The sequence below is a fragment of the Sus scrofa genome, chromosome 6, assembly GCF_000003025.6.
Source record: "Sus scrofa isolate TJ Tabasco breed Duroc chromosome 6, Sscrofa11.1, whole genome shotgun sequence".
Taxonomy (NCBI): Eukaryota; Metazoa; Chordata; class Mammalia; order Artiodactyla; family Suidae; genus Sus; species Sus scrofa.
Window position 1 is genome coordinate 12853430 of NC_010448.4, and position 68885 is coordinate 12922314.

The 68885-nt window shown below is 51.0% G+C and overlaps 1 protein-coding gene across 1 annotated transcript; it reads left to right on the forward strand.

The window, feature by feature from the left end:
• FA2H (fatty acid 2-hydroxylase) lies at positions 1901-57392 on the forward strand. Its single transcript, XM_003126868.6, is given in 8 exon segments — positions 1901-2121; positions 2124-2260; positions 31985-32077; positions 41402-41544; positions 42196-42302; positions 52031-52203; positions 53953-54205; positions 55991-57392. Coding segments are annotated over 8 exon segments (1116 nt in total). The 5' UTR covers positions 1901-1991; the 3' UTR covers positions 56071-57392.

The following is a 68885-nucleotide window of genomic DNA, read 5'->3' on the forward strand; positions in this document are numbered from 1 at the left end:
CTTTGTCTTGTCAATTCCTCACAAATTTATCGGTTCTTTATCTAAAAGGTTTAAAAGCTGCCTGTTCTGGTCACTTCTTTGGGTCTCATATCTTTGGCTACATGTACGAAATTTGTTGTTCTGCTAATCTCTCTTTTAATGCAGGAGGTGTCTCAGTCCAGAACCTAGAAGGGTAAAAGTAAAATTATTTTTCCTTCCCTACACATCTTTTTACAGTCATCTGAAAGGTCGCATATTTAGAAGCAGAATGGCTATGGTAAGAAGTGTGTCACAATTCTGAATAGATGACTAAATTGCCTGCTCAACTTCAGATAATAGGGGTTTAAGGAAATGGTGAGAAATCCACATGGGGATGTCCCACAGATATTGTCATCAGTAAGTACCCGAGGATAACTATGAGTGTGCGTTTGAATGCTTTAGGCACAAGCAAGGTAATTGGAGCAAAGGCGGTGTGGCAATGGGGTGAGGGTGGCCATTTATGTATTCACTACTGTCGAAAAGCAGACTTCGTGCTGTCATGCCTCTAGGCCAAACTCCTGTCTACTCGCTGATGCTGAGCCAGACAGGTTTGGGAGGGAGATGAGGAAGGAACAACTCTCCTGACCTTGGACGTGTCTATAGTTGGGGTGGCTCCCTAGGGCATCTGGACTAGGCTTTCCCTACAACGCTGGCCCAGCATAAATGCCCAGCCCCAGAAGAGCATAAACAAGGGTGACCCTGAAAATAACCTTTTTCTGAAGGAGATCTAGGCCAGGTGAATAGGGCAGCCTCAGTACCAGGATCCTTTTACTACAAATCAAGTGAGACCCCCAGTTGCCGGGCAGTTAAATTTGTGTAAACTCTTTCCCTGTTGTAAACAAAACTGGATGAGCACACGCAGTCGTCCCTTCCATCCAGCACGACTACCAGGCTTTACTTCTTGTGGTCCCTGTTTCCCCTCCTATAAATGGCAGTAGGATTCTCTGTTCTTCCCTCAGGGTCCTCCTCAGAAGGTGTGTGTAGAAGAGGCCACTCTGTGTGCAAAATGTAAGGGTGCACCAAAAAACTCAGTAATCAAGGTAAAGAATATTTGAATGCAGTATTTTTAAAATTAAGAACTAATGCAAAAAAAAAAATCCATGATGCACAAAATACCGAAATTTAAAGTGTTAAAGACATGATCCAACCCTTCATTTTCACTAGCCTTCCACACTCACCTCACTAGTCCTGCTTCCCGTAAAACTTTATTTACAAAAGCAGGTGGTAAGCCCACAGCCTGTGACTTGCCAATATTCCTATTTCTAAAAATCCTTTATTATATATGTTCTGCTCTGGAAAATATAGGTAACATGAAATTTACCAGTTTAACCGTTTTAAAATGTACAGTTCAGCGGCATTAAGCACATTCGTATCCTGTGCTCTACATGATTTTTTAAACTAGTACATTTAAATCTATATTGTGATTACTGAGTTTGGGGGCGCCAGAGGCCAGTGTCTCACTTGCCTTACTCTAGTCCTCACCCTGCCTCCTCCACTCCTCCCCCCTTCCTCGAGCCTGAGGGTGGAAGCCTGCAAGTTTCCCCCACAAGGCAGCAGCAGCAGCAGCAGAGTTATTCCAGTCGCGATCAGGCCACCAAGGACGTCCATCTAGCCCCTGGCGACCAGAGCCTTGTTCTGGTTGCATCCGCCCGCCTCCTTTGGTCTCCTGCGACGGCATACACCTGGCGGGCGCGCACTCTACCTGCCCGGGGCCACCTGGCGGTGGGCCGGCATCGCCTGACCCGGGCCGCCTGGGTCTGCGCGGCTTCCTGCGGGCCAATGGGGAAGGGGCCCTACGGGCACGGGCAGCGTCCAGCGGAGCGGCCAATGGGAGCGCGACATGCAAATGAGCAGGTGCGGCGGCGGCCGGCTCGGCGGGTCAAGGCGGCCGCGGCTCAGGGGATGTTAGAGGCGCGCTGGGCGGCCGCCGAGCAGACGCCCGGGCTTCGAGCTGCGAGCTCCGGTCTCCCGTCATGGCCCCCGCTCGGCCCCCCGCCGCCTCCTTCTCACCCGCCGAGGTCCAGCGGCGCCTGGCGGCGGGCGCCTGCTGGGTCCGCTGCGGGGCCCGCCTCTACGACCTCACCGACTTCGTGCGGCACCACCCGGGGGCGAACAGCTGCTCCGGGCAAGGGCTGGCCAGGATGTTAGCGCCGACCTGGATGGGCCACCGCACCGACACTCGGCCAACGCGCGCCGCTGGCTCGAGCAGTACTACGTGGGCGACCTGCAAGGAGACCCTCAGGTACAGCGGAGGCCAGGGTCACACCCTCCGCACCCCCCCTCCCCCAACTCTCCACTCCCCGGCAAGCTCCATTCATCTGCCCTCTAGGAGGACCCAAGGTGACAGCCCCCGCCCTCACCTCTCTCCAGGTAACAGGTCACTGCCTGCCGCCATGCCCCCCCCACCCCAGGAGTTTGACCTTCCTCTCCAACGTTTCCTCTCACCCTCTTCTATCAGATACTTCTCTCACCTCCCAAAACAACTTCTTCTGACTGGTTCCTGTCGCAGCCTCTGCCGTCTGACAACTTGGATCCCCTTTTTCCAGCCCCTCACACATCCAGTCTTTCCTTCCTGTTCTCTTATCGGCCTCTCCCTCTTGGCAACTGCTCTTCATTTCTGTTTGAGTAATAGCTTCCAAGTTCACCTGTCCTTCTCTACCCATCTCACCTACTCCTGCTTCTAAAAGGCACAGATCCGTCACCCTTCCCAGCTGGCTTTGGTTTCCTGGTGCCATCCTAGTCTTGCACTAGGGCTTCCCTGGTTGGCCGGGGTGGTTGCGGTGGAGTATTGGGTGGCCTGTGTCCTCCCGCCTCTCAGGCCTCCCTTTATTCCTTGTCGTGCATGCTGGCTTGTGTGTCCAAAGGAGTGACATGACAGGTGTAAGCCAGTTTTGCTGGGGAGAAGTGAGTGGCACTCTGAGCTGCTATGCGCTGCAGGATCCTTGTGTATTTAAGCCTCTGACTGAGCCTGGGGTGGGATCTGTTATCCCCATTTTCTGATGTGAAAACGAGTGTTCAGAGAGGTGCTGTTTTGTGAGGTTAAACAGCTAATTAGTGGCAAAACCAAGTGTATCTGATTGCAAAATCAATGTTCTCTCCACCCCAAGGATCCTTGGCCTGGGAGATGGCCCTATCCACAGGCAGGCCTAGGCCAGCACAGACTGACTCTGCCCTGGGCCGTCTTGCCTAGTTCTTTAATCATTTCTTCAGTCACTCACTTGGTCCATTAATGACTGGCAGCCCTGAGCTAGGCACGGAGGGGGTACCAGTGGACAAAAGCAATGCCATCTCCATGGACCTGATAGGCTAATGAGGAATGATGCTAATCCCACAGTAATTCTTCGATTGCCTGGTGTGATCAGAGAATGGACCTGGAGGAGAAGGATTTGGGGAGAGTTTTCTAGAGAAAGTGACATTTACACTGGGAGCGAATAAATGCGCAGAGCTTTAACCAGGTCACATGTGGTGAGAAGAACATTCCAGACAGAGGGAACAGAGTGTGTGAAGGCTCTGACGGGTAAGGGCTTGGCATAGTCAAGGGACAGAAATAAAACCGATGTGACCAGAGGCTGAAGGGCAAGGAGGGGGAAGTGGCAGGAGGCTGGAGATCAGCCAGGGCCGCTGTGGTCAGATTTGAGACTTGATTCGAAAAACAACGGGAAGCCAGGGAGTGGATTCTAGCAGGGGTGTGGCGTGGTCAGATTTGCATTTTTGGAAGAGCATCCTGGCTGCAGTGCCAAGAAGGAGTGGAGGGAGCCCAAGTGGGTGTGAGGAGACCAGGCAGGAGGCTACCTTGTAGCCCAGGGGAGACGATAACCTTGTTAATAAAGACAACAACCAGAGGGAAGGGAAGGTTCAACTGGGGAGATTTCTAGCTACTAATGCTGGGACTCAACATTGCACTGGGAGCCCAATTTTATCTTGGAAGCTGATGATGTTTGCTGAAGGGGCAGGATGTTTCGCCATGGATAGAACTAAAGCTGAGTGAGGGAAATGAGAGATCGGGGCCAGAGTACTAGAGACAGCCAGGCTTGCCATGGCTCATGGAAGCCAACCTGCGTTGTAACCGTGTCCTCTAAAGAGGAGCCTTAGGGTGTGGCCTTTCCTCCCAGCACCACTGAGAGCATCTCTCCTGGCCAGCTCTGCTACCCAACCAACACTATGGTTTGACGTGGCCTTGTTTTGCTTCGCTTTACCTGCCCCTCAGAGAAGACTGAGTCTAAAGTTGTTCCTACCCCAGCACGCACCTGTTACCCCAAGAGCCCTGGTGTGGCCATGTTTCAGGCATCCTGATATCTGGACGCCCACCTGAGAATGTGGGAAAAAAGCTAAAAACTGACACCACACATATAAATCAATGGCCCAAACTTGACCAGTAGCCATGGTCACCCAGTACTCCAGTTGCTTGTCAGCTTCTGGAAGCTAGTGAAGAGGTGCCTTTTTGTTGGGGGAGAGAGATAGAGGAGAAATCCCAACCAGAGCATCCTTTCAGAGAGAAGCCCTCTTCTTAAGGCCTGAAAGGAGAAAAGACATTCCAGTTTTTTTCTCTGGTCAAGCCCTTCTAGCAACACCCCACTACCATCACCACCATGCTGCCTTGTTCATCTCCCTCCTCTCCTCCTGCTGGACCAGGCAGCAATGCTGACACCTGTTGAGGCTAGAACCTGGCTCCTGTAATGTGAGGACCAGGAGGGGCATTGATGGGGAAGGGGCTTGTCGTGAGCTAGCTCTGTGGCTGGGGCTCATTTCTGGATGGTGCCTCCTCAGAGTCCTTCTTCCCAAGTGTGGTCCTTGAGGGGGAGCCCGCTGAGCTCTGCTGTTAAATTCCAGGGGCAAGGCTTGGCCCCACTGGTTTCCCTTGTTCCTCTCTTTGCCACACCCCCTCTCTGTACACACTTACACACATTCACACTCACAGGAAAGCACACACACACACACACACACACACACGAGAAACAAGTCGAACTTGTTTGAGCCAACACACTGTGGGGATGAGACAAGGTCTGCTGTAGCCTTGGACTTGAGAAAGTGAACGCTTGCCTTGACAAAGTGACTCAGTGATGGCTTAGAAGTCTCCTCACCCTGACTCTCAGGGTTCCTCACTCCAGGCTTAGGCAAGAGCAGCTCACGTTGCTAGTGGAGCATGAAGTCCATTGATCGAGCTGCAGCCGGCATTGTTTTTTAAAGAAGTAGGAAAGGAAGGAACTTCAGGTCCAGGTCTCCCAAGACTGGAAGTCCTGTGTTTCCCAGACTTAGATCATCCATGAATCACTGTCCCAGTTTTTTTTTTTTTTTTCAAATTGCATTCAACTTGAACTCTTTAGTATTTGTCTTTAAGTGGACTCATTTTTTGTTTTACCATTTACTCACCCTAGGCAATAACACCAAAGAAATCACAGGTTGTACACGCACTTTAAAAATAGAGCTGCTGGGAGTTCCCGTCGTGGCGCAGTGGTTAACGAATCCGACTAGGAACCATGAGGTTGTGGGTTCGATCCCTGCCCTTGCTCAGTGGGTTAACGATCCGGCGTTGCCGTGAGCTGTGGTGTAGGTTGCAGACGCGGCTCGGATCCTGCGTTGCTGTGGCTCTGGCGTAGGCTGGTGGCTACAGGTCCGATTCGACCCCTAGCCTGGGAACCTCCATATGCCGCGGGAGCGGCCCAAGAAATAGCAACAACAAAAAGACAAAAGACAAAAAAATAAATAAATAAATAAATAAAAAAAATAAAAATAGAGCTGCTGGGAGTTCCCATCGTGGTGCAGTGGTTAACAAATCCAACTAGGAACCATGAGGTTGCAGGTTTGACCCCTGGCCTCGCTCAGTGGGTTAAGGATCCGGTGTTGCCCTGAGCTGTGGTGTAGGTCACAGATGCGGCTCAGATCTGGCATTGCTGTGGCTCTGATATAGGCTGGCCGCAACAGCTCCAATTCGACCTAGCCTGGGAACCTCCATATGCTGTGGGTGCGGCCCTAAAAAAAGACAAGAGAATAAATAAATAAAAATTTAAAAAATAATAAAAATAGAAGTTCCCATCGTGGCGCAGTGGTTAACGAATCCGACTAGGAACCATGAGGTTGCAGGTTCGGTCCCTGCCCTTGCTCAGTGGGTTAACGATCTGGTGTTGCCGTGAGCTGTGGTGTAGGTTGCAGACGCGGCTCGGATCCCGCGTTGCTGGGGCTCTGGCGTAGGCCGGTGGCTACAGCTCCGATTCGACCCCTAGCCTGGGAACCTCCATATGCCGCGGGAGCGGCCCAAGAAATAGCAACAACAACAACAACAAAAAGACAAAATAATAATAATAATAATAATAAAAATAGAGCTACTAATTGGAGTTCCCTGGTGGCTCAGTGGGTTAAGGATCTGGCATTGTCACTGCTGTGGTGCAGGTTCAGTTCCTAGCCCAGGAGCTTCCACATGCTCTGGGTGAGGCCAGAAAATAGGGCTATTATAATAAGTGCTCGTTCTCCTATTGTCTGAAATCGTCTCGAGTGCCGTCATGGAGTAATAAACATCACACTTTGGAAGACACCTGAGGCAGAGCTTCTCAACCCTGGTGTTGAGTGGCTCATTTTCTTGGTCTGATGAAAGAGATGAAATTGTGTGTAAAAAAAAAAAAAAAAAAAACATGGTGAGGGAACTGCAGCTTTCATCACGGTCCAGCCAGAATACGTCCCTCATTCCAAACGTGCCCCAAAGAGGAAACTACCTGTGAAGGGACGGCTCATCCTTCCCCATCTCACACACCCAGACCTCGGCTCCCAAGGAAAGTCCTCTGTTTGAGAAGATCCTGGGGGAAGGCAAGCCCCGACTGCCCAGCCCCTGCTGTTGGAGGTGACCCTGCTGCCTGCATGTCTCTGGGTGCCACGTCCTAACCCCACGGGTGTATCTATTTCTGAGGAGCCGAGAAGAAAACAGATTCTGCCACCTGTGGTTCTGCCAGGCTTTAGGGGTCCAGCCATTCAGGGCTTCAGAGTTTGGATGGTAAATGGGATGGCCAGTAGGAAGGAGATCTAGGTGCAGGAAGCCTCAGGGTGCCCACCCCACCCAGGCTCCGGAACAGCTTGAGCACAGCCAGCCAGGAGCACCAGCCTGAGCAGAGGACTCAGATAAAAGCTGATGCTTGGGGAACTCGCCACACTGCTCTCACCCGCAGAGCAGCGTGGACGTGAGAAATCTGCTAACGGAAGGGAGTTGAGATCCACTCAGGCTGCAAGAGGGCTTCCTAAGTGGACCTGCCTGGCCAATCAGCAGCCACCATCCTTTGCTTCCTGCCAGGGACTTGCGGGCTCTGGCCTGCTGCGGTGCCAGGTGGGCCTCAGCTGGATGACGAAGCTAGGACCAGCTGTTAGAGGTCCAGGGACAAAGTCGCTGTGATTCTCTGAGCTCCCTGGTGTCACCCCAGAATTCAGTGAATGAAGGGGCTTTGAGACCCAAATTGGGGGAGAGTTGGGAAATTAGGACTCTCTGGGGAAAATAAAAAGAAACAGGAATCCCAGAAACACCTGCGAGTAATCATTTCTTGGAACATGGCCAGCGAAGAACGCAAATGGATACCCAAGCAGCACCTGTCGTCTTCGCTTTCATTCATTCATTCATTCATTCATCCTTCGGGCACACATTTATCCTTGGCCTATATGTTATCTTCATTCATTTAGATAAGTAATAAGCATCCTGTGCCCTCTGAAACCCACCTCAGCCCTGAACGCGCCCTTGCCAGGGTCATCAGGACCTCGCCCTCCCTAAACCCGGTGGTCGGTTCTCACCTGGCCTGACAGCAGCTCCTGACTCGGTGACCGCTCCCTCCTCTTTGATACGCTGGCTTCACCTGGCTTCTGGATGCCCCACCCGCTTGGCTTTCCACCTGCATTCATTTTCTATTGTTGCTGTAACAACTTACCCCAAACGCAGGGACATCAAGCAACACAAATGTATCTCTCACAGTTCTGGAGGTCAGAAGTCAAAGGTGAATTGGCAGGACAGGCTTCCTCTGGAGGCTCGAGAAGAGAATCCATTTCTTCACCTTTTCCAGCCTTTAGAGGCTGCCTGTGTGCCCTGGCTCCGGCAATCACGTTGCTCTGACCTCAGTCCTCCTGTCACTTCTCCTTCTCAGACTCTGATCCTCCCGCCTCCATCTTTTTACTTATAAGGAGACTTGTGGTTACATTGAGCCCTCCTTTGCCTCCTGGTAATCCAGGATAGTCCCTTCATCACAAAGTCTTGAATTACATCTGCAAAGTCCTTTTTGCCATGTAAGGTAAAATAGTCACGGGTTCCAGGTATTGGGACATAGGTTTTTTTTGGGGGGGTCCTCTCCTGTGTACCGCAGCCCTTATGCCCCTGGTCATCACAGCTCAGTCTCCACTGCCCGTTTCTCCTGCTCCTCACGTCTCAGAAAAGTGCACAAAGCTTAAATGGAATCACACACAGTGTGTGCTCTGCTGTGCAGCTTCTTTCACTCAGGACTTCATCTGGGAGACGCTCTATGTTTTCCAGCCGTCTCCACTGCCTGCTCTGGCCCAGAGAACCCAGAGGCTGTAGAAAGGAAAGTGGGGACTCCCTGGGAAGAGGAGAGCCAGTGGCTGGGATGGAGCCCATGCTGATCCTCGTGAGCCTCCCTAGTCTTGCTTCCAGGATGTCCACCCGCTACTCCCCTACCTTGGCCAGAGCCCCATCCTGCTCATTGTGCAGTGGTCCCCTAGGCAGTTCTCTCCCTGATGACACTTGCTGCGGCCCATTGCCTGTGATGCTTTCTGTAGATCGCTTGGCTCTGTTACTACGGTGCTCCTAAACCTTCTGTGGCTCCGGTTGCTACCTCCTTTCAGTCCAGCTCAAGCACTATCTATTCCACAGAGACTTTTCCTTGCCACCGCCCCTTCGAGGGCTGGTTTTTCTCCTTCTTCCAGACTCTCATAGCACTTGGCCTATTGCAGCATTCATAATATTCTTCCTTATTCCCTGTGTTTTCACTACATGTTTTATCTCCCCTACGAAACTGTAAACGCTCTGAAGACTGGACTTGTCTGATTCATCCAGGCTTCCCTAGGAGACACTAGCACACTGGTGCCTGCCAACAGGAAGTAATAAATGTCTGAATAAATGAATGAATGAGCTGCTTGGAAAACTGAATGTGTGCCGAGTTGAAAAGGAAAGTGGTAATGTTAGCACACAAGATACTTTAAGTAGGAAAATGTGGGGGGAGAAAATCTCTTTCCACTTTCTTCTTTATTAGCTAAGAGAGTTGGGAGCTGATGGAAAGGATGGACCACTATCAAGTGAGTCACCCGTTTCTGCCTTTGCCCTCATAGCCAAGAAGAGTTAGCAAAACATGTTCCATACCAGGCTCCTGCAGGTCACCCTTGCCCTTGAGTCCCCCGCAAGTGTAGAAGTGAAATGAAGCATAGAAAACGCCAACCGAGAGCCCTCCTTGCTCTCGGGGCTGGACCTGTCCCCATGTGTCTGGAAGTGTCTGGATGATGTGCACGGGCAGGACCCAGGTTGCCTGGGTTTCCAGTTCGATTTCCTCTTTCCCGGGTTTTCTCATGCAAAGTTCCCTAAAGCATTTAAGCTCAGAACAGTGATTCTCAGTCTTCTGTAAGTGCCACTCATCTCAGGTGGGCAGAAAACTCCAACGACCGCCCTCCCCACTGGCACTTGCCCTCCAACGGGGTACAAGCTCATAAAATAATAAGACTGAGGGACAACAAATCTAAGGCTCGCAACACCCATAAAGTTTAGCACCGAGAAAAAGAAGTCGCGCACTCAGGATTTGTTGTTGTAAAGCATTGCCCTAAAACAAGATTATTCAAATGTTTTGTTTTCTGAACTTTGTTAGTATATTGTAAGGTGTTTAAATAAGCAGTGCCAGATGAGCAAATGTGCCGAGATTTGCTTGGACATATTTGAGCTACTACAACTCATACACAATGTCTTAAGGTCCTGTTACAGGAAGACCAGTGGCCAAAAATTCCACTGATGCAACTACATGTGACTGTACACTTTGAGCCAAGCAATCTGCAACAAACTTGGTTGATAATTACCCAAGTGAATTAGTCATAATTTCTCCTTTAAAACAACTAGAATTTAAATGGAGCAGAGCTCTAGTTCTCGCCGTTCTTTGGTGCCCTGGCAGGACCTTTTTGACACTGCTTAGCATTGCGTGGTGCTCAGGAAGTGGAATTGGAGGTTTCAGGAAGCTTGAGGAATGGCTAGCTTCGTTTTATAAATTCCAAATGTTAATTGTGCATAATAACCCACTTCGTTGCTAATAAATAGTCCCTTGTCTTATGTAATCTTGAATATCTATGAAATATCATTTACCCACAAAAATCCAAGAAAGACCTCAAATTTTTAAGTCAAGTTAAGGCACATACTTTGAGGCTGGCTGCCATGAGGAATGAAGAGCAGTTCCATTTGGCTAAATAAATACAGCTTCTGTAATCCTGTATCCCCCACCGCCCAAGTCAGGGAAAAGGCCAGACCAGCTGGCTTCGTGGTTGCTTCCTCTTGTTCCAGGCGAGACCCTTTGAGACGGTGTACATAAAAAATTCAGTTGTTCCTTGACCCGAAGTAGGAAAGTACTTGACTCCTAGGGTTAAAGGCCACTTAAAGTCAGTCTCCTTTAAATGAAGAGCAAAATCTCATAGAAGATGACCCAAGAGGTTGGGAAAGGGAAATTGATTATCTTTAAAAATGAAACTGAGCAGTTCCTGGAAACAAATCTGACTAGGACCCATGAGAATGCAGATCGGATCCCTGGCCTCGCTCAGTGGGTTAAGGATCCAGCATTGTTGTGAGCTGTGATGTAGGTTGCAGATGAGGCTCAGATCCAGCATTGCTGTGGCTGTGATGGAGGCCCAGCAGCCACAGCTCCGATTCGACCCCTAGCTTGGGAACTTTCATATGCCGTGGGTGCGGCCTTAAAGAGACCTCCCCCCCCCAAAAAAAAAGGGGGGGGGAAGAAAATGAAAGGTTTCTTCAGTTTATTTTAATCTGACAGCAAAGTTGCGATTGCACTTGCATGCTGATTCTTAAATTGAGCAAATAATCAAGTAGTGTTTTCTTGCACATGTGTGGTTTTTCTGGTAAATTGTATGAAAGCATGAGGTGATATTCTAAACTTTGCATTGGCTGTTGACAGCATGACAACGAAGAGGGTCATTTTAGGTCTTTTTAGGGCCAAGGGTCTCTTTTGATCTTTTGATAAACGAGTTCTCCTTTGAAGGGCCTCATCCTTTGTTGGTTGCCTGTATTTAAGCAGCCTAACTTTTGCCAGATCCTTCTTTGGCCGTGGAGCTGTAACTAAAACAGCTTTCCCTCACTTTCATTGACTTCATTAATTTTTTGAAGCTTTTGCATTGATTTTCAATTTCACTTGCAGTCATGTGCATTTTGTATTTTGTTACATTGTATATTATCAGAATATCACAACCCCAGCCATCATTTTGTCCCTCTTTTTCTCTGTCATCGTAATTTGTATCAACTGTGTTCATACAAAAATTTAAATCATTAAAAGAAATGTGCAAAGAAAAAATCGAGTGCCCCTCCCAACCCAGTCCCTGTGTAGGCGAGATCAACAATTTCTTATGCAGTCTCATAGAAACAGATGCATTATTCTTCCTATTTTCCATACAAAGGAGTCTTATGGTACACACTGCTTGGCAACGTGCTACTTTTTTCACCTAAAAACATACTTTGTTCTTCCTTCCATATCGGCAATAAAGATTTCCTTTATTCTTTTTAATAGCCATCCCTATGGATGTTTTTTCTTACTGTATCAATGCTGCAAGAAGCATCCTTACACAATCATTTTGCACACATATGCAAATAAATTTGTCATGTAGGCTGGAATTTCTAGATCAAAATGACACCCATTTGGGGAGTTCCCATTGTGGCTCAGTGGAAACAAATCTGACTGATATCCATGAGGATGCAGGTTCGCTCCCTAGCCTTGCTCAGAGGATTGAGGATCTGGCATTGCTGTGAGCTATAGTGTAGGTCACAGATGCGGCTCCGTTCTGGTGTTGCTGTGGCTGTGACGTAGGCCAGCAGCTACAGCTCCAATTCGAACCCTAGCCTAGGAACCTCCATATGCCACGGGTGCAGCCCTAAAAAGACAAAAAAAAAAAAAAAAAAAAAAAAAAAAAAAAGATATCCTCTTGGTATTTTGATGAGTATTGCCAAATTGCCCTCTAAGAAGGTTGTGCTAATTAAAATTCCCTCCAAAAGCATGCAGGAATGCCTTGTTCTTCACATGCTCACCAGTGCTGTAAATTACCAGTGCTTTTAATCTTTGTCAGTGGGTGAAAAAATTGCCTCCTGTTTAAATTTTTATGTATATGAATTATGAAAGACAGTGAGTGTCTTTTTATATATTTTTAAATTATTTATTTATTTATTTATTTATTTTGGTCTTTTTAGGGCCATACCTGTGGCATATGGAGGTTCCCAGGCTAGGGGTCAAATTGGAGCTGCAGCTGCTGGCCTGCACCACAGCCACAGCAGCGCCTGATCTGGGCCTTGTCTGTGACCTACACCACAGCTCAGGGCAACGGCCAATCCTTAACCTACTGAGCGAGGCCAGGAATCAAACCTGAGTCCTCTTGGATGCTAGTTGGGATCACTAACCACGGAGCACGACGGGAACTTCGTGAATGTCTTTTTATGTATTTGTAAACTATTTGCACCTTTTTTGTTAACCGCCTGTTCAGGTCCTTTGCCCATCTTTGTAATGTATAGTCCATCTTTTCTTATTAATTTATATCATAATAATAGATAATAAAGAATATTAGCCCATTTTCCATCAGACAAGTGGTAATACACCACTTGTTTCCAGATCTCATTTGTTGTTTGGCTTAACATGTTTTCTTCCATTTAAACCTTTCAGTTTTCCAGGTAGTTAAAGCTATCATCTTATTATTCTTAGAAAGACCACCCTACTTTTTGATTTTATACATAAAAGCAAAAAATATTATAGTAGGAGTTCCCATCGAGGCTCAGTGGAAATGAATCTGACTACCATCCGTGAGGATGCAGATTTGATCCCTGGCCTCGCTCAGTGGATTAAGGATCTGGCATTGCTATGGCTGTGGTGTAGGCTGACAGCTGTAGTTCCAATTTGACCCCGAACCTGGGAACCTCCATATGCCACAGGTGTGGCCTAAAAAAATAAATAAATAAATAAATAAATAAATAAAAATTTTTTTTCGTTTTCTCATAGTTCAGTGTTTCTGTTTGTTTTTTGCTTAAATGTTTTATCTATCTGGAGGGTTTTTTTTGGTGAAAAGAACAAAATAGAGATTAATTTAGGTTTATATTTTTCCAGATGACCAACTGGTTATTCCAATAGATTTATGGAATAAACTGTCTTTTTCCACTGATTTAAAAAAAAAAAACAAACCCTTATTACACATCAAACATCCACTGGCATATTTTAGTCTCTTCTTGGACTCTGTACTAATGAAATCATTCATTTTTATTAAGTTTTAGCCATTAGTTTTTTTTTTTTAGTCTTATTGGAGTATAGTTGACTTAGAATGTTGTATTAGTTTCAGGTGTACAACAAAGTGAATCAGTTATATACACATAACTGATATATATGAACGAATATGTATATAGTCATATATCCATTCTTTTTTCCCATGTAGGTTATTACAGACTATTGAGTAGATTTCCTTGTGCTATACAGTAAGTCCTTATTAATTATTTTATGTACAGTAGCAGCATATGGAGGTTCCCAGGCTAGGGGTCAAATCAAAGCTACAGCTGCCAGCCTACGCCACAGCCACAGCAACGCCAGATCTGAGCTGCATCTGTGACCTCCACCACAGCTCAGTGCAATGCCAGATCCTTAACCCACTGAGCAAGACCAGGGATCAACACACATCCTCATGGATACTAGTCGGATTTATTTCCACTGCTGCACAACAGGGACTCCCCAGGAGTGTGTATATGTTATTCCCATCCTTCTAATATATCCCTAACCACTCCCCCCACCGCCGCCCTCAGCTGCTTTCCCTGTGGTAACCATAAGCTTGATTTTGAAATCTCTGAGTTTGTTTCTGTTTTATAAATAAGTTCTTTTGTACTGTATATTAGACTCCACATATAAGTGATATCATATGGTATTTGTCTTTCTCTGACTTACTTCACTTAGTATGATAATCTCTAAGTCCATCCGTGTTGCTGCAGATGGCATCATTTTGTTCTTTTTTATAGCCATTAGTTTTTGGTTTTGTTTCCCACCTTCCTTCTGTTCTATTCCAGCCAGGATTCTGTTCCACCAGAGAAAGCAAAGGGCAGGACGAGAGTTGACCGTCAACTCTGGGCCATGTTGCCGGCCTTGGAGAAACAGGGTCACGTCTGCCTTTGCAGAGCTGTGGCTGCCCAGCGTGCCCTGACCCCGAGGTTACGGGGCTGGAATAGGGAGAAAGCATCTCAGGGAAGCCCAACAACCTATGGGAAGCCCATGGGAAGAGGGTGCACAGTGGGTTATGAAATGGTAGTGATTCCAGCAGGAGATGGCGGGAGAGGGAGGGGTGTGGAGGGAACAGCCTTGCCCCTGGAACTCAGCCTGGGGACAGGTCCTGTGTACTTTCTGCTTTGGGTCCACAGCCTGTGGTGGGAGAAGGGGCCTACAGGTTGAGTTCTAACTGTGTGTGAACAGCCCGAGGCTGGGTGAGCAGGCGGGAGCCCCAGGGAACCTGGCACCTCTCTTGCAAAGCCCTGCAAATCTAAAACTTTTTGTCCCTTTGGCCAAGGGAACTGGATGCTTAAACCCCCTCCACTTCCTTTCACCAAAATCAAATGAGGAGTGGAGTTCCCGTCGTGGCTTAGTGGAAACGAATCCTACTAGTAACCATGAGGTTGTGGGTTTGATCCCTGGCCCTGCTCAGTAGGTTAAGGATCCGTTGTTGCCATGAGCTGTGGTGGAGGTCACAGATGCGGCTTGGATCTGGCGTAGCTGTGCCCATGGTGTAGACCGGCAGCTGTAGCTCTGATTAGATTGCTAGGCTGGGAATCTCCATAGGCTGTGAGTGCGGCTCTAAAAGCAAAAAAGAGAAAGAAAGAAAGAAAAAGAAAATCAAATGAGTTTGTTCAAAATAGATTCCTGGACTTTCTGGGATGATAGAAATATTCTACATCTTGATGTGGGCCGTGCCTACAAGGAGGCATGTAATTGTCAAAATGTAGCAAATGATACACATAAGATTGGTAATTTTTTACTATATGAAATTTATACCCAATTTTTTTAAGGAGGCAAATAAATTTTATTTATATTACTCAATGAATTTATTACATTTTAGTTGTACAATAATCATCACAACCCAATTTTATAGCATTTCTGTCCCAAACCCCCAGCACATCCCCCACCCCCTAACCTGTCTCCTTTGGAAACCATAAATTTTTCAAAGTCTGTGAATCAGTATCTGTTCTGCAAAGGAGTTCATTGTGTCCTTTTTTCAGATTCCACATGTAAATGATAGCATTTGATGTTGGTGTCTCATTGTCTGACTGACTTCACTTAGCATGAGAATTTCTAGGTCCACCCATGTTGCTAAAATGCCATTATTTTGTTCCTTTTAATGGCTGAGTAATATTCCATGGTGTATATGTACCACATCTTCTTGATCCACTCCTCTGCCGATGGACATTTAGGTTGTTCCCATGTCTTGGCTATTGCAAAGAGTGCTGCAGTGAACATCGGAGTACATGTGTCTTTTCGAGTGGTGGTTTTCTCTGGATAGATGCCCAGGAGTGGGATTGTTGGATCAAATGGTAGTTCTGTGTTTAGTTTTCTGAGGACTCTCCATACCGTTTTCCGCAATGGTTGCACCAATTTACAATCCCACCAACAGTGTACTAGGGTTCCTTTTTCTCCACACCCTCTCCAGCACTTATTGTTTGTAGACTTTTGGATGATGGCCATTCTGGCTGGTGTAAGGTGGTACCTCATCGTGGTTTTGATGTGCATGTCTCTAATAATGAATGATGGTGAACATCTTTTCATGTGTTTTTTGGCCATCTGTCTGTCTTCTTTGGAGAATTGTCAGTTTAGCTCTTCTGCCCATTTTTGGATGGGGTTGTTTGTTTTTTTTGGTATTGAGCGGTAGGAGGTTTTTATAAATTTTGGAGATGACTCCCTTGTCAGTTGCTTCATTTGCAAAGATGTTCTCCCATTCTGTGGGTTGTCTTTTCGTTTTGTTTAGGGTTTCCTTTGCTGTGCAGAAACTTTTAAGTTTGATTAGGTCCCATTTGTTTATTTTCGTTTTTACTGTCATGACTCTAAGAGGTGGATCTGAGAAGTTGCTGCTGTCGTTTATGTCAAAGAGTGTTTGGCCTATGTTTTCCTCTAAGGAGGCAAATAAATTTTAACATATATTTAGTAACCACTTCTAAGGATATGACTTCATGATTGTCAAGAGTTAGATATTGGTATGCACCGGCCTTTAAAACTTGCTTTTAAAAAGAAATAGTAGAATGTGATTGGTAGGATCTAGGTAGTAGGGATATAAGTAATTTACGGTGAGATTCTTTCACCTTATAAAATTAATAAAATATTGGAAACATACTGGCTAGTTATCTTGTGGACATCACTCACAAATATGTTTTTGAAGGATGAGTGGGAAAATAAAGCAAAGTAACAGTGTGTCAGTGGTACATGCAGCAAGACATCACCTTTCTAGTGACATTGTATACGTTTTGTCGAGCAGCTGTAAAAAAAAATAACAGATGGGGCCCTTAAAACAACAAATCTGTTCTCACAGATGCTCGCAGATGAGTTCTAGATGCTCAAAGTCTAAGTCAAGGTGTTGTCAAGATTAGTTCCTTTTGGCAGCTCTAAGGGAAAATCTGTTTCTTGCCTCTTTCCTCGCTTCTGGTGGGGCTGGCAACCCTTGCTCTCCCTTGGCTTGTAGATAAGTAACTCCAGTCTCTGCCACCCTCTACACACAGGCATTCTTCCCTGTGTCTCTGCATCTCCAGATGTCCCCTCTTCTTAGGAGGACACCAGTCATATTGGACTTAGCGCCCACCCTAACCGAGGATGGCCTCATCTTAGCGTGATCAGTGCAAAGACACTCTTTCCAAATAAAGTCACATTCACAAGGTTCTGGGTGGACATGAATATGGCGGTGGGGTGGGGTGAGAGATACTCTTCCTCCCGATACAAATATCATTACATGACTTCAGCCCCTCACATGAGCAAGATGGAAGTGAGTATGGGAGACACTGGACAACTGTGTTATATTTAGAAAAATGTTGCCTGAGTAGCAACAGAGATTCTAATACTTAAGGCTCATGTGAAAAGTTTGATGTTCACTTGGATGAAAACATGTACATATAACTAAATTAAGGAATTGATTATCATAAGGATATATGTTTCATATTCTTGGGCCATTCCTCCCATATATAAAATCAGAATCTATGGAGGTGGGAGTTCCCGTCGTGGCGCAGTGGTTAACGAATCCAACTAGGAACCATGAGGTTGCGGGTTCGGTCCCTGCCTTTGCTCAGTGGGTTAACGATCCGGCGTTGCCGTGAGCTGTGGTGTAGGTCGCAGACGCGGCTCGGATCCCGCGTTGCTGGGGCTCTGGCGTAGGCCGGTGGCTACAGCTCCGATTCGACCCCTAGCCTGGGAACCTCCATATGCCGTGGGAGCGGCCCAAGAAATAGCAACAACAACAACAACAAAAAGACAAAAAGACAAAAAGACAAAAAAAAAAAAAGTATCTATGGAGGTAAGATCCCAGAAATCTCTGCTTTCCGTAAGCACTCCGCCTGCCTCAGAAGCACCGTAAAGTTTGCAACCCGCTGTCCTAGAAGGCTCAGGGCAGAGGGCAAATGGCGTTGGAAAACCTGGAATTGCTCAAAGTGGCTTGGTGGGCAGATCCCTCCGGGTTACTAAAGAAGCCGCATCCCCCAGCTCCCAGGGTGGCGCTTGAATCAGAGCGGTTGCATGGTGGGTGTTGAATGGCCGAGAGAGAGGAGGAGCCAGGGATCTGCAGCCCGCTCTGGGTCTAGCTCTGCATCTCATCAGCAATGTGACATCACACGAGGTAGTAAACCTTTGGCGACCTCTGTTTCCTTATTCCCTGCGTCCCTACAGGACTGTGTGTGGCTGCAGTGAGATCTGCAAAACAATGCGCAGATAAAACTGAAACAGTATGGTTATGAGCCCCTTCAGTCACAGCCGAGGTGGTTGAAGGATGTTAGGTGATTTTGGAATCTGAGTCGCTGTGTGCTCAGACTCTCTTGCCCCCTGGAGGAGCTGCAGAGTGGTGACATTCAGCTTCTCGGGGTTCCCCATCCCCCAGCTAGGCATGTGGGTCTGCACCGACCTGCTGCCCTCATTCTGTCTTTACCTGGACAGGTGCACGGCTATACCGGGGACCCTCCCCCTGGTCAGGGACGGGTCGTGGTCTCCAAAACTAAGGCTGGCCACAGCCTCATTGGTGCCAGGGGCTTGCAGTGTGGCCTCCTTCTCCCCGCCATTCCTTCCTCTCTTGAACTGTACATACTGGATGGCTCCTCATGCCCAGACTAAGCTCAGTGCTGCGATAAAAAGACAACTGGTCACTGCCCTCATGGGATGTAACTGCCAGTGCAGGGAGGAAGCTAGGAAAATCGCAAGTGCTGGCAAGATCTATAACAGAATATACTTTTTTGGGGGGGGGGGTCTTTTTTTTTGCATTTTCTGGGGCCACTCCCATGGCATATGGAGGTTCCCAGGCTAGGGGTCTAATCGGAGCTGTAGCCGCCGGCCTACACCAGAGCCACAGCAACGTGGAATCCGAGCCATGTCTGCGACCTACACCACAGCTCATGGCAACGCCGGATCCTTAACCTACTGTGCAAGGCCAGGGATCAAACCCGCAACTTCATGGTTCCTAGTCAGATTCGTTAACCCCTGAGCCACAACGGGAACCCTGAATATACTTTAGATAGATAGATAGATAGATAGATAGATAGATAGATAGATAGATAGATATAAAGAAAGGAAGGAAATATATTTTAGTACAAGGGTTGTGACAGAGTGACAGCTGCAGCTTCTGCCGAGGGTCATCAGGGAAGGCGTCGCAGGGGAGCTGAGATCCGATGGGGGAGAGGGGGCTGTCCTGAAAAGAACTGGGTAAAACGGCATTCTTGACAGAGGGAACAGCAAGTTCGAAGGTCCTGGGTATGACAGGACCTGGTGACATCAGGAATCCAAAAGGAGGCTCCGGCGTTGCGGGTGCGTTGTGGGTGAGGGAGCGTGATGTCGGTGAATGGGGGGAGCAGGCAGGAGCCCTGCCGCGTGGGACTCACAGGTCACTGGGGGGGCTTAGATTGGATCCTGAGGACGGGCTGGAGGATTTTAAGCAGAAGACTGACAGAGTCAGGCTATAGTTTATTGATCCTTCTGGCTGCCATACGGAAGAAGGAGTGAAGGGAGCCCAGAGTGGAAACAGAAAGAGAGCGAAGAGGCTTTCGCTGTGGTCCAGGTGACAGAAAGAGCTGGCCTGGACCGGGTGTCCCCTGGGCCTGAGGGAAGTGGATAGAAACTGGAAATGTCTTGGAGGCAGAAGCACTAGAATCTGCTGAGGAAGTAAATGTTGGGAGTGAGGGAAAGAGAAGAGGTGAGGTTGATGTCAGGGCTTTGCCCTGAGCGGCTGGGTGGTTTGGTTTACGGACGCGGTGAATACTGACATGGGGTCCGGGTTTGGGAGGCGGCAGGCAGAGTTCGTTGGGGCCCCGTTAGGCCTGAGACGCCCAGGAAGCACGCAGGTAGAGGTGCGAAAGAGCAGTGGAGTGTAGGAGTCCCAAACTCTACTGTCCGATAGGGTAGCCACTAGGCACATGAGGCTATTTAATTTTAAATGAAATAAAATAAAAATTCCTTCCTCAGTCGCACTAGCCACATTTCAAGTGCTTCAGAGATCTGTGTGCACTAGTGGTTACTGTATTGGACAGCATCGATATAGAATATTTTCACCATTGCCGAAACTTCCATTAGGCAGTGTTTGTCTAGAGCTGTGGCCCAGAGTCACAAGGCACTTCTCTCTAGGATGGCACCCTCCTGATCTGGTGGTTCTGCCCCAGGAAGCTGGTGTCCCTGCATCCTTGACACATGGCTCCTTCTTGCTCACACTCTCTCTGATTAATCTCACCGGGTCACATATTCAGTGATGCCCCTGGCACGTGGTCCTGTCAGAGAGGCACTGAACCCTCCGAAGGAAAGTTGTCCTGAGGCTGTTCAAGAGGAGCATTCCCTGAGGCTGAGCACTGTTACAGCGATAAGCATCTACATGGTGTTTAATGAGCATAAAACATGGAGTAACTCATGGCTGTAAAGTCATGAAGAGATAGCAGTTTTCGAGTTCACCCTGTAGATGTAGCTGGTCTAAGACAGGTGCAGGTGCACTTGGGAGTTGTCAGGTTAAATGAGGGGGGGGAAAGAAGTCAGGTTTCGAGTTCCACAGACTTAGGTTCTAGAGATAAGCTGGTCGGCCCCTCTGAACATCTCCACTCTGCATGGGAGAAGATTCCAGATCTGGCCAGGGAGAGGGGAAATTTTTATTGAAGCAGTAAAAAAACGTGGTAGGTATAAGGCAGGTATTTTCATTTGTTTTTATTTTGTTTGCAGAACAGTTCAGTGACTTACTGTTTGGGGCAATATCATCATTTGCATTTTCTAAACAAAGAACAAGTTCATGGTCCTTGTGGAGAGCACATTCTCTCAGCCTTCCCTGAGGGGCCTTGAGGTCTAAGATTTGAGAGACCACAGTCTAAAAATGTCCAATCCAATCTGCAAGATGAGCTTGAGAAGCTCATTTCCTGCAGGTGCGGGCGCTGCTCATTAGAGTTGAAGCCCTGGTCCTGCCCATCCTACCAGTGCAGATGAGGCAGGGTCTCCTAAGGCAGGACTGAGCAGGTGAGCCTCGGAGCTTCCCGGTCCACCCTGACCAAGCCCAGGTCACCACCACTCCCCACCCTCGCCAAGCCCAGGCTCCCAACTGGAATTTTCCCCTCAGGTTTTCCAAATCCCCGAAAACAAAACAAGACAAGACAAAAAATGCATCCACTTGACTTTTGATGACTTCCTAGAAATGGTACCCTCCTCCGACGTTAGAGCCTAGAGTAGAGGATCTGCAGGATGCAGGTGCAGTGGCAGGATGTGGTACCGAATCAAGTTAATAGCCTGAAAACTTGGGGGACACGAGGGTGAGTTTTGCCTGGTAAATTAGTGTTCTCACCCCCTTTTCTGATGTCTTAGAAAGCCCACCTGTGCTGGCTTCTGCTTCTGATGACAAGGTTGCTGTCCGTATCATCCAAGGGGGGTTCATTTCATGAATAGGAAAATTGCCAGGTCCAAGGCAAACAGATGTCGGGGACCCAGGAGGCTGGGCTGTCTTGTCCTCAATCTCCACGTCTCCCTAGCGGGAGGCAGGGGGACTCAGGGACAAGCATTCTGTTCCCATTCTTTTCTCTTCTCCTTCCATCTTCCTGCCACGAGTACAGGGAGAGTGGCCAGCAGAGCTAATGGCCTTGCAATGACCGGGAGGACAGGAAGAGCGTGTGCTTGGGTAGTTCTGTGGCTTGTCACCTGCCAGGTATGGGTTTTGTTTCTGTTAGGGTTTTTTTTTTTTTTTTTTTTTTTTTTTTGTTACTTTGCATGTAGAGGGTTTATTTCAAATGTTTCAAGGATAGGCTTGGCCACAGGGCCTGGCTGGGTCCAGCTTCTGCTGTGGACCTCATCAGACAGGCAGCTTGTTAGAGATGCAGACAAGCAGGTCCTACGGCCTTCATTTCAGCCCAGAGTTTCTGGCTCCTGAAAACACCCAGCTCCTAGGTGACTTGTTAACACAGGCTTCTCCCCCCGGGGGACTCTTCCCGCAGTTGAGATCTTCTTCCTCCCCAGGCCGCCCTTCCTACCTGCCCTGGGCCACGTGTGGCCCCGGCGTGCTGGGACACCTGGACCCCCTCACTCTGGGCCTCCGTGGGGTGGGGGCAGCTGGACACGGGGCCTGTGCCACCATCTCATTTCAGAAAAAGGGTTTTCAGGCCAAACCCAGGCTGCGGGATAAAAGGCCATCTGTCCGTCCCTCGGTGCCCAGCCCCGGCTTTCCCGAACAACGTGCCTTTATGCGGCTCCCCCGCCTCCCGCGGCCCCCGCCCGCAGCACACTACCTCCTTTCACTGCCTCTGTGGTCGGCTTGTTTGTTTGCCGTGCAGAGGGCAGTCTTTTTGTTGTTCTTCTCTTTTCTCTCCCCCTCGGGCACCCTCCAAGCGAACCCTCTCTGGGGACAGCAGGGTCTGGGGCGCTGGAGGGGCTGGGGGCTCATGGTGCGTCCCCCAGAAGGAACAGAGGGGGACGCATGAAGCACCTGGGCGGGGTCAGCACGGGAAGTGGGTGCCTGGCTGGCTGGCCCAGCAGCTGTTGGAGAGTCCTGGAATCTGCTGGTGCCTCGGTCCCTCTGTGCCTCCATCTCCCCGGTCTGGGGAGCATGCCCCCAGGGAGCGTTGTGTTGATACCCATGAAATGATGGCCACTTGTCAGCTCACTGTGGAGGGGGCAGCTGTCCCTGGAGCCTCATGGCTGGGTTGGGGGTGGGGATTTACACTCAAGAGGGGGCTGCGGTCCACCGGACCCGCCAGTTCAGCTGCCCCCCCCCCCGCCCCAGCACTTGCACATGTGGGCAAGACTGGGGCGTGGCTTCTCGAGTTCTGGAGAAGGGGAGCAAGGCCACGCTGGCTGCTGGACAGGGACCAGTGGGCTGGGAGGGAGGTACTTGAATGCCCGCCCCTCCCAGAGCCACATGTGGGCACCACGAGGGGCCTGGTGGGTGGGCGGTGGCAGCTGTGCTGACCGCGACCCTGGTTTCTGCCGCCTCTTCTGAGCTCGTGTCCACATCTGCCTGGCTGCCTCCATCATTTATGCTCTTTCCTGGTTAAATTCCTTTCCTCCTATGGCCCTGATTCGAACCCGGGAGGAACCGGTTCAGGGCTTGGATTTATTGGCTAGAGCTGCCATGACAAAGTCCCCTGGATGGGTGGCTGAGACAACAGAAGTGTATGTGTCACAGTTCTGTGAGGCCGGACGCTGAGCCTCGGGAGTGGGGCTCGGTTCCTGTTCCGGGCCTCTCCCGGGCTCCTGGTGCTTTGTCGGGCATCTGTGGCAGTTTGGGGCTGGTCTCTGCCTTCATTCTCCGCTGTGTGTGTTTCCAAATTTCACCATTTTATAGGGACACCTGTCACGTTGGATTGGGGCCCCCTCTGATGCCTTCATCTTACCTGCATCTGTGATGACCCTGTTTCCAGAGAAGGTCACCTTCTGATGTTCCGGGGGTAGCACCTCAGCATCAGGGTTTGAGGTGGGTGGCTGTGGGCAGGAGACAGTCACCCCTCAGTGGGCCTCTGCGCGGGGGGAGACCCCGGAGGGAACATCTGGGTGCACGGCTGGGTCTCCCCTCACCGATTTGTCTCCTTTCCGGACCCCGCAGGGGAAGAGCACCAACGAAAATCAGCAGCACCACCCGCTTCTGCTTCCTGAACCCCCGGCTCCTCCTGGCCAGACTGGAGGGAGGAGGAGGCCTGGGTTGCCCTTCCTAGAGCCTCGCTGGGGCTCTGGTCCCCTCACCCCAGTGCCAGCATGTCAGCCACCCACTTGGGGCCTCGGCACAGCTGACCCCCCAGGCCTGACCCCCGTCGGTGCACCTGGGCTCCGTGTGGAATCCCCGAGGCGAAAGCTGAACAGGAGGTGGCCTGTCTGGGCTGGTCCTTCTCCACGGCTGTCCTGGGGCAGGAGGGCTCCACTCACCTGGGTGTTTCTGACTGGCAGACCGAGGGCCGTGTTTGGCCTCCGAGAGGTTGGTTAGGCGCACATTGCTTGTAGGCTTCGAATCTGGAGATTTCACAAAGAGATCTGGTTTTCCCGCTTTTCTTAGAAATCAGGAGATCTGACAGCACTGGGCACCATCCTGACCTGACCTGAGTCAGGACTGTCCCCTTTCAACGGGATGCGAACCCTCTGTTTTACCGCCGGCCGCTCCGTCCACTGCAGCGTCCCCCACGTGACAGGGACCCTCGCTGACGGCCCTGTTGCATTTCTTTTTTTGTCTCTGTACCACCATCTATAGCAAAAGGGTTCCTCATGGTTTTGCTTGTGTTTTGTTTCTTTGTGCCTCTTGTTTTAAGAAAAAGGAGAGTGAGCATCTTTCCTTGTCGAAGTGAAGAATATCCCTACATGTTTCGTCCGCAAAGAAAATGAGTGTGTATTATAACCACACTCCGCATCTGCCAAACCTCTGAGGATGGAGCAGGAACTTGGGGTGTCCTTGCCAGAGAGAGGTTGCTAAGGGAGGCTGGTCTGGAACTTGGTGTCTTCATCAGAGCTGAATCCGCAGGGTCTAAAAGAGGTGCTGGCCCTGGGTTCACCCCCTTGAGGGCTGCCTCCCCGAGAGACAGGCGTGTTGGAACCTCCGGAAGCTGGCAGAGACCAGCTCCTGGGTCCACCGTGGGTTCGGGCCCAAGGATGCTGAACTCAGTGTGAGAGGTGGCCAGGGGAGGGAGCGCAAGGGAAGCGGCAGCAGTGACCGCAGGACCATCTCCAGGAGAGAAGAGCAGTGGTTTGGGCTGACCGGCAGGACAGGACGTCGTGCTTCATGAGCAGCTGGGCACTGGCATTGTGTTGGGAGGGGACAGCGCTGGCTTCTTCCCTGGGACTGTGGCCGGGAGGATCTAAGTAGCTCAAAGTGCCCTCCTTGCCCTCTCCCCATGTTGCCCAGCATGTCCAGTGGTTCCAGCTCCGGGTGGGCAGTGCCTGCCTAGCCGGTCTGCTCGGCAGGGCCCAGACAGAGGCCTTGGGAGGCAGTGGGTCACGCTCTTCCTTCCTGAGCCGCCCACACTTCGGGGGCCTCCCCAGGCCGGGGCCCCCAGAGCCTAGACAGGCCACCAGCTGCTCATAATGTAGCACTCAGCATGGATTCGTGCGCCGGCCCTGTGCCGGCTGCTGGGGACAGAGCCGTGAGCAAGGCAGCAGGGCCTCTGCGCTCACACAGCTTACCTTCTGGCCGGGGGGACAGTCCCAGGGAACTGCATGAGGAGAGCAGGGTGGTTTCAGCCCCTGAGAACTGTTTCCCTGGACTCCCCACAGCTCCTCCCAAACAGCCTTGGACCTGGCCAGGAACATGCTTCGAGCCAGGACCCCCGCCTGCCTTCCCGGGGGGGGGGGCGGCTCAGGAGGAGGGGTGGGTCTTCAGCTCCATCCTTGCTGCCCCAGAACAGTCCTGTGTCCCTCAGGGAGACCCTCTAAGAGAGCTGTCCTCTGGCATAGGGGGGTGGGACACCCCGCGTCCAGCCACACCCATCAACACTTGGGCTGGTCACTCTTGTGGAAGCCTTGGTGAGTCTGACTGCAGAATTACTCACTTCCCTTCCCCAGACACAGGCGCTTATGCAGTCTGAAGGCAGGACCCAGAACAATTTCCAGATTCTGGCAGAGAGCAGACATAGTCTTCCCTTTTGATGCTTTTTGTGTTTTAAAGCGCCCTGTGGCTTGCTTCCAGGATCAGGAGAGTCTTTTAAATAATGCATCGTGGAAATTTCCAAGAAATGTATTTTTTAAAGTCTGAGTTGAACCCTAGTCCCTAGGCATGACCTTTACCCACTTCTGATTCATGAACGGTGTTTGACTGTGGAATTCAGGGGCGAGCCCGGCTCAACCATAAAACAAACACCGTGGCAGGGAAGTCTGGAAACCCTGGCCCAGATCAGCGAGTGCGGTGCAGCGGTGGCTCCCAGCAGTCCTCCGCTCCGGTCCAGGTGGCTGCAGTCCCGAGTGGGAAGGGAAGACCTTTTGAAAACCCACAGCCTGACTGTAGCAAAGGAGTCAGTGAAAGACGCACCGCAGGGCACTTCCTCGTACCTGAGGGCATTTCTGCTGCTGGCAGCGCGCCCGTATGCTGCTTGCTCAGTTCTCTGAAACCTCCTCCCAGGTTGGAGGTGTGTACCATCTTGTGATTAATCAAGCTGGGGTTCTGCCAGGGAGGGGTGTGGTCCCCATAGGACCACAGAAAGCACCTCGCTTATGTTGTCATTCTGGAATCTATTAGCTGAAAGCCTGTCACACACCACATCACTGCCTGGTGGCTCCAGGATCCTCACGTTGCGGAGGCAAAACTGGGTGGCAGGAGACAGGAGGACAGGAAACAGCCTGCTCCCACTCCTCCTTCCTCCTCTCTTTTCCCATCTTCCATGGCTCTGCGGGCCACCCACACCCCCCCACCTGCAGTTCCTTGCAGCCCTCAGACAGGCGCAGGTGCAGGATTCAAGGGAATGCACTTGGGACGGGGAGCCTGGGGTGGGAGATGCAAGCTGGTGAGCTGGGCACTGGGCAGGAGCCACTCCCCTTCCGCTTGGCCCGCAGGAGAGAGGAGAGCAGCGAGCCAGGGGGATCCTCCACTTTGCTCCTGTCACCTGGAATATTTACAGCTAAAGCAAAAAACAAACAAACTTTAGCAGTTCACCGTTTTCTCAGTGAAACTTGATTTTTAGTAATTTGTTAAGAAAACTTTAGAACTGAAACAAAGAGGACGTTTCACCCACTTCGTGTTAACACAGAGCTTAGAGCCCCACACGGACCACTGTCAACCCGGAAAACAGTGATGTACAATTCATGCTCACAAAACAAAAATTTCATGTTGTTTGTCTGCATTAATAAATATTTCTAAAGGGAACCTCTAAAAAAGTGCCAGTGGTAAGTTGCCACATGCCTTTCCTTGGGAAGAACTGCCTTTTATTCTACAAGCATGTGCTTCTTATGTGTGTGTGGTATTGAAATGTTCTTCCATTTATGAAATGTGTCTGATGGTAATTTTTTAGAAATATTTTATTTGGCAAAGCAAGATGCTGGTGATTTCCTATCAGTCTAATGTACTTTTAGTTCTGCTTATGCTGCTCCGGTGGACTCGGCCAAAGGGCGCTGAGAATTTATGGCCCAGACTATTGGAATTCTGACCCTTGTATCTGGGCACTGTCCCCACCCAGCCCAGGGCGGCACTCTCAGGTGGTGTGTTCAGTGTCCTGGGCCACCTCTCTCTTCCAAGCAGATGTGCTTGCCCCGTTCGTTTGACCTTTCCAAGGAGCGTGAGTCCTGCAGAGTTTGGGGCCTCCATCCCGAGCAGCACCGCCAGGACCCCCAGAGGTTGCTGCCACATCTCGGGGGGTCTGGAGTCGTAGGGGGTCCTGGCTGTGTGGCAGAGACCAGTAGTGAAACATGACCCACTCCAGAAATATGAATGGGGCATCTTCTGTTTTCAAGAGCCCATCCTAGGTGCCCTGAAGAGAGGAAGCAGTCATTTCCCATCCTGTTGGAATCTCTAAGACGATCGGACAAACAAAGTCATGGCCCACATCTGAAAAAACAGCAAGAGGCAGGAAATTATGAATACCGACTGAGGCGATGCGACACAGGGAGAGTGTGATTTTTGTTTAAAGTTGGAAGATGAAGAGTTGGTTTTTGGCTGGAATGGTGAGGGAGGAAGTGCATGGTGGCTGGCTCCACCCCTTTATTAACTGCGACGCTGCTTCATGCCTCAGGAATAACAGCCCTGCCTCCTTCATACAGTTGTCAGGACGATGAAAGGACTGCGCACATAGTAAGCATTCATGAATATTAACCATCGTCATCATGCGAGAGAGGATGGCGTTTGTGAAGAAAAATGCAAGTCATGTTTAGAAAATGGCAAGTGGGAGTTCCCGTCGTGGCGCAGTGGTTAACAAATCCGACTAGGAACCATGATGTTGCGGGTTCGGTCCCTGCCCTTGCTCAGTGGGTTAACGATCCGGCGTTGCCGTGAGCTGTGGTGTAGGTTGCAGACGCGGCTCGGATCCCGCGTTGCTGTGGCTCTGGCGTAGGCCGGTGGCTACAGCTCCGATTCAACCCCTAGCCTGGGAACCTCCATATGCTGCTGGAGCGGCCCAAAGAAATAGCCAAAAAGACAAAAAAAAAAAAAAAAAGAAAAAAGAGAAAATGGCAAGTGATCGCTCGTGGCTAGAGAGAAAAATTAGGGTTAATTCAAAGGCATACTAGGAGAAGCGTTTGGAAATACAGGGAAGGACGTTAAATACACAGATGTCAAGGGTAAGTCACTCTGCAGAGAGTGATGGCATGTTGGCTTGAAGAATGTGGTGACAGGGCTTCCCGTTGGCCTGGAGGATGAAGTGCCAACTCCTGGGCGCAATACTGGGTGTTCTGTCATCTAAGGCCCTTAGAGTTCCTGTTGCGGCTCAGCAGGTTAAGAACTAGACACAGTGTCTGTGAGGATGGGAGTTGGATCCCTGGCCTTGTTCGGTGGGTTAAGGACCCAGCACTGCCACAAGCTGTGGCATAGGTTGCAGATGCAGCTCAGATCCTATATTGCTGTGGCTGCAGCTGCAGCTCTGGTTTGACTCCTAGCCAGGGAACTTCCATATGCTGCAGGTGTGGCCCTAAATAGAAAAAAAGAAAAAAGAAAGAATGTGGTGTCACAGGTGACTGTGGGTTTTTGGGTCAGACTACGACATGCGCGCAGTGGAAGCAGGGCGAGTGTCAGAGAAAGAGATGTCACAACGTCTTCTGAGCTGGCACCTGTTTGGCATGTTGTGGGTGTTCGTGTCCGTGGGGGAGCGGGGACAGCAGTGAGTGTGGATGAGACCTTGAAGGAGGGAAGAACCGAGGGAGAAGGGAGGGGCCACAGCGCTCCCTCCGGGGCTTCGATCCCTGCACACCCCCCTGGACGATCCCACATCTCAGGGTTCTCTGGTTTCCGCTGCCTTCTGCCCTCGCGTTCAGCCCTGGGTCCCCGTCTTTATCACAGTGAACAGGCCTGCAGATCCAAATCACCTCCTGGCTGGACCACACCAGCTCTCCACACCATACCGGCAGCAGCAGCAGCCCATGAAAAAAGCTTCTGGTGGCCATTAGCTCAGTGAATGAGCCACCTAAGACGGTCACAGCACTGATGGGAGCTCCGTTCCCATGAGCTGAAATATGACATCCCACACCAGGGAGGCCTGAGCCCTGCTGGGTTCTGTCCTGGCCCATCACACCCACCTTGGAAGAGGAGGAGGGGCCAACCATTATGCTTAGAAACCCTATTATGTCCTTAGAGGTCTTGGAGAAAGCAGGTGGCAGGTGCAGGGGTATTGCCTGTCCTCGTGGACACATAAGCAGCCGGGTGAAAAAGAAGGAGCCTGTACAGTCCTAGAGCGGAAGGGCCAGCCGTGGTCCCTGGACCCTGAAGCAGCCAGCTGTGCAGAAGAGAGACCTTCCCAGAAACTGGACCTTGTAGATGACAGGTCAGCCTTGACTGACGAAAGTGCCAGCTGGACGGATGAGCCTTCTGTGCCCATGGCAGAGGAGCGAGGACCCGTGCCTCTGCTACCAGTGCTTGTTTAGGTGCATGTGCCCCAAACAGATCTGTGCCTGCCACTCAGCGTGTCTGACAAGTGTGATGCAGACGAAAACATCAAATGATAATTAAGTGATAACCGCTTCCCAGCTTGGGGTGGACAGACATCAAGACAAGCCTTTTGTTTTGGGGAGAGAGAGGGATGGAGTTGTAGTGAGTGAATGGGGTTGGAGGTACAGCGTGGGATTAGACCAGAAGGGACTTGGAGTGACCAGGAGAAAAGAACTGTCCAGGAGGAGGGAGAGTCAATAACTTCATGACTGGAGGCACTCGGGTATTTTGAGGCTAGACAGAATTGGGAGAAATAAGATTATTATGGCATTTATATTGGATACTTAGGGAGTTTCATTGTATGAAATTCTATAAAACTTTATCCTCAAGAGGTCGTCAGAGGGGTTCCCATTGTAGCTCAGCGGGTTAAGGACCCAACTAGTATCCATGAGGATGTGGGTTTGATCCCTGGCTTCACTCAGAAGGTTAAGGATTCGGTGTTGCCGCGAGCTGCAGTGTAGGTCGAAGATGTGGCTCGGATCCTGCATTGCTGTGGCGTCGGCTGGCAGCTGCAGCTCTGATTTGACCCCTAGCCTGGGAACTTCGTATGTCGTAGGTGCATCCCTAAAAAGAAAAAAATTCAGATACTATCATGGTGACATTGAAAATGCTGAGATGCCCAGAGCAAGACAGGACCACAAGAGCCCACTTTTACTTGGTTCCATATGAGTTTTCCCAGAAAATGCCAGTGTCACTGTCACCTTCAGGTTCTTGTGATTCATTTGGAAGCAAAAATGTAAGAATCATAACCACAGGAGTTCCTGTCGTGGCGCAGCGGGAGCGAATCTGACTAGGAACCATGAGGTTTGATCCCTGGCCTCGCTCAGTGGGTTAAGGATCCGGCGTTGCTGTGAGCTGTGGTGTAGATCAAAGACATGGTTCAGATCTGGCGTTGCTGTGGCTGTGGTGTAGGCCGGTGGCTACAGCACCGATTAGACCCCTAGCCTGGGAACCTCTATGTGCCGCAGGTGCAGCCCTAAAAAGACAGAACGACAAAAAAAAAAAAAACAAACAAAAAAAACATGGCTGCAAAAACCCCAACTGGCTCCTCAAACTGTCTGCTCCAGTTCTTGCCAAAACCCAGCTTCCTAGAGCTCCTCCTCTACGGCCACCCGAAGCCCACTTCCTTTAGTCACAGGGACTCCACAGGGACTCGGAGGACAGGCCCCCATTGGTGAGGGCTCGCCCCACCCTTCCTGGAGGGAAGCATGCATTTACCTACGTGCCGCCTCACCGCCCCCCCCCCGCCCCCGTGACGTCAGGGCCGTGTGATTTGCCCAGGACGTGCCATTTCTTTCTGCCGTTGCCTCCTTGCTCTTTCCATTTGACCTTGAGCCCATTTGGACTCTAGTTGCCAGTCTTGCCCCGCCTGCGGCCCGGCCCCACCCCTGGGAGTTCCTGGAGGGATGACTCCTTCACACTCTGCTGCCTCTTTGTCTCTTGTGGCCACGTGGACCCAGATGTCCCGGCCTGCGGCCCAAGCTCTGTAGAATTACCAGGGAGGGCGCAGGTGGTGTAGTCATCAGGTGTGGCCCAGGGTGCCACCCTGTGAGTCTTTGCCCGATACCTGCCAGAGGCCGGAAGAGAGGCTGGCTGGACTGTCCTGGCCCGGAGTCTTCCCCCTAACTGCTCTCATTTCCCTATAGCCTCCTGCCAACTTCTTTTCTTCCCCAGATCTTTCTACCTCTTATTTTTATGGCTATTATTTTTGGCCACACCCACAGCATGTGGATGTTCCCAGGTCAGAGCTTGAACCTGCACCATGAACCTGCAGTGACCTGAGCCACAACAGCGACAATACCTGATCCTTAACTGCTAGGCCATCGGGGAGCTCCTGGATATAAATTTTTTTTTTCTTTTTTTGGCCACTTTGCGGCATATGGAGTTCCTGGGCCAGGGACCAGGTCTGAGCCGCAGCTGTGACCTAAGTTGGGCCAGGAATCGAACCCACATCCCAGCACTCCCAAGACGCTGGCAATCCTGTTAGACCATAGTGGTAACTCCACTATTATTTTTTGTTTGTTTGCTTTCGGGGTTTTTCGTCCTTTTAGGGCCGTACCCACAGCATATGGAGGTTCCCAGGCTAGGGGTCTAATCAGAGCTGTAGTCACCTTCCTACACCAGAGCCACAGCAACTCGGGATCTGAGTCGTGTCTGTGACTTACACCACGGCTCACGGCAACTCCGGATCCTTAACCCACTGAGCGGGGCCGGGGATCGAACCTGCAACCTCATGGTTCCTAGTCGGATTCGTTTCTACTGTGCCACAACGGGAATTCCAACCACTATTATTTTTTTAAGGGAGGAGAAAAGACTGCCCACATCCATTCGTGCCCACCTGTTCTCAAATATGCTCAGTGCCTTTAATCTCCGCCCACCCTGCCCCACCATGGGGCTCCTAACTCCCCTGGCTGCCTCGTCGAGGAACGGCCTGGGGCCCTCTTCCAGCACCCACTGTAGGTCATCACCTTGTGTCTTTTCTCCACAGGGTTCCGTGGAGAATGAGCCTGTGGCCTCTGTGAGCACTCAGAAGGCAGACCCTGCGATGGAGCCAAAGTTCAAAGCGGTGGACTGGGACAAGGTAGGGGGCACAGGAAGGGGCGGGATGACGGTCCGGGGCTCCTGGGGCCAAGGAGAGGGTACAGGGAGCCACAGGCTGCGGCTCTTCCCCTCCAGGGAAGAGGAGGACCAGAAGCTGGTGCCCACAGCGTACAAGCACCCCCTGGGGCAGCAAGCCCAGACCAAGGCTGCGGCAACTCTAGGAAGATGATGCACAAGATCTGTGCAGAGCTAGGCTCCAAGGACCCCAGGGGGAGGCCCCCCACAGGGACCCCTGAAGCTGCAAAGGGCACAATGACAGGGTCAGGAGGCCCAGACATGCCCAGTGCACAAGGCAGAGCTGCCCCAGGCGCCGGCACCTGCTCCCAGGAGTCACTGGCGTGGAGCCCGCTGAGGCTGGTCAGGACAGGGCAGGAGCCATCTGCGCCACATGTCTGCAGAGCCCAGTGACAAACGTCTCTTGGGGCTCCGAGCCCAGCGTGTTGCTATGACTAGGCAGACCCCCATTTACTGAGTCCTTGGGGAGCCGGGTGGGCACAGGTGGACCTGGAGCTGAGTGGGGGAGGGGCAGCACTGCCTGGAAGCTCTGGAGGGAGCCAGACTTGGGTGTCATTTCCCTTCAGCCTGGGTCATGGGACCCAGTGTCGTGTGGCCATTTCCTCCCAGAATACACAAAGTATGTGTATCCACAAATGTCCCTACCTGTGTAGGACACTGGCCACGAGAGACCAGCAGGACAGGCTTCTGCCCCCAGGGAGCTCACAGCCTGGTAGGGAGGACAGACCTCCCCCCACACATGTACTATACTATGGGGCCTCCCAAGGCCCTGACCCCAGGACCTCAGAGATGGCATCTGTCACATGGGACTGGCCACTGCCTCTGGGGGAACCCATCAGCCCAGGGCAAAATCGCCTCTGGGTCCTTTACTCGAGAGGCCAGGACAAGTTGTGCCCCGTCTCCTTCAGGGGGCCTGTGATCAAAGGGAATTGAAGGTCACTGGGGGGCAGGACTTGCCCAGGGCACACATCATGTCCCTGGAAGGCTCACTGGATCTGGTCTCTTGCCCTTGACGTCAGACTGGGCCATGATTGCTCATCGCCTGGGCCAAAGGCAGAGGTCAAGGGTCTCAGTACAAATGACCTGCTTCTCTGGAAGCTTTGACGACTTGGGTTTGTTCTGCCCGTGGGCAGGATGGAGGTGGCGGGGGAAGCCAGCGCAAGTGGGACCAGGACCTTGGAAGCTGGTGGAGTCAGGACCCGACTTAAAGAGGTGGAGCTGTGGTGGGAGAGGACGGTGTGGGGGTGAGGGCAGCACCAGAGAGTGAGCTCCAGGCTTGGCAGCCAGTGGATGGTGCCAAAAGGAGGGGTCCTTGGGGTCAGCATTGGTGGGTTGGCTTAGGGGGTGAATGTTGGAAAGAAAATACTCAAAGAACTGACTGGGGTGGGGGTGAGATGGCAGGAAAGATTTGTCCTGGAAGAGAGAGGGCTGCCACCTGAGCCTGGCTGAGGACGGGTAGATCTGGGGATGGGTCCTCTTGGTCTCTCTGGACTACAGGTTCAAGGCTGACCCCAGCCCTGTTACTGCACGAGGCGGGGGATCAAGGACCCCAGGCCTGTTCAGCCTCCCCGGGCCCCGACCCGAAGGGAAGAGAGGCCTCCTCTCTCCCTGCCCCAGGGCAGCCCCCCACTCCTCGCTAGCACATCCAGGTCCCTGGGCTTGGGGGCAAGGGCTGGCCCGAGAGCGGGTGTGAAGACGCCCAGCGGGGCGACGGGGGTAAGCTTCGTGCCTCCCCCGACCCTAAGAAGACCCAGCACGTGGAGCTGCTTCCCGGGAGTGGGGGCAGTGCCTTCCTTGCTTCTCATTTTCCTTTTTCATTCACCCGCTGTGGTGGATCCCGGCTCTCCTGCGGCAGAAGAGTGGCGGGGAAAGGCCCCATCTGTTTCTGACCCAGGCCCGGGCCTGCCCCTTGACCAGCTGCGGAGAGAGGCCCGGGGGGCAGCCACTTGGTCTCAGCCTGGGGTCCCCAGGCCTGAGTGGTCTCGCCAAAGTGAACCATCCATGTTTGCATTTGCGGGAAGGCCCTCCAGGTACTGCTCAGGGAGTCTTGGCTCCCCACGGCCCAGGTTCCCAGCCCTAGAAGCTGGGAGACAGAGCCAGCCAGGCTGCAGAGAGTGGGGGAACTGGGCTGGGGGTGCTGGGGGTGCTGGGACAGAGGCGGAAGATTCTGAAAAGACAGCAAGCAGTAAGGCTGGAAGCAAGCCGGGGGGCCCTGCCCCGCATAAACATGCAGGGTCATCTGACTCTCTTGGGCTCTGCGTGGGATGTTATTGCGATGATTTCTAAATCATTTCCTTCGATCACCCAGCTGGATAGGGACCCAGGCTTCCTTGGGGAACAAGACACTAGGTTGCAGCTCCTCAGCTCATGCTGCGCCCTGCACGTGTCTCCCTGTCTCCTGGAACCCAGCCCATGTGGAGCCTGCCCCGGGAGAGATGGGCCAGAGTGCACACGGCTCCTGGCTTCAGGGCACACCTGTCCCCTTTGTCCCACTGCCTCTTTTGCTGCTTCGTTGTTTCCCTGGCAGGGTTTCCCTCTCGGGGGGTCAGCCTCCCGGGAATCAGATTGAACTAGTGTGATTTGAGGGGTTTGCAGGAGCCCCTGCCCAGACCCAGCCCGCTTCCAGCAGAGTTAGCACTGAATTGACTCCATTTTTATTGCACTCTTGCCTGTGCCAGACACTGCAGGCTAAGTAAGCCCTGCAATGATATTATCTATTATCTGATTAATCCTTCCAACAACACACGGAGATAAGGGTTATAATGATCCTGATTAAACTACCAAGGAAGAGCTTCTGCCTCCAGCCCAAGGTCAGAGTCACCCCCCCACACCCCCACCGTTAGCTTAGGCGCCACAGCTGAGCCCCCTGCCCTGCCCCCTCTGTGTGTCCTGGAACCCTCCACCCTGACAGCTGGCCAAGAATGAGACCTTGAGGCCTGTGGCTGGGAAATAAGGTGGCCGAAGGCAGGGAGGAGGCTGAGCAGGTGCTCAGGGAGGCGGCTGCAAAGCTCTCCCCATCCTGCCCCAGGCTAAGCCAGACTCCAGCAGAACCTGCTCCCCTCAGGCTCCTGGAGGCAGCCAGGGGGTGTGGGCCACTCACTTCCTTTAAGAGACAGGTAGAGTCATCCAGCCAGGTGTGTCACAAAGTAGAATGCAGGTCCCCAACCTCCCTGGCCCCTTGCCCGCGTGCGCGCGTGCGCACACACACACACACACACACACACACGCCCCTTGGCATGGGGGGCTGGCTGCTCCGAGGGTCCCCAGGGCCTGGCACAGGTGTTGATGCTATCCACGTGGGTTTTACTTTTTCCAGACCCTTAGATAAGTCCATGAGAATTCAGGCAAGTAGAACCTGGATCAGAACCAGTGCCCCTTGGGCAGCCCACCACTGGGAAGGACCAATCTCGATGCCGTGGGTGCTGGCTTCCTTGCCCCCCAGTCACCTCGGGCCTCCCTTCTCCCCTTGACCTGCCCTGGAGTAGGGCCCTGAGTCGGGTGGCTACTGGAGGGATCCACACGGGCCTCCCAGGACTGTCCTCGGTGGCCCAAAGCCCCCTCTCTCTTGTTGCCACCCCCCCACCCCAAGCTCCTAGCCCCGCTTCTGAAGAACTCAGTAGTGATCAAAGAATATCCCCCTGGGGGAAACTGGGCAGGTGGGCTGGGCACTGCCCTCTTTGTCCCTGTGGGAACAGTGGACAAGGCAGGTTGGGGGGGCAGGACGTGCTGCCCGGTGACCACAGACAGTTCTGGTCTGTCTCTCCATCAACCAGATGGAGGAATTGTTCCCGCTGGGTGTTGTGTGGGGCTGTCAGACCAGAGGGTCTGGGAGACAGAAGGTGGGCTGCGAGTGAAAGACCACCCGCCTCGCCTCATGTGGGGCACCCAGGAAGGACTGCAGGGGTGCGGGCTTTCTGCTTGGCAGGCCGCCCTTCCCCTCTCCCTCCATCCCCTGCTCCCGCAGGACAGATGGCCACTCTCGTCTCCCTGCCTCGTGGCGGGGGGGAGCCCGGCCACTGCCTCTGGCTGCCGGGAGGGTCATAGGGCAGGTGGTCCAGAACCGCCCCTGTGGACTTGAGCTTGTCCAGCTGGGAGCTCCCTGTTAGACTGCACGGGATGGGCTCATGGCCACCAAGAGCTCCCACAGCTCGCCCCCAGGCTGGGTCCCTCACAGCTTCTGTGCTAGAGAGTTCCCTGCCAAGGGGGTCCTGAGCCAGCTGGTTCAGACAGCGGGCTCCGGGCCTGGGCAGCTCGGGGACAGCACATACACCTCAGTCTTCTCATCTGTCAAATGAGCTCATTAGGGCCCCATCTCTCAAACTGCCAGCTTCTCAAGCGTAATGGACCTGCAGTCCAAGCACAGGGGCCTGTGACAGGGGTGCAGAAAGAGTGGCTGGAGTTCTCTTCCTCCCCGCTCCCGGCTGGGCCCTCTGGTTGGAAGCCCATCCCCCACCGCCCCGGCCCAGAAAGCCACCCGCCCTGGAGCTGTGAGCGCCGGGGTTGGGGTGCACATATCTTTAAACAATTGCTTGGCTGTAGCTGGGGTGGTGGGAGGAGCTGCTGCCACAGAGCAGCCCCCACCACCACAGTCACCCCTCGCCCAGTCTGGGGACAAGCGGACTCCCACTCTAGAGCCAGGGCTGCCCCTGGAAGGTGTCCTGTGCCACCTACCCCCGCACACACCCCCATGCTGCCCAGGAGGGGGACCCCTGGGGGATGGGTGGAGAGAGAGAGAGGAGGCCCCCTCCTCCACCCTGGCAGCGCCCTCCCACCCCGCTTTGGCAGCAGGCTGCCCTTTCCCCCTGCCGGCCCTGCTGCAGCTGCATTCCTGGCATAGCCCGGAGACGCCCTCTCTCCTCCCTCTGATGCACAGGGGCAGGGCTATGTGGGGGAGGGGAACGGGACACAAGGTGCTTGAACCAAACTCACCCCAACTTGCAAGTGCTTCCTGGGACCTGACCTGTTGCTCTGAGTCTTCAGGTTCAGGTAACCTCCACGCCACCACCACAGCCCCCACCAAGCCCACTCCAGAGCAGTCTCAGCATATCCTCTCGGCATTCACGTAGTCTGGCTTTAGCTGGTGACCCTGCGTGAATCACTTGCCCTCTCTGAGCATCACGTTCCACTACTGGTAAAGGAGGATTTGCTATTGCCAGGATAGCCGTGGAAGCTCCCGGATGCCTGGGAACTGGAGGCGTGATCAGGGACCTGACCCCCTCTCCTTTCCCCAGCAGCCTCTTTCAGAGGCCAGCAGACCTTTGCTGATGCCTCCTCTGTGGCCCCCAGGCCTTAGGAGGCAGGGGAAAGACCCGGCCCCAGCTCCAGAGGAAGGGAGCCCGATACGCAGGAGGAGTTAAGGGGCGAAGAGGTCCCGGCCAGGTGGAGGAGGAAGTGAGGTTGACCCCAAGCCCCCTCCCACCTCACCAGCTCCCGAGCTGTCATCTCTTGCCATTCTCCCTTCCCACCCGGGTACCATGTTGGAAACGAATGTATTGGCACCCGCCTGAGACATTCCCATCAGCAAGCAGGACGGGAAGAGAACTGAGGAGAGAGCCCTGTGCGTCCTGCACCCTCTAAATCAGGGCGGAGCCTGCGGCGAATGGCCCAGCTCCTGGGAGGTTGTGTGGAAGGTGCTGCGAGCTGGGGGGAGGCGCAAAGGGAGGCGCCCACGACAGGGCCAACAGAGCTCATCTCAAGGGTCGCTTGACCCCCCTGAGCCTCGGTCAGGGAACTCATTCTCCAGGTGGGGAGGAAGCCAGCCAGCCTGGTCCTCTACACTTACTGTGGAAGCTCACTCACTCCCCCTGCAAGAGCACGACCTCAGGGGCGGGCGTGTCGGTGTCCCTTAGGGGGATGTTTGCGGAGCTGGGAGGGAGCTTTCCCGGGATCCCTCCAGGGTCCTCTAGCCCAGGGGCAAAGGGCCCTTCCTGGGAACCAAGGAGGGACAACCTCACAGAAATGCATCGTGGGCTAGACTCAGAGCCTGGGTTCAAGACCCTCCCAGGCTGGCAAGCAGATCAGAGGACCCTGGGACCAACTCTAGACAGCAGGTCTTCCTGTGTAAGGTGGCCAGTGCCCACTGGTCTACCCAGGGAGAAACCAGTCATGTCCAAAGATCAAGTGGGGAAGTTCCCATGGTGGCTCAGCAGGTTAAGGACCAGACTCGTATCCGTGAGGATGTGGGTTCTATCCCTGGTTTCACTCAGTGGGTTAAGGATCTGGCGTTGCTGTGGCTGTGGTGTGTGTAGGCCACCACCTGTAGCTCCAATTAGCCCCCTAGCCTGGGAACCTCCATATGCCCCGAGGGTACAGCCCTGGAAAGACCAAAAAAAAAAAAGAAGGAAGGAAGGAAAGAAAAGAAAAGAAAGACAAGACAGTCTTTTCAATAAGCAGTGCTGGGAAAACTGGAAGCTACATGTAAAAGAATGAAACTAGAACATTCTCTTATAGCATACACCAAAAAGCCTGAAAAAAAAGCAATAAAACCCAAAAGAGGGGGACGGGGGTGGGGGCCAGGCAAGGAGTGTCTGACTACACAGAAAAGCAAGACTCAACTATACGCCGCCGTCTGTAAGAAACACACTCGAAGCGTAAAGCCGCAGCCAGGGCGGAAGTAAAAAGATAGGGAGAGACAGAGCATGCAAATAACAAGCATGATGAAGCCTGTACTGAAATCAGACCAAGTGGCCTCCAGGACAAGGAGTGTTTCCAGGGACTGTTTCCCAATGATAAAGGGGCCACTTCATCCAAAAGTCCTAACTGGGCAGCCTCGGGCAAGTTCCCCAGCTTCCTCATCTGCAAATGACAACAGAAGTACCTGGCTAGCTGGGAACTTGGCGAAGATCAAAGGATTTAATTCATGTCAACCTTCAGAGCCATGCTTAGCACATTGCAAATGCTCTGTGACTCTCAGCCTTCAGAATTGTTGCAATTAGAACAAAAGCCTCAGGCTCAGGCTGTCGCAAGATAAGAAGTAAACACAGGCCACTAGCTGGTTTCTCCAGTTCTCTTTCCTGGCTGTGCGTGCACACGTGCGCACGCGTGTGTGGTGTGTGTGTGTGTGAGTGTGTGTGTAGACCTGAGGCAGAGGAATGGGAGGAATGAATTAGCACGCATCCAATAATCCGTTTGCTACTAGACCCAAGGGATAAGGTCAAGGAGACTTGGGGACCAGGGCCAGGAGGAGTGTGACAACCGGTGAGCTTGGGATGATTGCCTGGTTTACCCAGTCCTGGATGGGGAGGCTGCAGGCTGACCTGGGTCATTTTCCAGCCTGAGAAGCAGGCAGACAGCCAGTCAGCACCTGGGCCCTGCCAAGTTCACATGGCAGGAACCACAAATATCCTTGGGCCTTTCTCCCTGGTCGCAGGCACACAGAGATGGCTCCGCGACCTACCCTGTCTGCCCTGAGCTCCCTGGCTCCTGGGCTGTCATGGCAGGGACATACTTTGGCCAGCTTTGGCTTGGAGGCCTGGCAAGGATGAGGTCCCACCAGGGGCTGCAGGAAGGTGGGTTTCTGAATCCCAATCGATTCTTCCTCCCAGGCTTCAGGGCTCTCCCTCCACATACTTCTCTCACTCCTCTCTCTCTTCCTTTCCTGACGCCTCCTCCCTTGTCCTTGCAGTGGAGGCTCATCGACACCCACTGGGTGCCAGACACTGGGCGCATCGTGCCCTTTCTCCTGTCGTGGGTGGCGGGTCTAGGCACACCTGGCTTTACAGATGAGAGAGCCAAGAGGCTCTGAGAGGTAAAGACATTTCCCTGGGATCCCATGGCTAATGGCAGAGCCAGGCTTTGAAGGTTGTCCCCTGACTCCAAGGTCATTGTTCTTTACCAATTTGGGTCTAGATTAATCTTTAATACATGACCCATCAGAAATCTTCAAGGGATTCACATCACCTAGAGCGGCAGCCTCCAAACTTTTTAAAGCTATAAATAAAACGTGTTGAGCACCGTCTCCGTCCTGTGTCCACCTTATCTCCTGGTTATTTGCATGTGCTAATGTACTCTTGTATTATGTGCGTTAGGAAACATGCAGATACGGTTATAGATGAGAAATATGTCAAAAGTAGAGTCTTTGATGTTTCCTCCCCACCTCTGGGGATCAGCCTGCGAGTACCCCTGGGTACACATATATCCCCACCTGGGAGAAAACTGGCTTGGACAATGAAGTGCCAACTCTTGAGCATGATACTAGAGCTAAAGCCCCCAGCAGATTTCTTTCTCCTGCCCCGCAGATCATTGTCAAGGTATCCCATGGGCCATGGTCATTCTCAACTCGGCGTCCATGCCCATACTCCCACCCCACCTCTTTCCCCCTCCCCCTGCCAAGTCTTCCATATCAGATGAGCTCCCATCCAAACCCCAGGTCTTCTGCAAAGCCCTCCTCTGCTACCTTGGACGCAGGCATTTATACCCATCATTCTTGCCTCCAAACTTCAGCCTGCTTATATCACCATTAAATCATGTTGCTTGGTTTGTCTCACTTTGCTGCCTACTTTATGAAGGTACCATTATTATTACTCCCATTTCATAGCTAGGGAAACTGAAGCTCAGAGAGGTCAAGTCATTTCTCCAGGGTCACACAGTAAGTAATGCTGCCTGACTCTAGAGTCTGAACTCTGCTTCAGCACTAAGCTAGGCAAAGCAAAGAAGGTCTGTTACATTGTTGTTATTTTTCCCAGCACCTAGCATAGAAACATAAATAAAAATCGATAGTTCTAAGCAAAGTGCTAAATGAATGATTGTTTGAACAGATGAACAAATGAACTGCACAGGCCACAACTAAGAAGAAAGCGGTGGAAGGAAAAAGGGCCTGCTTGATTCCTAGTACAGAATGTATTGGCTCTAGTAAAGAATCCTTGTTAAGACTTCAAGCTTCAGATGTGGCCAAATCTGGGTGTTCAGATGTCATCACCAGGACTCAGTGTCTCCAGTTCTTGGCATGGCCATCCTCTGGGTTGACTTAGTCCCCAGGCAGGCTCCACTAGCAACTCCAGGGTCCTGCCCTGCCACCTAGTCATCCCAGTAAGAGGAGAGGGTTTCTGATAGCTCATTGCACCAGCTTAGGTCATGGGCCTTTCCTGGATTCTGTCTCTGTGGCCCGCAGGTTGAGACGAATGGCTTAGTTAGTTCCCACTCGCTGAAGCAGGAGGGTGGGTAGTAGCAGGAGGGTTCAGACCACATGAACCAAGGTGGGGGCTGGGGATTGGGATGCTGTAACCAGGAGATGGGAGAAGGAATGGCACAGGTGTGAATCTCAAATGTCCACTTGACTTTTTTCTTGCAGGACCTGGTAGACTGGCGGAAGCCCCTCTTGTGGCAGGTTGGCCACTTGGGAGAGAAGTATGATGAATGGGTCCACCAGCCGGTGACCAGGCCCATCCGCCTCTTCCAGTCTGACCTCATCGAGGCCCTCAGCAAGACTGTCTGGTGAGCCCTTCTCTCGGGCCATGGTAGGCCATCCCTCTGTCCTAATGGTGCCAGCCAGATACAAAAGGGAAGGGGTACTTGCATCCCTCCCTGGAGCCCAGAGCTGTACTGTAAGTTCTTGGCGGTAGTGAAACATGCCATAAGCCTGATCCATTCCTATGCATGGTTTTAGCCACTGAGTGACAACCCAACATGTACCCAGAAACCACTTTGAGTGTCACTTCTGTTCTATTCCAGACTCCTGTGAGGGATTTCTAGCCTGCAGTGCCTTCAGCAGGGGTGGAGGTCCGCGGGTGGGGGTCTGCAGGTGGGGGGGCGGGATGATTAATTTGCCTGCAATTAACTCCTCTGCCACAAGAGGCCAGCACCTATTCAGCTGCATTGTCAGCAGCCAGAGATTTTTTTTTTTCCTGCCAATAACTTATCTCAGAGACTGAGGCAGATGGACCTCTAGCCTCTGATGTTTTCTCCTTCTCTGCTCCACACCCCCACAGCAGCACCCCTTTGGCTTCAGGTCTCCATATGCTTCTGCATATGCTTTGGTATCATCTCATCCGCACCCCCCCACCCCTTTAGTTGAGAAGTGTGTCTCTGGGGAAGCTGTCAAGTTCGTGTGCATGTATCTCTCTCACCCTGATGGCCTCCCTGCAGGTACAGCGTGCCCATCATCTGGATTCCCCTGATGCTGTACCTCAGTTGGTCCTACTACCAAACCCTCGCCCAGGGCAATGTCCGACTCTTCACATCCTTCACCACAGGTAATGCCGGGTCCTTCCTGAATTGCTCTGTGGCTCCTGGAGGCAGGAGACCTTGGTGCTCTCCCTGGTCCTGCGTTTCCGAGAACATAGAACCCTACTCCACATCATAAACATCATTTTTTTTAAAAATGTCTTTTTAGGGCTGCACCCGCAGCACATGGAGGTTCCCAGGCTAGGGGTCCAATCGGAGCTGTAGCCACTGGCCTGCACCACAGCCACAGCCACGCCAGATCCGAGCCGTGTCTGCAACCTACACCCCAGCTCACGGCAACGCCGGATCCCTAACCCACTGACCGAGGCCAGGGATCGAACATGCAGCCTCATGGATCCTAGTCGGATTTGTTTTCCCTGAGCCACGGTGGGAACTGCCATAAACATCTTTAATCAAGGCTTATCTGTAGAAATATTCTTCCCAAAAGAAATGTCAGACCTTCCCCTCCTCCATAAAAATGAATTAAACAACAAGCGAACCAAAAACAGCCAGCCATTAGCAGACACTAAATGAAACCCTTTGGTCAGGTGGGGTTTCCCCCTAGAAAAATGCATGAGCTGGAATTGTTTGCCAGGAAACTAATTGAAGTCATTTCACCAAGTGGCACAGCTGAGAGCTGAACTCAGATTGGTCCAGGAGCAGTGCACAGATTGGAACCTGGGATAGAAAGATCCTAGCGTGTCCTACAGTTTTCCCCAGGCAAAGGCCCATTGGCAGAAACCCTAGCTCCGAGGAAGGCCCCCCACTAGCCTCTACTGAGCACCTCTCACATGCCTGTGCTTTCTAGGGCCACCTCATTTCACCCTCCCGGCAGCCCCTCTAGAAAGGTGCCGACGGGAGTTCCCGTCATGGCGCAGTGGTTAACGAATCCGACTAGGAACCATGAGGTTTGGGGTTTGATCCCTGGCCTTGCTCAGTGGGTTAAGGATCTGGTGTTGCCGTGAGCTGTGGTGTAGGTCGCAGTGGCTACAGCTCCGATTAGACCCCTAGCCTGGGAACCTCCATATGCCGCGGGAGCGGCTCAAGAAAAGGCAAAAAGACCAAAAAATAAAGAAAGGTGCTGTCATTATACCTTTTTAGAGATGAGGAAATGGAGCCTCAGGGAAGTCAGATGAGCCATTCAGGGCCACTTGGCCAGAATGTGGATGCCAGGTGTTCCCCAAGGGGGCAGGAGACAGAGAGAGGGGCTGACATGGGGTGACTTCCAACGAGCCTGTGAGACTGAGTCTCTCAGGACAGCCTTGAGTTTGGGTGTGGCCTCTTCTGCCAGCCTGCCTCCCAGGTTCATCACCTGCCTTGGGCCTCCAGGTGCATGTCACCTGCCCAGGTAGTCCATCCGTCCATGGCAAGTGGCTTAGATGGAGGCCAAGTGAGGGGACCGGTGGGAGAGGGGTGCTGAGACTCGCTTAGGAGGGCTCCCCTCTCCCGATCACACGCCGCTTTCCCACCTGTGAACCTCTGAACCCGTCTGTGCCGGGTGGGGACCCCTTCCCCCGCACTTAAAGTCCTCTCCCACCTGCCTCCCCCAGGAGAAGTTGAGGGCTGAATGGCTTACAGGAGAGGGGTCATGGCCACATTGAAAACATGGAGCCCCAGTTTTCCCACCTGGTCCAGGATGGGGTGTGGCTGAAGTACAGGAAGTCCCCCAGAGCCCAGGCTGCTCCCGGTCCCCAAGGGTTAATGTGTGTGCCCCGCGAGCCAAGGTTACCCTTTTCTGCCCACGCTGAATAGCTCAGGCACAGCACAGGGCTTGTTGCTCAGACGGTCTGCTCACTGAATCACCCACTGTCTGCCGGGAGCTCCCCTAACAATCACCAACAGTGGCAGGGCCGCCAGGGCTGGGGCTGGAGGGGGAAGGGGATGCCAGAGCTTTGGCCCAGGTCCCTCTGCAGGATTCCTCCAGAGATGCCACTCGGTACCAGCTCCGGCCTGATGGGCTGTCAGGGGTGATGCTGGGGTGAGGGGGCGGGCGAAGACTTGACCTATAGGAGGGGAGTCTTCTGCGTGGCAGGGAGGGTGGTTTGATGGCTCGGTCAGAACCCCAGGCCTCTGCAGAGAGCTGAAATATGCTGCCTAATAAAGGCCTAGTGTAGGGGGTTAGTGGGCCTGTGACCTTGATGCCAGCAATGGTAGCATGAGAGCTGTGCATGCCTCCCTCACCCCAGCTCATCCGGCTGGTCACAGGCAGAGGGAATAGAGCCCAGCTGCGATGGGATCCTGCTGAGTCTCCAGGATCCCATCACAGCTGCTGGATAAACGGTGCTCTGGAGTCAATGCAGGAGACAGGGTGCCAAGGAGCAGTGGACGCTGAACAGAGACACCCGTTCAAGGCTGACATTCCCGGGTGCGTGTGTGAAAATGCTTTGGAAAGCAGAGGGGCTCTGCACATTCAGGCTGGTCCCTGGGGCAGTTCCTAGGGGTACGTTAGCGGGGGTGCCGGGTGTCATCCCAGGCAAGGATTCACCTCCAGCAGGATTGTGTGATGGCAGCCCCAGCAAAGGGCAAGCTCAAAGTCCGTGGTCAGGGAACGCTTCATATGTCTAGTCCTTTCCCTGCCAACGAGAGAGCCACATGACGAGAAAAGGGTCCTGCCCTCTTTGCAGTGGGGTGAGACGGGGCAGGGGGCTAGGAAATCCCTTCTTCCCCAGCCGGGGACCCACCAGAGCTCTGCAAGGAGTATCAAGAGAAGGCAGCCCTGATTGGATGTGAGTAGGGTTATGTTATTATGGTAAGTGTTAATATACACATGCTTCTTTTTTTTAAATTTTTTATTACTCAAATGAATTTATCACATCTGTAGTTGTATGATGATCATTACAATCTGATTTCACAGGATTTCCATCCCACAGCCCAGGCACATCCCCCCACCCTATACACATGCTTCTTGTATATTAAATATACACGTATATAATCAGGTTACATATTCCACCATCCAAACAACAGCCCGTCGAGACTATATTTTACTGTTGAGACAACACGTAGATGGTTCAGAGCCAGGACCTGAACCCAGGTCTGCAGACCCAAAGCCCACGCTCCTTCACCACAGTGTCCTGAAAGACCTCAGGGGTATCAAGCCTTCCCTCGAGCCAAGGCTGGGTGGCCACTCGTAGGCAGTGTTGTTGGGACAGGTCTTGTGCCAGATGTGGCCACAGCAGGCTCCACTGATGAGAGATGTCAGACCAGCTTAGCACCTGTTTGAGAGAGACGGACCCTTTGGGGATTGAATCTTAGCTGCAATGCATGTTAGTTTCCAGGTGAGGCATGAAGAATCCTTCCGTAGCTTAGAGACTCATTGGAGCCATTTGTCAGGATGGTCCTGGGCCTGGAATCGGGTCCCGAGAGCTGAAAGGTGGCCTCGCCTCCGCACCTTCCGGGCTTTCTCCCTCAGCAGCTACCTGGGCACAGCCCTTCAGAAGGGCTTCTTCAAACTTAACCCGAAGCTGCCTCCATTCTGCCCTTGAAACAGCGCAGGTCCAACCTCATCCGCATCTAGCCCTCCAGAGAGGCTTGCGTTTGCCCATTTATCTCCCCACGAGTATCAGAGCACCTGCTGTGTTGAGCTCAGGAGATAGCAAACCCAAGGTCCGTGAAATGCTCAGAACCTGGTGGGGATGAATGAGTGAGACAGCAGCCAAAGTTCAGCATGATAAAGGAGGAGGCGGAGGGCCCAGAACCCAGCCCAGGTGGGGCAGAGGGCATCCGCAGAGGCGTCTCACAGGAGGAGATGAGCGGGGTAAGGAAGGCGGGAAGGCAATGCCAGTGAAGGGAGCGGGACATGGGAGTGGGGCTGGGCACCGTGGGGCCCCTGAGGAGCCACACGCGGTTGGGTTTGGCCCCAGTACAGGGTGATGGGGAGATGACACAGGGATGTGGCTGGCAGGGCTGGGTCTTAGTGGCCCTTCCGTACCAGGGTGGGGGCTGGACTTTACCTGAAGAGGATGAGGCACGTTGGAGGCTTGTAACCGCAAGTGAGGCAGTTGGAGTAGGAAGCCGATGCGGGCGCTGGGAGGGTGATAAGGTGGGGATGGGATTCAGAGCAGTGAACTGACCCGAGAGATTTCATGGACGTGAGATGCACGCAACATCCATTCCAGCATTTTTAAGTGAACGATTCAGTGGCCTTTAGTATATGCACAGTGCTGTGCAACCACCGTGTCTGTCTCGTCCCCAGACATTTTCGTCACCCTGAAAGGAACCGCTGTACCCTCTGAGCAGCTGCTCCCCATTCTCCCCGCCTCCAGCCTCTGGCAGCCACTCGTCTGCTTGCTGTCTCTATATACTTGCCTAGCCTGGACACTCCATATAAAAGGAACCCCACAAAATGTGGTCTTTTGTGTCTGACTCTTCTTTCTTTACTTTGCCAAGAGCTATTAAGGACAAGGAGCAGACAGAGCTTGGTGACTGGTCAGACAGGACAGAGGGATAAGTCGAGCCCTTGCTAATGTGTGGACATCAGGACCCTTCACTGGACCAAAAAGAACCTCAGAGTTCCCTTCATGACTCAGTGGGTAACGAATCTGACGAGTATCCATGAGGATGCAGGTTCGATCCCTGGGCTCGCTCAGTGGGTTAAGGATCTGGCGTTGCGTGAGCTGTGGTGTAGGTGGCAGATGTGGCTCAGATCCCATGTTGCTGTGGCTGGGGTGTAGGCTGGCAGCTGTAGCTCTGATTCGACCCTAGCCTGGGAACCTCCATATGCCCTAAAAAGACAACAACAACAGCAAAATACCTGTCGCCAACCCAGAGGAGCAGCCTGGGGTAACAGGGTGGCAGGAAGGAAGAGGAAGACGACTGCCCTCATGAGAAAGCTGCTGAGGGGATGGCTGCGGACAGCTGCATGGAGATACCCAGCAGCAAGTGGCAGTCCGGGCTGGGTTGCAGGTGCAGATTTGGGTGTGTCAGCAGGTGAGTGTGGCTGACATCCTGTATCAAGCAAAGAGCATGCGAGGGTAGAGGGTCAAGGTTTTGGGAGACAGAGGCAGTTTCCACAATGGAGCCTGACAAAGGGCATCTTAAAAAGAAGAGAAAAGCCAAGGGTCCCATCAGGCAGGGAGTGAAGCTGTCTGTTTAACCCCCGTTGGTCCCAGATGCTTTGAGAATCTAAAACGTGGTGCAGGCACTGCCCAGAAAGATGCACACACATGCATCATTTAGGATACCGTTTCAGCAGGTTCACTCTGAAATCCAACTGAGGACTCGCTGGGTGTTCTTAAACCTCAGGTCGGAAACGTAAATGGTGACATATTCAAAAAGAGAGTCGTCACCAGTGTCTTATGCTGCAGCCAAGGTAGAGATGAGTTGAAAAAATTATTCAGGGAGTTCCCCTCGTGGCGCAGTGGTTAACAAATCTGACTAGGAACCATGAGGTTGCGGGTTCGGTCCCTGCCCTTGCTCAGTGGGTTAACGATCCGGCATTGCCGTGAGCTGTGGTGTAGGTTGCAGACGCAGCTCGGATCCCGAGTTGCTGTGGCTCTGGCGTAGGCCGGTGGCTACAGCTCCGATTCAACCCCTGGCCTGGGAACCTCCATATGCTGCGGGAGCGGCCCAAGAAATAGCAACAACAACAACAACAACAACAAAAGACAAAAAGACAAAAAAAAAAAAAATTATTCAGAGCTGGCAAGAAGTACGTCACAAATGGCCGTTGCAGTTCTTCTTTGCAGAAGACAGACTTTAGGGGCCTGAGTGTCATGGGAAGAGGTGATAATAGACTTGAGTCTTGCTGACTTGTGCATGGGAAGGACTTAAAGATGAGTAGAAGCCAGAGTTCCTGTCGTCATGGCTCAGTGGTTAACGAACCCAACTAGGAATCCCTAGCCTGACCTTGCTCAGTGGGTTAAGGATCCGGCGTTGCCGTGAGCTGTGGTGTAGGTTGCAGATGTGGCTCGGATCCCGCGTTGCTGTGGCTCTGGCGTAGGCCAGCAGCCAGCAGCTACGGCTCCGATTTGACCCCTAGCCTGGGAGCCTACATAGGCCGTGGGTGTGGCCCTAAAAAGACACACAAAAAAAAAAAAAAAAAAAAAATGAGTAGAAGCCAGTTCAAGAGAAGTTGAAGATACCGGAGTTCCTATTGTGACGCAGTGGAAATGAACCTGACTAGCATCCATGAGGATTCAGGTTCCATCCCTGGCCTTGCTCAGTGGGTTAAGGATCTGGTGTTGCCGTGAGCTGTGGTGTAGGTCTCAGACAAGGCTCAGGTCTCGCATTGCTGTGGCTGTGGTGTCAGCCAGTGGCTGCAGCTCCAATTCGACCCCTAGCCTGGAAATTTCCATATGGCACGGGTGCAGCCCTAAAAAAGACCAAAAAAAAAAAAAAAGTTGAAGATACTCACAGGGGTTGGTTGGAATGGAGGGACTGTGGAGGAGGCAGATTGAGGGCTGTGCACTGCCCAGCAGGGTGAGCTGGACATGTATGGAAGTTGTCTCTGCTTCCACATCCTCCCTCATGTGGGCAGTGACAGAGCTTCCTTCCTAAGCCTGGAGTGAGGTGAAATTTGAAGCAATCCATGTAAAGCACTTGAATGGCACCTGGCACATAGGGACAAGTCTAAGCTCGTACTGCTCGCCACACAACAGGCCAATAAGTCGAGAGAGGAGTTGTTGAGGCAAGGAATAGTGACTTTATTTGGCAAGCTAGCAGACTGAGAAGATGGTTGGACTAATGTCCCAAAGAACCATCGTCCCCAAGTCAGAATTCAGGCTGCTGCTGCCTCCCCCCACGACCCCTTTGGTCTTTTCAGAGCTGCACCTGTGGCATATGGAGGCTAAGGGTCAAATCAGGGCTACAACTGCCACAGCAACACCAGATCCAAGCCACATCTGCAACCTATACCACAGCTCATGGCAACACCAGATCCTTAACTCACTGAGCGACGCCAGCGATCAAACCCATGTCCTCATGAAGGCTAGTCTTGGGTTCTTTATAGCTGAGTCAGGACAGAAACTCCAAATTCAGGCTGTTTTTATATGAAAAGGGAAGGAGTGTGGTTAGTTATTGCAAACGTCTTGGTGTCCAAATCCTTTCTTCTTGCAGCTGTGGGAGTAGGTTAGGTCACAATGTTTCTGTAAACCTCCAAGACAAATGTTATCCTCTGTTCTGCAACTTTTTATCTCTGCGTGAATGGAAACATGTTTTATCTCTACAGGAATAGAAAGGCGTTACACCTGTCAAAGTCAGAGCCTGGAGGCTGGGCTCTCCTGTATATTTCAGGCTATAGGCAACATTCTTAACTTGCAGCAAAAGCAGTAGAATACAGAGGCTCAGGTAAAAGAAACGGTTCCACAGTGGAGTCAGATTTGTTCTTCCTTTTTACACCACGGCCAGCCAGTGCCCAGGTGCTGGGTGCCCCCCGTCTTCCTAAGGAGCGAGAAGGAAGCTACAGGGTCGGGGCATGTCAGGTGGCGCGGAAGGCAGACGGAAAGGCGTGGAGGGAGCTCTTCTCCCTCTTCCTCTGCTGTCCCCGAGGATGTCCTTCCTCTGTGAAGTAGGAGGCCCAGTGGAAGGAAGGTGGGACGTTTGAAGGCAGCAGGGAGGGAGCCGTAAGGGGATCTCCGGGCAGTGTTTGAGCTCTAGCCGACCATGAAGGAGACACACCAATGGCTACACAATCTGCCTCCGTGTCGGGGTGGAAAAACGGGTTCTTGTGCAGACCCAGGCTTGGGGGTTCATGGGGGGCAGCCGAGGCCAAAGGAGAAAGGCTAGCCTTGGGAGACAATTTGCTATTTCCACAAAAACTCCAAATGTTCACAAAGTGGTGTTTTGCAAAAATTAGACATAGTTGCAATATGACCCAGCATATACCCACTCCTAAGCATAAACCCAAGACACCCGAAAATGTATGTCCACACAAAAACTGGCACATGGATGTTCACAGCAGCGTTATTCACGATAGTCAGAGGAGAAGCAACCCAGGTGTCATCACCTGGTGAGGGCTAGACAAATGAGATGCATCCCCATTGATAAGGAATATTATCCAGCCTTAAAAAGGAATGAAGTTCTGATACACGCTACAGAGTGGATGAACCCTGAAATTCCTGTAAGTAAAAGAAGCCAATCACAAAAGACTATATAGTGTATGGTTCCTTTGACATGACATACCCAGAATGGTCAATAGACAGTAGGTTAATGATTTCTTGGCTCTGGGAAATAGCAAGAGTTGGAGGAAATGGGGAGCGACCATTGATGGGTCAGGAGTTTCTTTCTGGGGTGATAAAAGTGTTCTGAAGTTGTAGTAAAGCTTGTACAACTCTAAGTATACTCAAAACCATTGAATTGTGTGGAGTTGCCGTTATGGCTCAGTGGTTTACAAATCCAAGTAGAAACCATGAGGTTTTGGGTTCGATCCCTGGCCTCGCTCTGTGGGTTAAGGATCTGGCGTTGCTGTGAGCTGTGGTGTAGGTCGCAGATGTGGCTCAGATCCCGTGTTGCTATGGCTCTGGCATAGGCCGGTGGCTACAGCTCCACCCCTAGCCTGGGAACCTCTATGTGCTGCGGGTACGGCCCTAGAAAAGGCAAAAAGACCAAAAAAAAAACAAAAACAAAACAGTAGTAAAGCTGTTACTTCTTAAAGCAAGCATAGCCAAGGCGATGGCTTGTAACAGTGGCTAGAGCTGAGGTCCCTGTGAGGTCAAAGAATGGGTTACCTGGAGGAAAGGCCTGAAGCACGGAAGGACCTCGGGCCATTGCCCGAGGGTGGGTGTGGGGACCTGGCACCTGATGATCCTTAAATCTCCCCCCCGTCTGGCCCCCGGGGCTGATCATCTTCAGGTTTGTCACATCTGCCTCATAAACTCTGACATATGAAGTGCTGGTCCAGCTGTCTCTCTCCGGGTTTTCCTGACCCCCTGCCCCATCCCTGGCTTTCGACATCTTCCACCAACAGCCCCCCGGCTCTGCTGCCTTCCTCAGGGTGGCTGCTCCCTCTCCTCCGTGTCACCCAGGCCAGGTCCCTCTTCTCTGGTGCCTTCGTCCGCTCGGGCTGCTGTAACAGAACATCACAGACCGGGTGGCTTAGGAACAGCAGAAACGGACTGCTCACGGTTCTGGAGGCCGCAAGTCCGAGACCAGGGTGCCAGCGCAGTCGAGCCAGGGCCCTCTTCTGGGTCAGACTCTCGTTGCATCCTCACGTGGCAGAAAGGGGGCGGGAATTCTTCTGAGCCTCTTTCGTAAGGTCATTGGTCCCAGTCACCTCGTGAGTGTTAGGTCTCAACATAGGAATCTGAGGGACCACATTCAGAGCAAAGCACCAGGCACAGGTCCAGCCCGGGGCATAGCTGTTGTCCTCATAGTCCCTCTCAGGAAGACCTCAGGTTTCTAGCCACGTGCTACCCTGACACCAAAGCCAAACAAAACACCACGAGAAAGCAAACGACAGTATCATTGACGACTGTAGACGTCCCAAACCTTGACAAAATACTAGAAAACTGAACCCTGGCGCGTGCTGGGTGACACACCGGCACCCGATGAGATTTAGCTCAGGACTGCACGGGTGGCTCAGCGTGTGAAGTCAGTGGAATACACCCTTCCCTGTTCTTTGAAAGGACCTCTTCTAAGCCCGACACTCGGCCTCCAAGCCTCCTTCCCATTTTGACTCAAGGGCCCCACGCATGGGCCCCGCCTGGCCCTCTCGCAACAGCTCCTCAGGTGACAGCTCATGAGACAGGACCTCCGGAGCCCCCGGGCGCTGCTGTGCCCTGAGCCCATCCGCCCTGACCTCCCCTCTCTCTGCCCCCCGCAGAGTACTCGGTAGCCATGCCCGAGTCCGTGTTCCCGGGCCTCTTCGTGCTGGGGATGCTCCTCTGGAGCCTCGTCGAGTACCTCATCCACCGCTTCCTCTTCCACATGAAGCCCCCCAGCAACAGCTATTACCTCATCATGCTGCACTTCGTCCTGCACGGCCAGCACCACAAGGTGAGCGGAGAGGCGCGCCCCCGCCACGCCGGGCAGTTCTAACCCTCCCTCGGGAGCTGCCCATCTTGGTGGGAGTCAGGGTGGGAGCCAGGGACCGTCATGGGCACGTGACCGGGTCCTAACCCAAACCGGGCACGGACAGAGCGAGCACGCGTGTCCATCTTTAATTCTCACAACTCATTCATTCATTCAACAATCGTGCCCTGAGGAGTTCCCGTCCTGGCGCAGCAGAAAGGAATCCAACTAGGAACCATGAGGTTGCAGGTTCCATCCCTGGCCTCGCTCAGTGGGTTAAGGATCCGGCATTGCCGTGAGCTGTGGCGTAGGTCACAGACGCGGCTCGGATCCCGCGTTGCTGTGACTGTGGTGTAGGCCGGCAGTTATAGCTCTGATTAGACCCCTAGCCTGGGAACCTCCATATGCTGTGGGTGCGACCCTAAAAAGCAAAAAACAAAAACCAAAAACCCACAATTGTGCCCTGAGTGCTTACTTTGTGCCAGACACTGTTCTAGATGCCACTGAACAAAACCAGTATGACTGCCCTTGCAGGAGCTTCTGAAAATAGTGCCACGTAGAGTTCTTGTTGTGCCTCAGCCGGTGAAAAACCTGACAAAGTGCCCATGAGGATGTCGTTTCCATCCCTGGCCTTGCTCAGGATCCAGCCTTGCCGCGACCTGTGGCATAGGTTGCAGGTGCGGCTGGGATTGTGTGTTGCTGTGGCTGTGGTGTAGGTTGGCAGCTGCAGCTCCGATTTGACCCCTAGCCTGGGCACTTCCAAATGCTGCAGATGTGGCTCTAAAAATAAAAAGAAAATGGTGCCACAGTTCTCCCCACTCCACAGAGGGGCAAACTGAGGCTTGGGGAAACAAAGGAACTGAGGAATTCATCCAAGGTCCCCCCTACATGCTGTACCCGGTGGCCTCCAGTCCGTGCTCTATGCCATCCACCACCCTAGGGGTCCTCAGCACGGTGGTCGCAGCAGCTGGGATCAGAGGCCAGGTCTGCCCAGAGGAAGCTGCATCCGCTGCTGCTTCTCTGTCCCCGCACTGGGCTGTTCTCAGCCTGTCCCAGGGTCACCCCCCTCCCCCTTCCTTCCTTCCTTCCTTTTCCAGGAGGTGCACACTGCTGGCAGGTCCTGTGGCTCCTGGTCAGGTGGGGGTTCCGCCCACGTCAGTGTGCTGCTGTTTCTCTGTCCTCCGATTTCTCTTTCAGCCCAGAGAGGGTCTCTCTTCCCAGAATGCTCACATAGCTCTGTCATCTTACCTCTGTGCCAGGCCCTTGGCTTGTGCAGCTCCAGAGCCAAAGACTCCAGTCTTTTGTTATCTGGTTCTCTGCGACATTCACCCCAAAGAAGGCCACCTGGGGTGGGAGGCCTGTCCCCCGGCACTTCCAGGGTCATCCACCTGTGTGCCTTCATCAGCCTCAGGCCCCGGTCTGGTACCCCGTGTGGAGCTGAGTGGGGGGCTCCTCTCTGACACCCAAAAAACTCCAGAGCCAAAGTGGCTTCGAGCGTCAAGCAGATTCTGCCCGGTGAGCGTCCCGCCCGCGTGGCGCCCACCCCGTGTTCTTGGGCAGGTTTTCAGGTCCCCTCCAGGCCTGGAACTGGGGGCGGGACAGACCCTCTCGGCCTCTCCGGGGCCCACCCGCTCCGAAGGCGTGGAGAAGGCCAAGCCCCGCCCTCCCTGGGCTGGCTGTCCCCCTGCGCCCTGTCCCCCCTCGGCGTCCTGACCTGAGCCCCTCCCCGCACAGGCCCCCTTCGACGAGTCCCGCCTGGTCTTCCCCCCGGTGCCGGCCTCTCTGGTGATCGGCTTCTTCTACGCCTTCCTCCGGCTCATCCTGCCGGAGGCGGTGGGGGGCACCGTGTTTGCGGGGGGCCTGCTGGGCTACGTCATCTACGACATGATCCACTACTACCTGCACTTCGGCTCCCCGCACAAGGGCTCCTACCTGTACAGCCTGAAGGCCTATCACGTCAAGCACCACTTTGCACATCAACGGTCAGGTGAGCTCGGAGGCGCCTCCCGGTCCCTCATGGGTCCGTTTCTTGATTCCACCCCTGAGCGCCCCCCAGGGCAGGGGTCCAGGATCAGATCTCCGGATGCACAGCCGTCAAGGCAACCCCAGGGCGCCCATCTGAGTCCCTGGTGCTTGGGGCTGTGCCAAGACAGACAGACAAGGAAACCGATAAATAAATAGCAAAGATCATTTCAGGCAGTGATGCCCACCCCAAAGAAAAGCAAAGTGATGTTAGAGAAACCATGTCACTAGGGGAGGGGTCCCGCACAGTCTAATAAAATGCAGTGCGCAGAGTTCCCTGGCGGCCAGCAGGTTAAGGATCTGGTATTGTCACTGCTGGGGCTTGGGTGCTGTTGAGGTGCAAGTTCGATCCCTGGCCCAGGAACTTTTGTATGCTGTGGGTGCAGCAAAAAAAAAAAAAAAAAAAAAAAAAAAAAAAAAAAAAAAGAAGAAGAAAGAAAAAAGAAAAAAAACTACAGTGGGAGTCGCAGATAGGATTTTACATTTCCTAGTAGCCATGTTAAGTAATAGTAAACCGACGAAGTTAACCTAAGCAACAGTCTAAGTCACATGCAACCAGAATATTATCCTTTCAACTCGTGATCGATTCAAAAAATTGTTAATGAGAGAGTTTACATTCTCTCCTTCTATTAAGTCTTTGACGTCCGGTGTGTCTCTTGCACACACAGCCTGTCGCCATACAAGGGCTAAATCTTCATTGGAGCTACTTGGTCCATCTTTAGAGTTTATGCAATTTACAGGCGAAAAAGGAGATTCACGTACATGCACTGCTCCAGATGTGCCTCAACAGTTTTCCAGTCACTGAATCGAGCATGGGTCTTTACATTGAAACGTAAATTAATTAAAATTCAGTGAAATTAGGAATTTCGTCCCTTTGCGTTCTAGCCACATTTCCACTGCTCGGGAGCCTGGGCTGGTGGCTACCATGCGGGACAGCAGAAAGCTAGCTAGAGTGGTCCAGGAGGTGTCACCACAGAGATGTCATTAGAGCTGAGACCTAAATTAAGAAAAGCCACGAGTGGTTAAAGAGCCAGCATTGTGGGAGTTCCCATCGTGTCTCCGTGGAAACAAATCTAACTAGTATTCGTGAGGACGAAGGTTCAATCCCTGGCCTCACTCAGTGGGTTAAGGATCCGGCGTTGCCGTGAGCTGTGGTGTAGGCCGGCAGCTGCAGCTCTGATTCGACCCCTAGCCTGGGAACCTCCATATGCCATGGGTGCGGCCCTAAAAATCAATCAATAAAAAAGATCCAGCATTATCACTGTGGTGACTCGGGCTGCAGCTGTGGCATGGGTTCGATCCCTGGCCTGGGAACTTCCACATGCCATGGGCACAACCAAAAAAAAAAAAAAATGTTGAAGAGAAGCCAGCATCCGATGTCTGGAGAAAAAGCATCCCAGGAGCATCAAGTGTGCAGCCTTGAAGCAGGAATGAAGGTGGCATCTTCAAAGAGAAGAGGCAGCTGGAGTGAGGGAGAGGGAGGGAGGAGGAGGCAGGCGGCGTCCAGGCCCTCCCAGGAAGTCAGGCTGCACGAGAAATGTGGGATTATTCCAGCAGCATCCCTGGGACTCTAGAAACACAGGATCCCTGCTCTTGACTTTGCCAGGATGGCCCCGAGCGGTGGGAAGGCCAGCGGGGACCGATGCTGACATCTTCCCCATATGCTACCCCCACAGGCTCCCTTCTCGAACAGTCCAACCCCAGTCCTTACAGAACTCCTCACCTTCTCCCCATTTGTCTCCCTCTCTAGGATTCGGCATCAGCTCTAAATTTTGGGATCACTTTTTCCATACCCTCATACCCGAAGAGCCCCACCCGAAGACGCAGTGACCACGCCCAGCCCCCCCATGGCCCCTGCCCCTGCCCCGCTCCCCCGACCCCAGATCCTGCAGAGAAGGTTGGCTTGGCCAGGCAGGACGGGCTCGGTCCGACCCTCGGGCGTGGTGGAGGATGCTGGGGAAACCCTCAAGACCGAGGCTGACCCTGAGACCTCCCCGCACCCGCGACCCAGCACGGGAGGGTCGTGTCCGCTTGGTAGCCCCGCGGCCCGCAAGGGTAGCTCTTTCCTGGACCACCCCAGCCTCTCCACCCGCATCCCTGCCCAGAGCCTTAGCCCACGGGGCCTGGCCAGCGGGGACTTTGCTGAGGGGAATGAAGGAAACTGACCCCTGGGACCAGGCCTGTGTCCTGCCTACGTTCTAGCGCCTTGGGCTCCCCAGGAGCCGCCAGTGTTCACAGCAAAGCACGGGGTCTGCAGGGCTGTGGCTCTCGTCCTCCCCCACCCTTCCTGGGGACACTTGGTGGCTCTGGCTGTTCTCCCGAGGACTGGAGACCACAGAGGTGGATGAAGCGCTCTTGGAAGAAGAGACAGCCTGATGCCTCCCACAGGCCCACCCCGATCCCGGGGCAGCGCCTTTATCCCGTGCCAGTGACACATGCCAGCTGTATACCGCCAGGGGCCTTGGCCGTGACCCATCCAGCACCCACATGCCCACCCTCACCTGTCTGTGCAGGTGCGCCCAGGGGTGCTGACCAAAGCCTCAAGGATGCACCTTTCTTGAGGAGCCGCCAGAGCTCTTCCCCAAGGGAGGCTAAAGAGACCTGTCTGTGGGCGGCAGCCCCTCGCAGCCCCAGCCACTCCTGCCCTCCCCCGGCATAGGCGGGCCCCAACCCGCCTCACTCAGGACCCTTCCAGCCCGTGCCTCCCTCCTTAAGCCGAGAAGGAGCCTTGATGCGGTGCCTTATCTCAGCCCCACCCGCAGCGGGTGAGACGCCCAGCCTTCCTCCTCGTAACCAAAACCTCACTGCTCATTAAAGGGTCTTATTTATAAATTATAAATACCGTTAGTCGGGCCCCCAGACCAAGTAGCTGCTCATATTGCCCTTTCTAATCCTACATGTGGAACGTATGTAAAAAAATTTTGTCTTATTTTTGTTCCCGTCTTACCCACAAACCGTTACTACTTGAAACTTTTGAAAAACTCGATGTGTGTAAAGGCTAAAGGGAAGCAGTTTGACCGATCCTGTGATTTGTACTGTTTACTGCGGAGTTATTTAAAGATTTTGGAATAAATATACAAACTACAGTTGTGAAATAAAGGTGTAAATAAATTGTATATTTTGAAAAATAAAAACATTGGAAAAGAAGCCAACAAAGATTCCTTGCTACCTAGTTTTTTATTTTTTTATTCGAGTGTGGTGGATTCACCGCGTTGGGTCCATTTCATTCTTTTTCTCGTACTGTCTCCCATCATGTCCTCTCGGAAGAGACTGGGTACAGTGCCCTGTGCTGTACAGCAGGCCCTCGCCTCATTGCTTACCCATCCTAAATGAAATAGTTGGCTTCTTCTAACCTCAAGCTCCCTGTCCATCCTGCTTCCTTCCCCCTCCCCCTTGGCAACCACAAGTCTGTTGGCTGTGTCCGTGCGTCTGTTTCTGATTCGCTGCTCATTGATGGTCACTAGCCAGACTCCCCCAAGGCCGGAGAGGAGCAGAAGGGTGGAAGTGGGTGGTCCGTTCAGCAGGAAGGAGTGTTTCTTTGATCACTGACCAGGTGGTCTGCCCTTGGCAGGGTACAGTGATGATTAAACGGCCACCAAGCCTTCTTCTCTTACTTGGTTTCATAACTGGTTTAAAATTCTCTGCACACAGTGCCTCCCCTCACTGCTTGTACCTGGGGGTGAAAGGAGGGTGGCATCGCTCCCCAGACTGCCTTGGTACATGCACCGCGGAGGAGGCTTTGCTTCTGGAATTTATCAGACCTCAGCTGAGATGAGTTGACTTTTAATTTTTTTGCTTTTTAGGGCTGCACCCACAGCATGTGGAGGTTCCCAGGCTAGGGGTCGAATTGGAGCTGTAGCCGCTGGCCTACACCACAGCCACAGCAACGCGGGATCCGAGCTGTGTCTGCAACGTACACCACAGCTCACGGCAACGCTGGATCCTTAACCCACTGAGCGAGGCCAGGGATCGAACCCGCAACCTCATGGTTCCTAGTCGGACCCATTAACCACTGAGCCACGACGGGAACTCCTGAGATGAGTTGACTTTTCTAAGGCTCCAGCAACAGATGCCCAGTGTAGGAGGTAGAACATCAGGCCAGCTCAGTCTGGGTGAAAGAGTTTCCCAGATGTCTTCCCAGCCACCACCTCAGAAGCACCTACAGATCCTAACAAACTACAGCTCCAAGTCCTCAACGCTCAGAGTCTAATTCAGGAGGTCCCATGGAGCTGGGCTCTGGATTTACCTGCCCAAGGATGCAGAGGGAGCAATGAAAGTGGAGGCAAGCTGGTGTCGGCGAGGCTCTGGCCACTGCTGCTCGAGCAGCTCCCGGCCTGCAGAGAAGTGCCACCTGTCCGAGCCACTGATCCCCCAAGCGCCTGGAATCCATTACTGGAATCTAGCCACCCAAGCAGCAAAACCCAACCTCTATTCCCTGGGTGGTGCTGGGAATCCAGCCACGGAGCATCACGACCAAGGGAAAGGAAGAAGTGAAGGAGGAGATAAATACATGTAAATGCATATAGTCATAAATATACGGGTCTACCAGAGACAGGTCTAAAATGAGCACATCTGTGGAAAAAAATTACTGGAAAAGGATTTCCCATCGTGGCTCAGTGGAAACAAATCTGACTGGTATCCATGAGGACCCAGGTTTGATCCCCGGCCTCACTCAGTGGGTTAAGGATCTGGCACTGCCGTGGTATGACTCAGATCTGGTGTTGCTGTGGCTCTGGCACAGGCCACCGGCTGAGGCTCCAGTTTGACTCCTAGCCTGGGAACCTCCATAAGCTGCAGGTGCAGCCCTAAAAAGACCAAAAAAAAAAAAAAATTAATTAGGAAAAAAACTTACTTAAAAGATTGAAATAGAGTTCTCTGGTGGTGCAGCAAGTTAAGGATCTGGCGTTGTCACTGCAGCAGCTCAGGTTGCTGCCACGGCTCCAGTTTTATCCCTGGCCTGAGAACTTCCACGTGCCACAGGCGTGGCCAAAAAATTTTTTTAAAAAGTTGAAACAGAAGAAGCAAGACATACCAAAATCATCTGAGTTTGTAGCATGGTAAGGAGAAGATTTTGGACTGGGAGTGGGGGTGACCAACTAACCTATGAAAGAAAAGGCCTGCTCAGTGAATGTTGGCTAGGCTCCCCTGTGCTTCCTGCTGTCCCCACTCTCACCTTCCAGGGGGTTAGGGATTTCCACAGGCCTTTGGAAGAGAGCGTGAGCCCCACTCTATGGAAGAGAATAATGTAGAGAACGCCCATCAGCCAGTTGGCGCGACCATCTGCTTGCGTCAGAGAATTTTTACCTTTGGGTGCAAGAGACACAAGGAGTCACAGATTAGAGACCAAAGCCAGCGTGGGACATTATCACGATGGCAGCGCGTCTAGCATGATGGGAAAGCCTGAAGCTTGGAGCACGTGGTTATTTCTATGGTGGAAGAAGATGGAAAGCATCAAGAAAGTTGAATGTTTACTAGGGCGCAGGGCCATTTCAGGTCTGATCCCTGTAAAGCCAGTGTGCAGGTTGACTGACTCACAATGATCCTAGCAATTTACCTGATTCTCTAGCAACGACCCAGATGCCCTGGAGGAGGTCAGGCCCACAGCCCTTATCTCTGTTTCCAGCATCCTGCGTCTGCCTCCAAGCAGGCTGTCTTTGGGCGTTCCCTGGTTGCCCTGAGGAACTGTCCTGTCCACTTGACTCAGTTCCACTCCTCCATTGGCTCTGGCTTCTCAACTCTTTGAACTTTGTACGCTTTCTTTTTGTGCGCAGCAGCACAATGCCAACTTGTAACAGGCCCCGGTAAATAGGAGTCTTGTCTCTGCCAGATCTCTGATAGTTACAGTGTTTGGGCGTTGGTTTTCCACCTGTTCCCTGGCCTCTGCTGCCCTCTGGTGGCAGCATGCAGTCTGTACCCTTCTGATGGATTCCAGTGACTGTGATTATAAAATTCCAGCATTTTCCACCTTTCTCGTTCTTTTAACTTATTGTTTTGTCTCATCTGCTCTTTTTGAGAGGAATCTGGAACTATACACATGAACTTTCCAGTCTAAATTTCTATAAAGATATGATGGCTTCAAAAAATTAATGGAGATTTCTTTACAGTGAGGAAATAACACAATAACTTTCTCTATGTGAAACCTGGAAAATGTCAAGGTTCTCGTTTTCTCTCCATCCCAGACCTTTTATCAGCTTATAGCATGGGAAAGGAAACAGGGGTAAGAAAAGGAAGAAAAAGTATCATTTTGTTGGGGGGTTTTTTTGGTTGTTATTGTTGTTTTGCTTTTTAGGGCCACATTGGCAGCGTATGGAAGTTCCCAGGCTAGGGGTTGAGTGGGAGCTGTAGCCACAGCCACAGCAATGCAGGATCTGAGCTTTGTCTGCGACCTACACCACAGGTCACTGCAACGCTGAATCCCCAACCTACTGAGCAAGGTCAGGGATCGAACCCGCATCCTCATGGATACTAGTTGGATTCATTTCCACTGTGCCACAATGGGAACTCCAGTATTGTTTTAGTAAGAGCATCAAAATGGGAACCTGTCTTCACTGATAAAATGCAAATCTTACAACAAAAACATGAACAACCTCACTAAAATTTTTTATTATGGTTGATTTACAATGTGTCAATTTCTGCTGTACAGCAGTGGCCCACTTCTGCATCTATATATATACATTCTTTTTTTCATACCATCCTCCATCATGTTCCATCACAAGTGATTAGATATAGTTCCCTGTGCTAAACAGCAGGAGTCACTAAAATTTTTTAAAATGGGGGAAAAAAGAACTTTAAAAACTTTTTTAAAATAAAATAGAATATTAATCAAGCTTAAAAGCAAAACCATGTCGTTTATGTGGGAGGTAATTGCAGAAATAAGGAGTGAGAGACGGGAAAAGAATAGAAAGTAGGGGAGCAATGTAAGAATGAGTTTGTGAGGTTCTCACACAGATTCTGCTGGGGCATCCGCAGAAGCAGACATAACACCTGCCAGAATTGTCCACCTAAAGGACAAGAGGTTTCCCTCCAACTGGTTGAGCGTTGGTGTAGATCCCCTTTCACTTAGGAGCTGTCCCAGCATTCAAGCCAACCAGATTCCTTGGCTTTGACAAAAGTCCTAGAATAAAAGCAGAAAGATGATTTTCATTTCTTTCAGCTCTGTAATTCCTTTCTTTCTTTCTTTCTTTTTTTTTTTTTTGTCTTTTTGCCATTTCTTGTGCTGCTCCCACAGCATATGGAGGTTCCCAGGCTAGGGGTCGAATCAGAGCTGGAGCCTCCGGCCTACGCCAGAGCCACAGCAACGCGGGATCCGAGCAGCGTCTGCAACCTACACCACAGCTCACGGCAACGCCGGATCGTTAACCCACTGAGCAAGGGCAGGGACCGAACCCGCAACCTCATGGTTCCTAGTCGGATTCGTTAACCACTGCGCCACGACGGAAACTCCTGTTTTACTTCTTATCCAATTTGGATGCCTGGATTTTTTCCCGGCTAATTGTTCTGTCTAGAGCTTCCAGTAAAATGTTGAACAGCACTGGTGCAAATGAGCATCCTTCTCTTGTTCCTGATCTTAGGGAGAAAACCTTTCAGTCCTTCACCATGAGATATGATGCTGGCTGTGGGGTTTTCATAACTGTCCTTTATCATGGGGAAGCTCCCTTCTATTCCTCGTTTGCACAGTCTTTTCTCAGGAAAGTATATTGAATTTTGTCCAGATTTGTCTCTGCCTCAATTGAGATGATCATGAGTTTTTTTTCCTTGTTCTTTTAATGTGATGTGTTCCATTGACTTCATGTGTTGAACCACCCTTGCATTTGTGGAACACATCTCATTTGGTCATACAAAGGCGTATAATCCTTTAATATGTCTAGGATTCCGTTTTCCAGTATTTTGTTGAGAATTTCTACATCTATATTCATAAATGGTATTAGTTTGTAGTTCTCTTTCTTGTGGTATCAGGGCAATGCTGGCCTCATAAAGTGGGTTTGAAAACGTTCTCTCCTTTTAAATTTTTAAAAGAGTTTGAGAGGACTAGTGTTAACTCATTTTGAAGTGTTTTGGAAAATTCACCAATGAAATCATCTGATCTGCACTTTTCTTTCGGGGAAAGGTTTTAATTACTTAGTCAATCACTTGTAGATCTGTTTAGCTTTTCTATTCTTTTTTTAGTAAATGTTATTGGCGAACAGGTGACTTACAATGTTGTGTTAGTTTCAAGTGTACAACAAAGTGAATTAGCCGTACATATACATATATGCCCATTCTTTTCTTTCCCCATATAGGCTATCTTACAGTATGGAATAGATTTTCCTGAGCTATATTATAGGTCCTTGTTATTGATTGCTTTTGTATATAGTAGTGTGTATATGCCAATCCCAACCTCCCAATCCATCCCTCCCCCTCACGTTTCCCCTTTGGTAACAGTAAGTTTGGTTTCAAAATCTTTGAGACTGTTTCCGTTTAGTGAATAAGTTATTTTGTATCATTTTTATTAGATTCCATATATTAGTGATCCCATGTGATATTTGTCTTTCTCTAACTTACTTCACTTAGTATGATAATCTCTAGGTCCATCCATGTTGCTGCAAATGGCATTATTTCATTCTTTTTTATGGCCAAGTAATATTCCGCTGTCTTTTGCACCTTATCTTCCTCATCCAATCCTCTCTTAGTGGACATTTCGGTTGCTTCCATGTCTTGGCTACTATGGATAATGAGATGAACATTGGGGTGCATGTTATCCTTTTGAATTATGGTTTCCTCCCTGTAAGTGCCCAGGAATGGGATTGCCAGATCATATGGTAGTTCTATATTTAGTTTTTTGAGGAACCTCCACACTGCTCTTCACAATGGTTGCACCAACTTAGAATCCCACCAGCTGTGTAGACGGGTTTCCTTTTGTAGACTTTTTTTATGATGGGCATTCTGACTGGTGTGAGGTGGGATCTCATTGTAGTTTTTATTTGCATTTCTCTGACAGTTAGTAATACTGAGCATCTTTTCATATGTTTTTTGGCCATCTGTCCTATTTCTTCTTGAATCAGGTTATTTGTGTGTGTCTAGGATTTGTCTGTCTTATTTAGGTCATTTAGTTGGTTGATGTATAATCGTTCGTATATTCTCTTATAGTCATTTTATTTATTAGTATTACTGTGGAAAGAACACTTAACATGAGATCTACCCTCTTGGTAATTTTTAAAGTGTACAATATATTATCATTGACTGTAGGTACAATGTACAGCACATCTCTGGAGCTTATTCATCTTTTTTTTTTTTTTTTTTTTTTTTTTTTTGGTCTTTTTAGGGCCATACCAGCAGCATATGGAAATTCCCAGGCTAGGGGTGGAATCAGAACTACTACAGCTACCAGCCTACGCCACAGCCACAGCAACGCCAGATCCAAGCCACATCTGTGACCTACACCACAGCTCACAGCAATGCTGGATCCTTAACCCACTGAGCGAGGACAGGGATCGAACCTGCATCCTCACGGATGCTAATCAGATTCGTTTCTGCTGAGCCACGACAGGAACTCCCTTATTCATCTTTCTGACTAAACCTTTATGCACATTGACTGGTTAACTCCCCATTTCCCCCTTCTTCAGTCCCTGGCAACCACCATTCCATTTTTTTCTTTCTATGAATTTGACTATTTTAGATACTTCTTATAGGTAGAGTCATGTAGTATTTGTCTGTATCAGCTTATTTCACTTGGTGGCATGTCCTCAGGGTTTATGTTGTTGCATATTGCAGAATTTCCTCCTTTTTTAAGGCTGAATACTATTCCATTGTATATATCCCCTACGTTTACTTTACCCCTTCATCTGTTGTTGGATGTTTAGATTGTTTTCACCAAGCGGCTATTGTAAATAGTGCTGCAGTGATCATAGGTGTGTTATTTCTTTGAGATCCTTATGTCAACTATTTTAGTTAAACACCCTAAAGTCGGATTGCTGGATCCTATGGTAGTTCTACCTTTAATTTTTTGAGAAGCGTCCATACAGATCTTCATGGTAATGACATCATGTTGCATTCCCTCCAACAATGTGCAAGGATTGCAATTCTCTACATCCTCACCAACACTTGCTGTTTTTTTCTTTTTTTCACAATTGCCATCTGGACAGGTATGAGATGATATCTCGCTGTGGTTTTGATTTGCATTTTCCTAATGTAATGTAAGCATTTTTTCCTATCCCAGTTGGCCATTTGTAAGTTCTCTTTGGAGAAATGTCTATTCAAGTCCTTAGCCCATTTTTTTTTTCATCACCTGATGATGAACTTTACTATTGAATTGTAGGAGTTCTTTACATATTTTGGAGATTAACTCCTTATTAAAAATACGGTTTGAAAATATTTTCTCCCATTCTGTAAGCTGCTTTTTCACTCTTTTTTCTTTTGTTGTGCAAAAGCTTTTTGTTTATTTATTTATTTATTTTTTATTTATTTATTTTGTCTTTTTGCCATTTTCTTGGGCTGCTCCCGCGGCATATGGAGGTTCCCAGGCTAGGGGTCGAATCAGAGCTGTAGCCGCTGGCCTCTGCCAGAGCCATAGCAACATGGGATCCGAGCCCCATCTGCGGCCTACACCACAGCTCATGGCAACGCCAGATCCTTAATCCACTGAGCGAGGCCAGGGATCGAACCCAAACCTCATGGTTCCTAGTCAGATTCGTTAACCACTGCGCCACGAAGGGAACTCGAGTTTGTTTATTTTTTATGGCCGCACCCCTGGCATAGGAAGGTTCCCAGGCCAGGGATTGACTCCGAGCCACAACTTTGATCTATGCCGTAGCTTCGGCAACACTGGATCCTTTAACCCTCTGTGCTGGGCCGGGGTTGGAACCCATTCCTCCACAGTGACTGAGCCACTGCAGTCGGATTCTTAACCCACTGTGCCACAGAAGGAACTCTGTGTAGAAGCTTTTTGGTCTAATATCTTTTTATTTGTTTTTTTTACCTGTGCTCTCGCTGTATCCGTGAAATCATTGTCAGGACCAATGTCGCAAAGCTTTTCCCCTGTGTTTCTAGAAGTTTTAGTTTCAGATCTCATGTTTAAGTCTTTAATCCATTTTGACTTAATTCTTGTATGTGATCTAAGGGTCCAGTTTAATCCTTTTGTGGGTACATGTGCAGTTTTCCAAGCCCTGTTTGTTGAACAGATTGTCCTTGTCCCATTGTGTATTCTTGGCACCCTTGTCAGAGATCAACTGATCATATATGTGCAGATTTATTTCTGGGCTCTCTATTCTGCTCCGTTGGTCTGTATGTCCGCCTTTTTGCCAGTACCATAATGTTTCCTTTTTTCTTTTTATGGCTGCACCTGAAGCATGGAAGTTCTCAGGCTAGGGGTTGAATTGGAGCCATAGCTTCAGGCCTATGCCACAGCCATAGCAACATCACATCTGAGCCACATCTGTGATCTATGCTGTAGTTTGCAGCAATGCCAGATCCTTAACCCACTGAGCAATGCCAGGGATCGCACCCCTGTCCTCCTGGACACTATGTCGGGTTCTTAACCCACTGAGCCACAATGGGAATTCCCCATGATGTTTTGATTACTGTAGCTTTGTGATATATTTTGAAATCAGAAAGTGATACTTCCAGTTTTATTCTTCCTTCTCAAGAATGATTTGGATGGCCAACAAACACATGAAAAAATGCTCAACATCGCTGATTATAAGAGAAATGCAAATCAAAACTACCATGAGATACCACCTCACACCAGTCAGAATGGCCATCATTAATAAATCCACAATAACAAGTGCTGGAGGGCTGTGAGAAAAGGGAACCTCCTGCACTGCTGGTGGGAATGTAAACAGGTACAGCCACTATGGAGAACAGTTTGGAGATACCTTAGAAATCTATACATAGAACTTCCATATGACCCTGCAATCCCACTCTTGGGTATCTATCTGGACAAAGCTCTACTTAAAAGAGACACATGCACCCGCATGTTCATTGCAGCCCTATTCACAATAGCCAGGACATGGAAACAATCCCAATGTCCATCGACAGATGATTGGATTCGGAAGATGTGGTATATATACACAATGGAATACTACTCAGCCATAAAAAAGGATGACATCATGCCATTTGCAGCAACATGGATGGAACTAGAGAATTTCATACTGAGTGAAATGAGCCAGAAAGACAAAGACAAATACCATATGATATCACTTATAACTGGAATCTAATATCCAGCACAAATGAACATCTCCTCAGAAAGGAAAATCATGGACTTGGAGAAAAGATTTGTGGCTGCCTGATGGGAGGGGGAGGGAGTGGGAGGGATCGGGAGCTTGGGCTTATCAGACACAACCTAGAATAGATTTATAAGGAGATCCTGCTGAATAGCATTGAGAACTATGTCTAGATACTCATGTCGCAACAGAAGAAAGGGTGGGGAAAAAACTGTAACTGCAATGTATACATCTAAGGATGACCTGACCCCCTTGCTGTACAGTGGGAAAATAAAAAAAAAAAAAGAATGATTTGGATGTTTATGGTCTTTTGTGATGCCATATTTTTTTTTTTTACTTAATGACTTTTATTACATTTATAGGTGTACACAATCATCACAACCAAATTTTATAGCATTTCCATCCCAGACCCTCGGTGCATCCCCCCACACCCCCAACCTGTCTCATTTGGAAACCATAAGTTTTTCAAAGTCTGTGAGTCAGCATCTGTTCTGCAAAGAAGTTCATTGTGTCCTTTTTTTAGATTCCATGTATAAGTGATAGCATTTGATGTTGGTGTCTCATTGTCTGACTGACTTCACTTAGCATAATTTCTAGGTCCATCCATGTTGCTGCAAATGCTGTTATTTCGTTCCTTTTAATGACTGAGTAATGTTCCATGGTGTATATGTACCACATCTTCTTGATCCACTCCTCTGCCGATGAACATTTAGGTTGTTCCCATGTCTTGGCTATTGTATATAGTGCTGCAGTGAACATTGGAATACCTGTATCTTTTCAAGTCATGGTTTTCTCTGGATAGATGCCCAGGAGTATGGTTCCATATTAATTTTAGAGTTGTTTTTCTATACCTATAAAAAATGACATTGGGATTTTGATAGAGATTGCATTGAATCTGTAGAATGCATTGGATAGTACATACTTTTTTTTTTTTTTTTTTTTTTTTGGTCTTTTCTAGGGTCACACCTGCTGCATATGGAAGTTCCCAGGCTAGGGGTTGAATCAGAGCTACAGCTGCTGGCCTGTGCCACAGCCATGCCAGATCCAATCCGCATCTGTGACCTACACCACAGCTCACAGCAATGCCAGATCCTTAACCCACTGAGTGAGGCCAGAGATCGAACCCGCAACCTCATGGTTCCTAGTCAGATTCGTTAACCACTGAGCCACAACAGGAACTCCAGTACATACATTTTAATAAGATTAAGTCTTCCAATACATGAACACTGGATATGTTTCCATTTATTTTTAGCTTGTTTAATTTCCTTCATCAGTGTTCTTAGAGTTTTCAGTGTATAAGTCTTTTACCTCCCTTGTTGATTTATTCCTAAGTATCTTATTCTTTTTGGTGCTATTGGAAATGGCATTGTTTTCCTAATTTCTTTTTCAGACTATTTGTTTTTAGTGTATAGAAACACAGCTGATTTTTGCATGTTGATTTTGTATCCTGCAACTTCACTGAATTCATTTATTAGTTCTAACACTTTGAGGGGTTTTTTTGGTGTTTGTTTTTGCCACACCCCATGGCCTGCAGAAGTCCTCAGGCCAGGGGTTGAATCTGCATCACAGAAGCAACCTGAGCCACAACAGTACTGGATCCTTAACTGCTAAGCCATCAGGGAATTCCTGGATGTTTTTTTCTTGGCTAATTGCTCTGACCAGCACTTCCATTGTGTGTTGAATAGAAGAGGACATCCGGAGTTCCCCATCGTGGCTCAGTGGTTAATGAATCCGACTAGGAACCATGAGGTTGTAGGTTCCATCCCTGGCCTTGCTCAGTGGGTTAAGGATCCAGCGTTGTTGTGAGCTGTGGTATAGACTGCAGACTCAGCTTGGATCCCTCATTGCTGTGGCTCTGGCGTAGGCTGGCAGCTACAGCTCCGATTGGACCCCTAGCCTGGGAACCTCCGTATGCCGTGGGTGCAGCCCCAGAAAAGGAAAAAGACAAACAAACAAACAAAAAGAAGTGGACATCCTTACATTGTTCCTGGTCTTGCAGGAGAGTGTTCTCTTTTTCACCATTAACTATGATGTTAGCTGTGGGCTTGTCATAACTGGCCTTAATTATGTTGAGATAATTTCTTTCTATTCCTAATTTGTTGACAGTTTTTATCACTAAAGAGCGTTGGATATTGTGACATGCTTTTTCTGCACCCACTGAGATGATCATATGTTTTTATCCTTTTTGTGTTAACGTGGTGCATCGCATTAATTGATTTTCATATGTTGAAGTGTTCTTGCATCCCAGGAATAAATCCCACCTGGTCAGAGTGTATGATCCTTTTCCTGTGTTGTTGGATGAGGTTTGCTGGTAGTTTGTTGAGGATTGTTGTATCTGTGTTCATCAGGAAGATTGGCCTGTGCTTTCTTTCTTTTGGTCTCTTCGTCTTGCTTTGCTATCAGGATAATGTTGAACTTGTAAAATGAGCTTCAAATCATTCTTTCCTA